Raw genomic sequence first — 72,089 nt, forward strand, 5'->3', positions numbered from 1 at the left:
TCGTTCCCTGGAAGACCTGTAGTAGTTACCGATGCACATCTGGGGGCATTCTACAATGTGTAGAATATCAGAGTGTTAATGAAACACAGAAATTGCATCAGGATTGAATACAACAGTCACCATGCGCACTTTCCTCCATGGGAGAAATGTCTCAAACAGTCTACGCTTTGATCGTTCCCTGGAAGTCAATGTAATAGTTTCCGATGCACATCTGGAGACATTCTGTAATCTGTGGACTATCAGAGTGTTGATGAAACACAGAATCTGCATCGGGATAGAATACAACAGTCACCATGAGCACTTTTCTCAATAGGGTTAACGTCTCAAAGAGTCTACGCTTTGATCGTTCCCTGGAAGACCTGTAGTAATTTCCGATGCACATCTGGATTCATTTTGTAATCTGTGGACTATCAGAGTGTTGATGAAACACAGATATTGCATTGGGATTGAATACAACAGTCACCATGCGCACTTTCCTCCATGGGAGTAATGTCTCAAACAGTCTATGCTTTGATCGTTCCCTGGAAGACCTGTAGTAGTTTCCGATGCACATCAGAGGCATTTTGTAATCTGTGGACTATCAGAGTGTTGATGAAACCCAGAAATTGCATCGGGATGGAATACAACAGTCACCATGTGCACTTTTCTCCATGGGAGTAATGTCTCAAACAGTTATGCTTTGATCGTTCCCTGGAAGGCCAGTAGTAGTTTCCGATGCACATCTGGGGGCATTCTATAATGTGTGGACTATCAGGGTGTTGATGAAACACAGGAATTGCATCAGGATTGAATACAACAGTGACCATGCGCACTTTCCTCCATGGGAGTAATGTCTCAAACAGTCTACGGTTAGATCGTTCCCTGCAAGACCAGTAGTAGTTTCCGATGCACATCTGGAGGCATTCTGTAATCTGTGGACCTTCAAAGTGTTGATGAAACACAAAATGTGCATCGGGATTGAATACAACAATCACCATGCGCAATTTCCTATATGGGAGTCATGTCTCAAACAGTGTACGCTTTGATCGTTCCCTGGAAGTCAATGTAATAGTTTCCGATGCACATCTGGAGGCATTCTGTAATCTGTGGACCTTTAGAGTGTTGATGAAACACAGAAACTGCATCGGGATTGAATACAACAGTCATCATGCGCACTTTCCTCCATGGGAGTAATGTCTCAAACTGTCTACGTTCTCATCGTTCCCTGGAAGACCAGTAGTAGTTTCCGATGCAAATCTGGAGGCATTCTGTAACCTGTCGACCTTCAAAGTGTTGATGAAACACAGAAACTGCATCGGGATTGAATACAACAGCCACCTTGCGCACTTTCCTCCATGTGAGTAATGTCTCAAACAGTCTACGCTTTGATCGTTCCCTGGAAGACCAGTAGTAGTTTCCGATGCACATCTGGAGGCATTCTGTAATCTGTGGACCTTCAAAGTGTTGATGAAACACAGAAATTGCATCGCGATTGAATACAACAGTCACCATGCGTACTTTCCTCCATGGGAGAAATGTCTCAAACAGTCTACGCTTTGATCGTTCCCTGGAAGACCTGTAGTAGTTACCGATGCACATCTGGGAGCATTTTGTAATATGTGGACTATCAGAGTGTTGATGAAACACAGAAATTGCCTCGGGATTGAATACAACAGTCACCATGTGCTCTTTTCTCCACGGGAGTAATGTCTCAAACAGTTTACGCTTTGATCGTTCCCTGGAAGTCCAGTAGTAGTTTCCGATGCACATCTGGGGGCGTTCTACAATGTGTGGAATATCAGAGTGTTGATGAAACACAGAAATTGCATCAGGATTGAATACAACAGTCACCATGCGCACTTTCCTCCATGGGAGTAATGTCTCAAACAGTCTACGCTTTGATCGTTCCCTGGAAGTCAATGTAATAGTTTCCGATGCACATCTGGAGGCATTCTGTAATCTGTGGAGTATCAGAGTGTTGATGAAACACAGAAACTGCATCGGGATTGAATACAACAGTCACCATGAGCACTTTGGTCCATAGGAGTAATGTCTCAAAGAGTCTACGCTTTGATCGTTCCCTGGAAGACCTGTAGTAATTTCCGATGCACATCTGGAGGCATTTTGTAATCTGTGGACTATAAGAGTGTTGATGAAACACAGATATTGCATCGGGATTGAATACAACAGTCACCATGCGCACTTTCCTCCATGGATGTAATGTCTCAAACAGTTTACGCTTTGATCGTTCCCTGGATGACCAGTAGTAGTTTCCGATGCACATCTGGAGGCATTTTGTAATCTGTGAACTATCAGAGTCTTGATGAAACACAGAAATTGCATCGGGATTGAATACAACAGTCACCATGCGCACTTTCCTCGATTGGTGTAATGTATCAAAGAGTTTACGCTTTGATCGTTCCCTGGAAGACCAGTAGTAGTTTCCGATGCACATCTGGAGGCATTCTGTAATCTGTGGACTATCAGAGTGTTGATGAAACACAGATATTGGATTGGGATTGAATACAACAGTCACCATGCCCACTTTCCTTCATGGTTGTAATGTCTCAAACAGTTTACGCTTTGATCGTTCCCTGGAAGACCAGTAGTAGTTTCCGATGCACATCTGGAGGCATTCTGTAATCTGTGTACCTTCAAAGTGTTGATTAAACACAGAAATATCATCGGGATTGAATACAACAGTCATCATTCGCATTTTCCTCCATGGTAGTAATGTTTGAAACTGTCTACGTTTTGATCGTTCCCTGGAACACCAGTAGTAGTTTCCGATGCACATCTGAATGCATTCTGTAATCTGTGGACCTTCAAAGTGTTGATGAAACACAGAAAGTGCATCGGGATTGTATACAACAGGCACCATGCAGGCTTTTCTCCATGGGAGTAATGTCTCAAACAGTTTACGTTTTGATCGTTCCCTTGAAGACTCGTAGTAGTTTCCGATGCACATCTGGAGGCATTCTGTAATCTGTGGACTATCAGAGTGTTGATGAAACACAGAAATTGCATCGGGATTGAATACAACAGTCACCATGCGCAATTTCCTCCATGGGAGTAATGTCTCAAACAGTCTACGCTTTGATCGTTCCCTTGAAGTCAATGTAATAGTTTCCGATGCACATCTGGAGGCATTCTGTAATGTGTGGACTATCAGAGTGTTGATGAAACACAGAAACTGCATCGGGATTGAATACAATAGTCACCATGAGCACTTTCCTCCATAGGAGTAGTGTCTCAAACAGTCTACGCTTTGATCGTTCCCTGGAAGACCAGTAGTAGTTTCCGATGCACATCTGGAGGCATTCTGAAATCTGTGGACCTTCAAAGTGATGATGAAACACAGAAATTGCATCGGGATTGAATACAACAGCCACCTTGCGCACTTTCCTGCATGTGAGTAATGTCTCAAACAGTCTACGCTTTGATCATTCCCTGGAAGACCTGTAGTAGTTTCCGATGCACATCAGGATGCATTTTGTAACCTGTGGACTATCAGAGTGTTAATGAAAACCAGAAATTGCATCGGGATTGAATACAACAGTCACCATGTGCACTTTTCTCCATGGGAGTAATGTCTCAAACAGTTTACGCTTTGATCGTTCCCTGGAAGACCAGTAGTAGATTCCGATGCACATCTGGGGGTATTCTATAATGTGTGGACTATCAGAGTGTAGATGAAACACAGAAATTGCATCAGGATTGAATACAACAGTGACCATGCGCACTTTCATCCATGGGAGTAATGTCTCAAACAGTCTACGGTTTGATCGTTCCCTGCAGACCAGTAGTAGTTTCCGATGCACATCTGGAGGCATTCTATAATCTGTGGACCTTCAAAGTGTTGATGAAACACAGAAATTGCCTCGGGATTGAATACAACAGTCATCATTCGCATTTTCCTCCATGGGAGTAATGTCTCAAACTGTCTACGTTTTGATCGTTCCCTGGAACACCAGTAGTAGTTTCGGATGCACATCTGGAGGCATTCTGTAATCTGTGGACCTTCAAAGTGTTGATGAAACACAGAAAGTGCAACGGGATTTTATACAACAGGCACCATGCAGGCTTTTCTCCATGGCAGTAATGTCTCAAACAGTTTACGCTTTGATCGTTCCCTTGAAGACCAGTAGTAGTTTCCGATGCACATCTGGAGGCATTCTGTAATCTGTGGACTATCAGAGTGTTGATGAAACACAGAAATTGCATCGGGATTGAATACAACAGTCACCATGCGCAATTTCCTCCCCGGGAGTAATGTCTCAAACAGTCTGCGCTTTGATCGTTCAATGGAAGTCAATGTAATAGTTTCCGATGCACATCTGGAGGCATTCTGTAATCTGTGGACTATCAGAGTGTTGATGAAACACAGAAACTGCATCGAGATTGAATACAACAGTCACCATGAGCACTTTCCTCCATAGGAGTAATGTCTCAAACAGTATACGCTTTGATCGTTCCCTGGAAGACCAGTAGTAGTTTTCGATGCACATCTGGAGGCATTCTGTAATCTGTGGATCTTCAAAGTGTTGATGAAACACATAAATTGCATCGGTATGGAATACAACAGTCATCATGCGCACTTACCTCCATGGGAGTAATGTCTCAAACAGTCTACGTTTTGATATTTCCCTGGAAGACCAGTAGTAGTTTCCGATGCACATCTGGAGGCATTCTGTAATCTGTGGATCTTCAAAGTGTTGATGAAACACAGAAATTGCATCGCGATTGAATACAACAGTCACCATGCGCACTTTCCTCCATGGGAGAAATGTCTCAAACAGTCTACGCTTTGATCGTTCCCTGCAAGACCTGTAGTAGTTACCGATGCACATCTGGGAGCATTTTGTAATATGTGGACTATCAGAGTGTTAATGAAACACAGAAATTGCATCGGGACTGAATACAACAGTCACCATGTGCTCTTTTCTCCATGGGAGTAATGTCTCAAACAGTTTACGCTTTGATTGTTCCCTGGAAGTCAAGTAGTAGTTTCCGATGCACATCTGGGGGCATTCTACAATGTGTAGAATATCAGAGTGTTGATGAAACACAGAAATTGCATCAGGATTGAATACAACAGTCACCATGCGCACTTTCCTCCATGGGAGTAATGTCTCAAACAGTCTACGCTTTGATCGTTCCCTGGAAGTCAATGTAATAGTTTCCGATGCTCATCTGGAGGCATTCTGTAATCTGTGGACTATCAGAGTGTTGATGAAACACAGAATCTGCATCGGGATAGTATACAACAGTCACCATGAGCACTTTCCTCCATAGGAGTATTGTCTCAAAGAGTCTACGCTTTGATCGTTCCCTGGAAGACCTGTAGTAATTTCCGATGCACATCTGGAGGCATTTTGTAATCTGTGGACTATCAGAGTGTTGAAGAAACACAGATATTGCATTCGGATTGAATACAACAGTCACCATGCGCACTTTCCTCCATGGGAATAATGTCTCAAACAGTCTATGCTTTGATCGTTCCCTGGAAGACCTGAAGTAGTTTCCGATGCACATCAAGGCATTTTGTAATCTGTGGACTATCAGAGTGTTGATGAAACCCAGAAATTGCATCGGAATGGAATACAACAGTCACCATGTGCACTTTTCTCCATGGGAGTAATGTCTCAAACAGTTATGCTTTGATCGTTCCCTGGAAGACCAGTAGTAGTTTCCGATGCACATCTGGAGGCATTCTGTAATCTGTGTACCTTCAAAGTGTTGATTAAACACAGAAATATCATCGGGATTGAATACAACAGTCATCATTCGCATTTTCCTCCATGGTAGTAATGTTTGAAACTGTCTACGTTTTGATCGTTCCCTGGAACACCAGTAGTAGTTTCCGATGCACATCTGAATGCATTCTGTAATCTGTGGACCTTCAAAGTGTTGATGAAACACAGAGAGTGCATCGGGATTGTATACAACAGGCACCATGCAGGCTTTTCTCCATGGGAATAATGTCTCAAACAGTTTACGTTTTGATCGTTCCCTTGAAGACTCGTAGTAGTTTCCGATGCACATCTGGAGGCATTCTGTAATCTGTGGACTATCAGAGTGTTGATGAAACACAGAAATTGCATCGGGATTGAATACAACAGTCACCATGCGCAATTTCCTCCATGGGAGTAATGTCTCAAACAGTCTACGCTTTGATCGTTCCCTAGAAGTCAATGTAATAGTTTCCGATGCACATCTGGAGGCATTCTGTAATGTGTGGACTATCAGAGTGTTGATGAAACACAGAAACTGCATCGGGATTGAATACAATAGTCACCATGAGCACTTTCCTCCATAGGAGTAGTGTCTCAAACAGTCTACGCTTTGATCGTTCCCTGGAAGACCAGTAGTAGTTTCCGATGCACATCTGGAGGCATTCTGAAATCTGTGGACCTTCAAAGTGATGATGAAACACAGAAATTGCATCGGGATTGAATACAACAGTCACCTTGCGCACTTTCCTGCATGTGAGTAATGTCTCAAACAGTCTACGCTTTGATCATTCCCTGGAAGACCTGTAGTAGTTTCCGATGCACATCAGGATGCATTTTGTAATCTGTGGACTATCAGAGTGTTAATGAAAACCAGAAATTGCATCGGGATTGAATACAACAGTCACCATGTGCACTTTTCTCCATGGGAGTAATGTCTCAAACAGTTTACGCTTTGATCGTTCCCTGGAAGACCAGTAGTAGATTCCGATGCACATCTGGGGGTATTCTATAATGTGTGGACTATCAGAGTGTAGATGAAACACAGAAATTGCATCAGGATTGAATACAACAGTGACCATGCGCACTTTCATCCATGGGAGTAATGTCTCAAACAGTCTACGGTTTGATCGTTCCCTGCAGACCAGTAGTAGTTTCCGATGCACATCTGGAGGCATTCTATAATCTGTGGACCTTCAAAGTGTTGATGAAACACAGAAATTGCCTCGGGATTGAATACAACAGTCATCATTCGCATTTTCCTCCATGGGAGTAATGTCTCAAACTGTCTACGTTTTGATCGTTCCCTGGAACACCAGTAGTAGTTTCGGATGCACATCTGGAGGCATTATGTAATCTGTGGACCTTCAAAGTGTTGATGAAACACAGAAAGTGCAACGGGATTTTATACAACAGGCACCATGCAGGCTTTTCTCCATGGGAGTAATGTCTCAAACAGTTTACGCTTTGATCGTTCCCTTGAAGACCAGTAGTAGTTTCCGATGCACATCTGGAGGCATTCTGTAATCTGTGGACTATCAGAGTGTTGATGAAACACAGAAATTGCATCGGGATTGAACACAACAGTCACCATGCGCAATTTCCTCCCCGGGAGTAATGTCTCAAACAGTCTACGCTTTGATCGTTCAATGGAAGTCAATGTAATAGTTTCCGATGCACATCTGGAGGCATTCTGTAATCTGTGGACTATCAGAGTGTTGATGAAACACAGAAACTGCATCGGGATTGAATACAACAGTCACCATGAGCACTTTCCTCCATAGGAGTAATGTCTCAAACAGTATACGCTTTGATCGTTCCCTGGAAGACCAGTAGTAGTTTTCGATGCACATCTGGAGACATTCTGTAATCTGTGGATCTTCAAAGTGTTGATGAAACACATAAATTGCATCGGTATGGAATACAACAGTCATCATGCGCACTTTCCTCCATGGGAGTAATGTCTCAAACAGTCTACGTTTTGATATTTCCCTGGAAGACCAGTAGTAGTTTCCGATGCACATCTGGAGGCATTCTGTAATCTGTGGATCTTCAAAGTGTTGATGAAACACAGAAATTGCATCGCGATTGAATACAACAGTCACCATGCGCACTTTCCTCCATGGGAGAAATGTCTCAAACAGTCTACGCTTTGATCGTTCCCTACAAGACCTGTAGTAGTTACCGATGCACATCTGGGAGCATTTTGTAATATGTGGACTATCAGAGTGTTAATGAAACACAGAAATTGCATCGGGACTGAATACAACAGTCACCATGTGCTCTTTTCTCCATGGGAGTAATGTCTCAAACAGTTTACGCTTTGATCGTTCCCTGGAAGTCAAGTAGTAGTTTCCGATGCACATCTGGGGGCATTCTACAATGTGTAGAATATCAGAGTGTTGATGAAACACAGAAATTGCATCAGGATTGAATACAACAGTCACCATGCGCACTTTCCTCCATGGGAGTAATGTCTCAAACAGTCTACGCTTTGATCGTTCCCTGGAAGTCAATGTAATAGTTTCCGATGCTCATCTGGAGGCATTCTGTAATCTGTGGACTATCAGAGTGTTGATGAAACACAGAATCTGCATCGGGATAGTATACAACAGTCACCATGAGCACTTTCCTCCATAGGAGTATTGTCTCAAAGGGTCTACGTTTTGATCGTTCCCTGGAAGACCTGTAGTAATTTCCGATGCACATCTGGAGGCATTTTGTAATCTGTGGACTATCAGAGTGTTGATGAAACACAGATATTGCATTCGGATTGAATACAACAGTCACCATGCGCACTTTCCTCCATGGGAGTAATGTCTCAAACAGTCTATGCTTTGATCGTTCCCTGGAAGACCTGAAGTAGTTTCCGATGCACATCAGAGGCATTTTGTAATCTGTGGACTATCAGAGTGTTGATGAAACCCAGAAATTGCATCGGAATGGAATACAACAGTCACCATGTGCACTTTTCTCCATGGGAGTAATGTCTCAAACAGTTATGCTTTGATCGTTCCCTGGAAGACCAGTAGTAGTTTCCGATGCACATCTGGGGGCATTCTATAATGTGTGGACTATCAGGGTGTTGATGAAACACAGAAATTGCATCAGGATTGAATACAACAGTGACCATGCGCACTTTCCTCCATGGGAGTAATGTCTCAAACAGTCTACGGTTAGATCGTTCCCTGCAAGACCAGTAGTAGTTTCCGATGCACATCTGGAGGCATTCTGTAATCTGTGGACCTTCAAAGTGTTGATGAAACACAGAAATTGCCTCGGGATTGAATACAACAGTCATCATTCGCATTTTCCTCCATGGGAGTAATGTCTCAAACTGTCTACGATTTGATCGTTCCCTGGAATACCAGTAGTAGTTTACGATGCACATCTGGAGGCATTCTGTAATCTGTGGACCTTCAAAGTGTTGATGAAACACAGAAATTGCATCGGGATTGTATACAACAGGCACCATGCAGGCTTTTCTCCATAGGAGTAATGTCTCAAACAGTTTACGCTTTGATCGTTCCCTTGAAGACCAGTAGTAGTATCCGATGCACATCTGGAGGCAATCTCTAGTCTGTGGACTATCAGAGTGTTGATGAAACACAGAAATTGCATCGGGATTAAATACAACAATCACCATGCGCAATTTCCTATATGGGAGTAATGTCTCAAACAGTGTACGCTTTGATCGTTCCCTGGAATTTAATGTAATAGTTTCCGATGCACATCTGGAGGCATTCTGTAATCTGTGGACCTTCAGAGTGTTGATGAAACACAGAAACTGCATCGGGATTGAATACAACAGTCACCATGAGCACTTTCCTCCATAGGAGTAATGTCTCAAACAGTCTTCGCTTTCATCGTTCCCTGGAAGACCAGTAGTAGTTTCCGATGCACATCTGGAGGCATTCTGTAATCTGTGGACCTTCAAAGTGTTGATGAAACACAGAAATTGCGTCGGGATTGAATACAACAGCCACCTTGCGCACTTTCCTGCATGTGAGTAATGTCTCGAACAGTCTACGCTTTGATCATTCCATGGAAGACCTGTAGTAGTTTCCGATGCACATCAGGAGGCATTTTGTAATCTGTGGACTATCAGAGTGTTAATGAAAACCAGAAATTGCATCGGGATTGAATACAACAGTCACCATGTGCAATTTCCTCCATGGGAGTAATGTCTCAAACAGTCTACGCTTTGATCGTTCCCTAGAAGTCAATGTAATAGTTTCCGATGCACATCTGGAGGCATTCTGTAATGTGTGGACTATCAGAGTGTTGATGAAACACAGAAACTGAATCGGGATTGAATACAATAGTCACCATGAGCACTTTCCTCCATAGGAGTAGTGTCTTAAACAGTCTACGCTTTGATCGTTCCCTGGAAGACCAGTAGTAGTTTCCGATGCACATCTGGAGGCATTCTGAAATCTGTGGACCTTCAAAGTGATGATGAAACACAGAAATTGCATCGGGATTGAATACAACAGCCACCTTGCGCACTTTCCTGCATGTGAGTAATGTCTCAAACAGTCTACGCTTTGATCATTCCCTGGAAGACCTGTAGTAGTTTCCGATGCACATCAGGATGCATTTTGTAATCTGTGGACTATCAGAGTGTTAATGAAAACCAGAAATTGCATCGGGATTGAATACAACAGTCACCATGTGCACTTTTCTCCATGGGAGTAATGTCTCAAACAGTTTACGCTTTGATCGTTCCCTGGAAGACCAGTAGTAGATTCCGATGCACATCTGGGGGTATTCTATAATGTGTGGACTATCAGAGTGTAGATGAAACACAGAAATTGCATCAGGATTGAATACAACAGTGACCATGCGCACTTTCATCCATGGGAGTAATGTCTCAAACAGTCTACGGTTTGATCGTTCCCTGCAGACCAGTAGTAGTTTCCGATGCACATCTGGAGGCATTCTATAATCTGTGGACCTTCAAAGTGTTGATGAAACACAGAAATTGCCTCGGGATTGAATACAACAGTCATCATTCGCATTTTCCTCCATGGGAGTAATGTCTCAAACTGTCTACGTTTTGATCGTTCCCTGGAACACCAGTAGTAGTTTCGGATGCACATCTGGAGGCATTCTGTAATCTGTGGACCTTCAAAGTGTTGATGAAACACAGAAAGTGCAACGGGATTTTATACAACAGGCACCATGCAGGCTTTTCTCCATGGGAGTAATGTCTCAAACAGTTTACGCTTTGATCGTTCCCTTGAAGACCAGTAGTAGTTTCCGATGCACATCTGGAGGCATTCTGTAATCTGTGGACTATCAGAGTGTTGATGAAACACAGAAATTGCATCGGGATTGAATACAACAGTCACCATGCGCAATTTCCTCCCCGGGAGTAATGTCTCAAACAGTCTACGCTTTGATCGTTCAATGGAAGTCAATGTAATAGTTTCCGATGCACATCTGGAGGCATTCTGTAATCTGTGGACTATCAGAGTGTTGATGAAACACAGAAACTGCATCGGGATTGAATACAACAGTCACCATGAGCACTTTCCTCCATAGGAGTAATGTCTCAAACAGTATACGCTTTGATCGTTCCCTGGAAGACCAGTAGTAGTTTTCGATGCACATCTGGAGGCATTCTGTAATCTGTGGATCTTCAAAGTGTTGATGAAACACATAAATTGCATCGGTATGGAATACAACAGTCATCATGCGCACTTTCCTCCATGGGAGTAATGTCTCAAACAGTCTACGTTTTGATATTTCCCTGGAAGACCAGTAGTAGTTTCCGATGCACATCTGGAGGCATTCTGTAATCTGTGGATCTTCAAAGTGTTGATGAAACACAGAAATTGCATAACGATTGAATACAACAGTCACCATGCGCACTTTCCTCCATGGGAGAAATGTCTCAAACAGTCTACGCTTTGATCGTTCCCTGCAAGACCTGTAGTAGTTACCGATGCACATCTGGGAGCATTTTGTAATATGTGGACTATCAGAGTGTTAATGAAACACAGAAATTGCATCGGGACTGAATACAACAGTCACCATGTGCTCTTTTCTCCATGGGAGTAATGTCTCAAACAGTTTACGCTTTGATCGTTCCCTGGAAGTCAAGTAGTAGTTTCCGATGCACATCTGGGGGCATTCTACAATGTGTAGAATATCAGAGTGTTGATGAAACACAGAAATTGCATCAGGATTGAATACAACAGTCACCATGCGCACTTTCCTCCATGGGAGTAATGTCTCAAACAGTCTACGCTTTGATCGTTCCCTGGAAGTCAATGTAATAGTTTCCGATGCTCATCTGGAGGCATTCTGTAATCTGTGGACTATCAGAGTGTTGATGAAACACAGAATCTGCATCGGGATAGTATACAACAGTCACCATGAGCACTTTCCTCCATAGGAGTATTGTCTCAAAGAGTCTACGCTTTGATCGTTCCCTGGAAGACCTGTAGTAATTTCCGATGCACATCTGGAGGCATTTTGTAATCTGTGGACTATCAGAGTGTTGATGAAACACAGATATTGCATTCGGATTGAATACAACAGTCACCATGCGCACTTTCCTCCATGGGAGTAATGTCTCAAACAGTCTATGCTTTGATCGTTCCCTGGAAGACCTGAAGTAGTTTCCGATGCACATCAGAGGCATTTTGTAATCTGTGGACTATCAGAGTGTTGATGAAACCCAGAAATTGCATCGGAATGGAATACAACGGTCACCATGTGCACTTTTCTCCATGGGAGTAATGTCTCAAACAGTTATGCTTTGATCGTTCCCTGGAAGACCAGTAGTAGTTTCCGATGCACATCTGGGGGCATTCTATAATGTGTGGACTATCAGGGTGTTGATGAAACACAGAAATTGCATCAGGATTGAATACAACAGTGACCATGCGCACTTTCCTCCATGGGAGTAATGTCTCAAACAGTCTACGGTTAGATCGTTCCCTGCAAGACCAGTAGTAGTTTCCGATGCACATCTGGAGGCATTCTGTAATCTGTGGACCTTCAAAGTGTTGATGAAACACAGAAATTGCCTCGGGATTGAATACAACAGTCATCATTCGCATTTTCCTCCATGGGAGTAATGTCTCAAACTGTCTACGATTTGATCGTTCCCTGGAATACCAGTAGTAGTTTACGATGCACATCTGGAGGCATTCTGTAATCTGTGGACCTTCAAAGTGTTGATGAAACACAGAAATTGCATCGGGATTGTATACAACAGGCACCATGCAGGCTTTTCTCCATAGGAGTAATGTCTCAAACAGTTTACGCTTTGATCGTTCCCTTGAAGACCAGTAGTAGTATCCGATGCACATCTGGAGGCAATCTGTAGTCTGTGGACTATCAGAGTGTTGATGAAACACAGAAATTGCATCGGGATTGAATACAACAATCACCATGCGCAATTTCCTATATGGGAGTAATGTCTCAAACAGTGTACGCTTTGATCGTTCCCTGGAAGTCAATGTAATAGTTTCCGATGCACATCTGGAGGCATTCTGTAATCTGTGGACCTTCAGAGTGTTGATGAAACACAGAAACTGCATCGGGATTGAATACAACAGTCACCATGAGCACTTTCCTCCATAGGAGTAATGTCTCAAACAGTCTACGCTTTCATCGTTCCCTGGAAGACCAGTAGTAGTTTCCGATGCACGTCTGGAGGCATTCTGTAATCTGTGGACCTTCAAAGTGTTGATGAAACACAGAAATTGCGTCGGGATTGAATACAACAGCCACCTTGCGCACTTTCCTGCATGTGAGTAATGTCTCGAACAGTCTACGCTTTGATCATTCCATGGAAGACCTGTAGTAGTTTCCGATGCACATCAGGAGGCATTTTGTAATCTGTGGACTATCAGAGTGTTAATGAAAACCAGAAATTGCATCGGGATTGAATACAACAGTCACCATGTGCACTTTTCTCCATGGGAGTAATGTCTCAAACAGTTTACGCTTTGATCGATCCCTGGAAGACCAGTAGTAGTTTCCGATGCACATCTGGGGGTATTCTATAATGTGTGGACTATCAGAGTGTAGATGAAACACAGAAATTGTATCGCGATTGAATACAACAGTCACCATGCGCACTTTCCACCATGGGAGAAATGTCTCAAACAGTCTACGCTTTGATCGTTCCCTGGAAGACCTGTAGTAGTTACCGATGCACATCTGGGAGCATTTTGTAATATGTGGACTATCAGAGTGTTGATGAAACACAGAAATTGAATCGGGATTGAATACAACAGTCAGCATGTGCTCTTTTCTCCATGGGAGTAATGTCTCAAACAGTTTACGCTTTGATCGTTCCCTGGAAGTCCAGTAGTAGTTTCCGATGCACATCTGGGGGCATTCTACAATGTGTGGAATATCAGAGTGTTGATGAAACACAGAAATTGCATCAGGATTGAATACAACAGTCACCATGCGCACTTTCCTCCATGGGAGTAATGTCTCAAACAGTCTACGCTTTGATCGTTTCCTGGAAGTCAATGTAATAGTTTCCGATGCACATCTGGAGGCATTCTGTAATCTGTGGAGTATCAGAGTGTTGATGAAACATAGAAACTGCATCGGGATTGAATACAACAGTCACCATGAGCACTTTGGTCCGTAGGAGTAATGTCTCAAAGAGTCTACGCTTTGATCGTTCCCTGGAAGACCTGTAGTAATTTCCGATGCACATCTGGAGGCATTTTGTAATCTGTGGACTATCAGAGTGTTGATGAAACACAGATATTGCATCGGGATTGAATACAACAGTCACCATGCGCACTTTCCTCCATGGATGTAATGTCTCAAACAGTTTACGCTTTGATCGTTAACTGGAAGACCAGTAGTAGTTTCCGATGCACATCTGGAGGCATTTTGTAATCTGTGAACTATCAGAGTCTTGATGAAACACAGAAATTGCATCGGGATTGAATACAACAGTCACCATGCGCACTTTCCTCGATTGGTGTAATGTATCAAACCGTTTACGCTTTGATCGTTCCCTGGAAGACCAGTAGTAGTTTCCGATGCACATCTGGAGGCATTCTGTAATCTGTGGACTATCAGAGTGTTGATGAATCACAGATATTGGATTGGGATTGAATACAACAGTCACCATGACCACTTTCCTCCATGGTTGTAATGTCTCAAACAGTTTACGCTTTGATCGTTCCCTGGAAGACCAGTAGTAGTTTCCGATGCACATCTGGAGGCATTCTGTAATCTGTGTACCTTCAAAGTGTTGATGAAACACAGAAATTGCATCGGCATTGAATACAACTGTCACCATGCGCACTTACCTCTATGGGTGTAATGTCTCAAAGAGTCTACGATTAGATCGTTCCCTGCAAGACCAGTAGTAGTTTCCGATGCACATCTGGAGGCATTCTGTAATATGTGGACAAACAGAGTGTTGATTAATTACAGAAATATCATCGGGATTGAATACAACAGTCATCATTCAAATTTTCTTCCATGGGAGTAATGTCTCAAGCTGTCTACGTTTTGATCGTTCCCTGGAACACCAGTAGTAGTCTCCGATGCACATCTGGATGCATTCTGTAATCTGTGGACCTTCAAAGTGTTGATGAAACACAGAAAGTGCATCGGGATTGTATACAACAGGCACCATGCAGGCTTTTCTCCATGGGAGTAATGTCTCAAACAGTTTACGTTTTGATCGTTCCCTTGAAGACTCGTAGTAGTTTCCGATGCACATCCGGAGGCATTCTGTAATCTGTGGACTATCAGAGTGTTGATGGAACACAGAAATTGCATCGGGATTGAATACAACAGTCACCATGCGCAATTTCCTCCATGGGAGTAATGTCTCAAACAGTCTACGCTTTGATCGTTCCCTAGAAGTCAATGTAATAGTTTCCGATGCACATCTGGAGGCATTCTGTAATGTGTGGACTATCAGAGTGTTGATGAAACACAGATATTGCATTCGGATTGAATACAACAGTCACCATGCGCACTTTCCTCCATGGGAGTAATGTCGCAAACAGTCTATGCTTTGATCGTTCCCTGGAAGACCTGTAGTAGTTTCCGATGCACATCAGAGGCATTTTGTAATCTGTGGACTATCAGAGTGTTGATGAAACCCAGAAATTGCATCGGAATGGAATACAACAGTCACCATGTGCACTTTTCTCCATGGGAGTAATGTCTCAAACAGTTATGCTTTGATCGTTCCCTGGAAGACCAGTAGTAGTATCCGATGCACATCTGGGGGCATTCTATAATGTGTGGACTATCTGGGTGTTGATGAAACACAGAAATTGCATCAGGATTGAATACAACAGTGACCATGCGCACTTTCCTCCATGGGAGTAATGTCTCAAACAGTCTACGGTTAGATCGTTCCCTGCAAGACCAGTAGTAGTATCCGATGCACATCTGGAGGCATTCTGTAATCTGTGGACCTTCAAAGTGTTGATGAAACACAGAAATTGCCTCGGGATTGAATACAACAGTCATCATTCGCATTTTCCTCCATGGGAGTAATGTCTCAAACTGTCTACGATTTGATCGTTCCCTGGAATACCAGTAGTAGTTTACGATGCACATCTGGAGGCATTCTGTAATCTGTGGACCTTCAAAGTGTTGATGAAACACAGAAATTGCATCGGGATTGTATACAACACTCACCATGCAGGCTTTTCTCCATAGGAGTAATGTCTCAAACAGTTTACGCTTTGATCGTTCCCTTGAAGACCAGTAGTAGTATCCGATGCACATCTGGAGGCAATCTGTAGTCTGTGGACTATCAGAGTGTTGATGAAACACAGAAATTGCATCGGGATTGAATACAACAATCACCATGCGCAATTTCCTATATGGGAGTAATGTCTCAAACAGTGTACGCTTTGATCGTTCCCTGGAAGTCAATGTAATAGTTTCCGATGCACATCTGGAGGCATTCTGTAATCTGTGGACCTTCAGAGTGTTGATGAAACACAGAAATTGCATCGGGATTGAATACAACAGTCACCATGTGCACTTTTCTCCATGGGAGTAATGTCTCAAACAGTTTACGCTTTGATCGATCCCTGGAAGACCAGTAGTAGTTTCCGATGCACATCTGGGGGTATTCTATAATGTGTGGACTATCAGAGTGTAGATGAAACACAGAAATTGTATCGCGATTGAATACAACAGTCACCATGCGCACTTTCCTCCATGGGAGAAATGTCTCAAACAGTCTACGCTTTGATCGTTCCCTGGAAGACCTGTAGTAGTTACCGATGCACATCTGGGAGCATTTTGTAATATGTGGACTATCAGAGTGTTGATGAAACACAGAAATTGCATCGGGATTGAATTCAACAGTCACCATGTGCTCTTTTCTCCATGGGAGTAATGTCTCAAACAGTTTACGCTTTGATCGTTCCCTGGAAGTCCAGTAGTAGTTTCCGATGCACATCTGGGGGCATTCTACAATGTGTGGAATATCAGAGTGTTGATGAAACACAGAAATTGCATCAGGATTGAATATAACAGTCACCATGCGCACTTTGCTCCATGGGAGTAATGTCTCAAACAGTCTACGCTTTGATCGTTTCCTGGAAGTCAATGTAATAGTTTCCGATGCACATCTGGAGGCATTCTGTAATCTGTGGAGTATCAGAGTGTTGATGAAACATAGAAACTGCATCGGGATTGAATACAACAGTCACCATGAGCACTTTGGTCCGTAGGAGTAATGTCTCAAAGAGTCTACGCTTTGATCGTTCCCTGGAAGACCTGTAGTAATTTCCGATGCACATCTGGAGGCATTTTGTAATCTGTGGACTATCAGAGTGTTGATGAAACACAGATATTGCATCGGGATTGAATACAACAGTCACCATGCGCACTTTCCTCCATGGATGTAATGTCTCAAACAGTTTACGCTTTGATCGTTCCCTGGAAGACCAGTAGTAGTTTCCGATGCACATCTGGAGGCATTTTGTAATCTGTGAACTATCAGAGTCTTGATGAAACACAGAAATTGCATCGGGATTGAATACAACAGTCACCATGCGCACTTTCCTCGATTGGTGTAATGTATCAAACCGTTTACGCTTTGATCGTTCCCTGGAAGACCAGTAGTAGTTTCCGATGCACATCTGGAGGCATTCTGTAATCTGTGGACTATCAGAGTGTTGATGAATCACAGATATTGGATTGGGATTGAATACAACAGTCACCATGACCACTTTCCTCCATGGTTGTAATGTCTCAAACAGTTTACGCTTTGATCGTTCCCTGGAAGACCAGTAGTAGTTTCCGATGCACATCTGGAGGCATTCTGTAATCTGTGTACCTTCAAAGTGTTGATGAAACACAGAAATTGCATCGGCATTGAATACAACTGTCACCATGCGCACTTACCTCTATGGGTGTAATGTCTCAAAGAGTCTACGGTTAGATCGTTCCCTGCAAGACCAGTAGTAGTTTCCGATGCACATCTGGAGGCATTCTGTAATCTGTGGACAAACAGAGTGTTGATTAAACACAGATATATCATCGGGATTGAATACAACAGTCATCATTCAAATTTTCCTCCATGGGAGTAATGTCTCAAGCTGTTTACGTTTTGATCGTTCCCTGGAACACCAGTAGTAGTTTCCGATGCACATCTGGATGCATTCTGTAATCTGTGGACCTTCAAAGTGTTGATGAAACACAGAAAGTGCATCGGGATTGTATACACCAGGCACCATGCAGGCTTTTCTCCATGGGAGTAATGTCTCAAACAGTTTACGTTTTGATCGTTCCCTTGAAGACTCGTAGTAGTTTCCGATGCACATCTGGAGGCATTCTGTAATCTGTGGACTATCAGAGTGTTGATGAAACACAGAAATTGCATCGGGATTGAATACAACAGACACCATGCGCACTTTCCTCCATGGGAGTAATGTCTCAGACAGTCTACGCTTTGATCGTTCCCTAGAAGTCAATGTAATAGTTTCCGATGAACATCTGGAGGCATTCTGTAATGTGTGGACTATCAGAGTGTTGATGAAACACAGAAACTGCATCGGGATTGAATACAATAGTCACCATGAGCACTTTCCTCCATAGGAGTAGTGTCTCAAACAGTCTACGCTTTGATCGTTCCCTGGAAGACCAGTATTGGTTTCCGATGCACATCTGGAGGCATTCTGTAATCTGTAGATCTTCAAAGTGTTGATGAAACACAGAAATTGCATCGGTATGGATACAACAGTCACCATGCGCACTTTCCTCCAAAGGAGTAATGTCTCAAACTGTCTACGTTTTGATCGTTCCCTGGAAGACCAGTAGTAGTTTCCGATGCAAATCTGGAGGCATTCTGTAACCTGTCGACCTTCAAAGTGTTGATGAAACACAGATATTGCATCGGGATTGAATACAACAGCCACCTTGCGCACTTTCCTCCATGTGAGTAATGCCTCAAACAGTATACGATTTGATCGTTCCCTGGAAGACCAGTAGTAGTTTCCGATGCTCATCTGGAGGCATTCTGTAATCTGTGGACTATCAGAGTGTTGATGAAACACAGAAATTGCATCGGGATTGAATACAACAGTCACCTTGAGCACTTTTCTCCATGGGAGTAATGTCTCAAACATTTTACGCTTTGATCGTTCCCTGGATGACCAGTAGTAGTTTCCGATGCACATCTGGGGGCATTCTATAATGTGTGGACTATCAGAGTGTTGATGAAACACAGAAATTGCATCAGGATTGAATACAACAGTCACCATGCGCACTTTCCTCCATGGGAGTAATGTCTCAAATAGTCTACGGTTAGATCGTTCCCTGCAAGACCAGTAGTAGTTTCCGATGCACATCCGGAGGCATTCTGTAATCTGTGGACCTTCAAAGTGTTGATGAAACACAGAAATCGCCTCGGGATTGAATACAACAGTCATCATTCGCATTTTCCTCCATGGGAGTAATGTCTCAAACTGTCTACGTTTTGATCGTTCCCTGGAAAACCAGTAGTAGTTTCCGATGCACATCTGGAGCCATTCTGTAATCTGTGGACCTTCAAAGTGTTGATGAAACACAGACAGTGCATCGGGATTGTATACAACAGGCACCATGCAGGCTTTTCTCCATGGGAGTAATGTCTCAAACAGTTTACGCTTTGATCCTTCCCTTTAAGACCAGATGTAGTTTCCGATGCACATCTGGAGGCATTCTGTAATCTGTGGACTATCAGAGTGTTGATGAAACACAGAAATTGCATCGGGATTGAATACAACAGTCACCATGCGCACTTTCCGCCATGGGAGTAATGTCTCAAACTGTCTTCGTTTTGATCGTTCCCTGGAAGACCAGTAATAGTTTCCGATGCACATCTGGAGGCAGTCTGTAACCTGTCGACCTTCAAAGTGTTGATGAAACACAGAAATTGCATCGTAATTGAATACAACAGCCACCTTGCACACTTTCCGCCATGTGAGTAATGTCTCAAACAGTCTACGCTTTGATCGTTCCCTGGAAGACCAGTAGTAGTTTCCGATGCACATCTGGAGGCATTCTGTAATCTGTGGACCTTCAAAGTTTTGATGAAACACAGAAATTGCATCGCGATTGAAAACAACAGTCACCATGCGCACTTTCCTCAATGGGAGTAATGTCTCAAACAGTCTACGCTTTGATCGTTCCCTGGAAGACCTGTAGTAGTTTCCAATGCACATCTAGAGGCTTTTTGTAAATGTGGACTATGAGAGTGTTGAAACACAGAAATTGCATAGGGAGTGAATACAACAGTCACCATGTGCAATTTTCTCCATGGGAGTAATGTCTCAAACTGTCTACGTTTTGATCGTTCCGTGGAAGAGCAGTAGTAGTTTCCGATGCACATCTGGAGGCATCCTGTAATCTGTGGACAATCTGAGTGTTGATGAAACACAGAAATTGCATCGGGATTGAATACAACAGTCACCATGCGCAATTTCCTCCATGGGAGTGATGTCTCAAACAGTCTACGCTTTGATTGTTCCCTGGAAGTCAATGTAATAGTTTCCGATGCACACCTATAGGCATTCTGTAATCTGTGGACCTTCAGAGTGTTGATGAAACACAGAATCTGCATCGGGACTGAATACAACAGTCACCACGAGTACTTTTCCCCATAGGAGTAATGTCTCAAACAGTCTACGTTTTGATCGTTCCCTGGAAGACCAGTAATAGTTTCCGATGCACATCTGGAGGCATTCTGTAACCTGTCGACCTTCAAAGTGTTGATGAAACACAGAAATTGCATCGTAATTGAATACAACAGCCACCTTGCGCACTTTCCTCCATGTGAGTACTGTCTCAAACAGTCTACGCTTTGATCGTTCCCTGGAAGACCAGTAGTAGTTTCCGATGCACATCTGGATTCATTCTGTAATCTGTGGACCTTCAAAGTGTTGATGAAACACAGAAATTGCCTCGGGATTGAATACAACAGTCATCATTCGCATTTTCCTCCATGGGAGTAATGTCTCAAACTGTCTACGTTTTGATCGTTCCCTGGAAGACCAGTAGTAGTTTCCGATGCACATCTGGAGGCATTCTGTAATCTGTGGACCTTCAAAGTGTTGATGAAACACAGAAATTGCCTCGGGATTGAATACAATAGTCACCATGCGCACTTTCCTCCATGGGAGTAATGTCTCAAACAGTCTACACTTTTATCGTTCCCTGGAAGACTTGTAGTAGTTTCCGATGCACATCTGGAGGCATCCTGTAATCTGTGGACTATCTGAGTGTTGATGAAACACAGAAATTGCATCAGGATTGAATACAACAGTCACCATGCGCAATTTCCTCCATGGGAGTAATGTCTCAAACAGTCTACGCTTTGATCGTTCCCTGGAAGTCAATGTAATAGTTTCCGATGCACATCTGGAGGCATTCTGTAATCTGTGGACCTTCAGAGTGATGATGAAACACAGAAACTGCATCGGGGTTGAATACAACAGTCACCATGAGCAATTTCCCCCATAGGAGTAATGTCTCAAACAGTCTACGCTTTCATCGTTCCCTGGAAGACCAGTAGTAGTTTCCGATGCACATCTGGAGGCATTCTGTAATCTGTGGATCTTCAAAGTGTTGATGAAACACAGAAATTGCATCGGTATGCAATACAACAGTCACCATGCGCACTTTCCTCCATGGGAGTAATGTCTCAAACAGTCTACGTTTTGATCGTTCCCTGGAACACCAGTAGTAGTTTCCGATGCACATCTGGAGGCATTCTGTAATCTGTGGACCTTCAAATTCTTGATGAAACACAGAAATTGCATCGGGATTCAATACAACAGCCACCTTGCGCACTCTCCTCCAGGTGAGTAATGTCTAAACAGTCTACGATTTGATCGTTCCCTGGAAGACCAGTAGTGGTTTCCGATGCACATCTGGAGGCATTCTGTAATCTGTGGACCTTCAAAGTGTTGATGAAACACAGAAATTGCCTCGGGATTGAATACAACAGTCATCATTCGCATTTTCCTCCATGGGAGTAATGTCTCAAACTGTCTACGTTTTGATCGTTCCCTGGAACACCAGCAGTAGTTTCCGATACACATCTGGAGGCATTCTGTAATCTGTGGACCTTCAAAGTGTTGTAGAAACACAGACAGTGCATCGGGATTGTATACAACAGGCACCATGCAGGCTTTTCTCCATGGGAGTAATGTCTCAAACAGTTTACGCTTTGATCGTTCCCTGGAAGACCTGTAGTAGTTTCCGATGCACATCTGGAGGCATCCTGTAATCTGTGGACTATCTGAGTGTTGATGAAACCCAGAAATAGCATCAGGATTGAATACAACAGTCACCATGCGCAATTTCCTCCATGGGAGTAATGTCTCAAACAGTCTACTCTTTGATCGTTCCCTGGAAGTCAATGTAATAGTTTCCGATGCACATCTGCAGGTATTCTGTAATCTGTGGACTATCAGAGTGTTGATGAACCCCAGAAATTGCATCGGGATTGAATACAACAGTCACCAGGTGCACTTTTCACCGTGGGAGTAATGTCTCAAACAGTTCACGCTTGGATCGTTCCCTGGAAGACCAGTAGTAGTTTCCGATGCACATCTGGGGGCATTCTATAATGTGGGGACTATCAGAGTGTTGATGAAACACAGAAATTGCATCAGGATTGAATACAACAGTGACCATGCGCACTTACCTCCATTGGAGTAATGTCTCTAACAGTCTACGGTTTGATCGTTCCGTGCAAGACCAGTAGTAGTTTCCGATGCACATCTGGAGGCATTCTGTAATCTGTGGACCTTCAAAGTGTTGATGAAACACAGAAATTGCCTCGGGATTGAATACAACAGTCATCATTCGCATTTTCCTCCATGGGAGTAATGTCTCAAACTGTCTACGTTTTGATCGTTCCCTGGAACACCAGCAGTAGTTTCCGATACAAATCTGGAGGCATTCTGTAATCTGTGGACCTTCAATGTGTTGTAGAAACACAGACAGTGCATCGGGATTGTATACAACAGGCACCATGCAGGCTTTTCTCCATGGGAGTAATGTCTCAAACAGTTTACGCTTTGATCGTTCCCTGGAAGACCTGTAGTAGTTTCCGATGCACATCTGGAGGCATCCTGTAATCTGTGGACTATCTGAGTGTTGATGAAACCCAGAAATTGCATCAGGATTGAATACAACAGTCACCATGCGCAATTTCCTCCATGGGAGTAATGTCTCAAACAGTCTACGCTTTGATCATTCCCTGGAAGACCTGTAGTAGTTTCCGATGCACATCAGGAGGCATTTTGTAATCTGTGGACTATCAGAGTGTTGATGAAACCCAGAAATTGCATCGGGATTGAATACAACAGTCACCAGGTGCACTTTTCTCCATGGGAGTAATGTCTCAAACAGTATACGCTTTGATCGATCCCTGGAAGACCAGTAGTAGTTTCCGATGCACATCTGGTGGCATTCTATAATGTGGGGACTATCAGAGTTTTGATGAAACACAGAAATTGCATCAGGATTGAATACAACAGTGACCATGCGCACTTACCTCCATGGGAGTAATGTCTCAAACAGTCTACGGTTTGATCGTTCCCTGCAAGACCAGTAGTAGTTTCCGATGCACATCTGGAGGCATTCTGTAATCTGTGGACCTTCAAAGTGTTGATGAAACACAGAAATTGCTTCGGGATTGAATACAATAGTCATCATTCGCATTTTCCTCCATGGGAGTAATGTCTCAAACAGTCTACGTTTGATCGTTCCCTGGAACACCAGTAGTAGTTTCCGATGCACATCAGAAGGCATTCTGTAATCTGTGGACTTTCAGAGTGTTGATAAAACACAGAAATTGCATCGGGATTGAATACAACAGTCACCATGCGCACATTCCTCCAAGGGAGTAATGTCTCAAACAGTCTAATCTTTGATGGTTCCCTGGAAGACCAGTAGTAGTTTCCGATGCACATCTGGAGGCATCCTGTAATCTGTGGACTATCTGAGTGTTGATGAAACACAGAAATAGCATCGGGATTGAATACAACAGTCACCATGCGCCATTTCCTCCATGGGAGTAATGTCTCAAACAGTCTACGCTTTGATCGTTCCCTGGAAGTCAATGTAATAGTTTCCGATGCACATCTGGAGGCATTCTGTAATCTGTGGACCTTCAGAGTGTTGATGAAACACAGAAACTGCATCGGGATTGAATACAACAGTCACCATGAGCACTTTCCCCCATAGGAGTAATGTCTCAAACAGTCTACGCTTTCGATAATGATCAAATATGATCGAAGCAGACTAAATCAATTAAAATTTGTGCCGCGGCCGGGACTCGAACCCGGTTCTTCTTGCTTACTAGGCAGATATGCTACCATTACACCACCGAGGCACTATGTCAGACATAGCTGCACGAACTACCTAGGTCGAGTTCCCTCCCCAACAGAAACTTTAATTCATTTTCCCTTAATACCGCCACTATTGCCAGGTCTCGCCGGTATTGGCGAGCTACCCAGCATTGGACATAGCGGGATGTCTGCTGTACCATATGGTGATCTTCTCAGATCTTATAATTAAATGTGTCCTTTGAGACTCCTGTCTCGTTATTATCTCACGATAATGATCAAATATGATCGAAGCAGACTAAATCAATTAAAATTTGTGCTGCGGCTGGGACTCGAACCTGGTTCTTCTTGCTTACTCGGCAGATATGCTACCATTACACCACCGACGCACTATGGCAGACATAGCTGCACGAACTACCTAGGTCGAGTTCCCTCCCCAACACAAACTTTAATTCATTTTCCCTTAATACCGTCACTATTGCCAGGTCTCGCCGGTATTGGCGAGCTACCCAGCATTGGACATAGCGGGACGTCTGCTGTACCATATGGTGATCTTCTCAGATCTTATAATTAAATGTATCCTTTGAGACTCCCGTCTCGTTATTATCTCACGATAATGATCAAATATGATCGAAGCAGACTAAATCAATTAAAATTTGTGCTGTGGCCGGGACTCGAACCCGGTTCTTCTTGCTTACTAGGCAGATATGCTACCATTACACCACCGAGGCACTATGGCAGACATAGCTGCACGAACTACCTAGGTCGAGTTCCCTCCCCAACACAAACTTTAATTCATTTTCCCTTAATACCGTCACTATTGCCAGGTCTCGCCGGTATTGGCGAGCTACCCAGCATTGGACATAGCGGGACGTCTGCTGTACCATATGGTGATCTTCTCAGATCTTATAATTAAATGTGTCCTTTGAGACTCCCGTCTCGTTATTATCTCACGATAATGATCAAATATGATCGAAGCAGACATAGTGCCTCGGTCGTGTAATGGTAGCATATCTGCCGAGTAAGCAAGAAAAACCGGGTTCGAGTCCCGGCTGCGGCACAAATTTTAATTGATTTAGTTTGCTTCGATCATATTTGATCATTATCGTGAGATAATAACGAGACGGGAGTCTCAAAGGACACATTTAATTATAAGATCTGAGAAGATCACCATATGGTACAGCAGACGTCCCGCTATGTCCAATGCTGGGTAGCTCGCCAATACCGGCGAGACCTGGCAATAGTGACGGTATTAAGGGAAAATGAATTAAAGTTTGTGTTGGGGAGGGAACTCGACCTAGGTAGTTCGTGCAGCTATGTCTGCCATAGTGCCTCGGTGGTGTAATGGTAGAATATCTGCCTAGTAAGCAAGAAGAACCGGGTTCGAGTCCCGGCCGCGGCACAAATTTTAATTGATTTAGTCTGCTTCGATCATATTTGATCATTATCGTGAGATAATAACGAGACGGGAGTCTCAAAGGACACATTTAATTATAAAGTCTACGCTTTGATCGTTCCCTGGAAGACCAGTAGTAGTTTGCGATGCACATCTGGAGGCATTCTGTAATCAGTGGATCTTCAAAGTGTTGATGAAACACAGAAATTGCATCGGGATGCAATACAACAGTACCATGCGCACTTTCCTCCATGGGAGTAATGTCTCAAACTGTCTACGTTTTGATCGTTCCCTGGTAGACCAGTAGTAGTTTCCGGTGCACATCTGGAGGCATTCTGTAATCTGTGTACCTTCAAAGTGTTGATGAAACACAGAAATTGCATCGGGATTGAATACAACAGTCACAATGCGCACTATCCTCCATGTGAGTAATGTCTCAAACAGTCTACGCTTTGATCGTTCCCTGGAAGACCAGTAGTAGGTTCCGATGCACATCTGGAGGCATTCTGTAATCTGTGGACTATATGAGTCTTGATGAAACACAGAAATTGCATCGGGATTGAATACAACAGTCAATATGCGCACTTTCCTCCATTGGTGTAATGTCTCAAACAGTTTACGCTTTGATCGTTCCCTGGAAGACCAGTAGTAGTTTCCGATGCACATCTGGAGGCATTCTGTAATCTGTGGACCTTCAAAGTTTTGATGAAACACAGAAATTGCATCGAGATTGAATACAATAGGCACCATGCGCACTTTCCTCCATGGGAGTAATGTCTCAAACAGTCTACGCTTTGATCTTTCCCTGGAAGACCAGTAGTAGTTTCCGATGCACATCAGAAGGCATTCTGTAATCTGCGGACTTTCACAGTGTTGATAAAACACAGAAATTGCATCGGGATTGAATACAACAGTCACCATGCGCACATTCCTCCATGGGAGTAATGTCTCAAACAGTCTACGCCTTGATCGTTCCCTGGAAGTCAATGTAATAGTTTCCGATGCACATCTGGAGGCATTCTGTAATCTGTGGACCTTCAGAGTGTTGATGAAACACAGAAACTGCATCGGGATTGAATACAACAGTCACCATGAGCACTTTCCCCCATAGGAGTAATGTCTCAAACAGTCTACGCTTTCGATAATGATCAAATATGATCGAAGCAGACTAAATCAATTAAAATTTGTGCTGTGGCCGGGACTCGAACCTGGTTCTTCTTGCTTACTAGGCAGATATGCTACCATTACACCACCGAGGCACTATGGCAGACATAGCTGCACGAACTACCTAGGTCGAGTTCCCTCCCCAACAGAAACTTTAATTCATTTTCCCTTAATACCGTCACTATTGCCAGGTCTCGCCGGTATTGGCGAGCTACCCAGCATTGGACATAGCGGGATGTCTGCTGTACCATATGGTGATCTTCTCAGATCTTATAATTAAATGTGTCCTTTGAGACTCCCGTCTCGTTATTATCTCACGATAATGATCAAATATGATCGAAGCAGACTAAATCAATTAAAATTTGTGCTGTGGCCGGGACTCGAACCCGGTTCTTCTTGCTTACTAGGCAGATATGCTACCATTACACCACCGAGGCACTATGGCAGACATAGCTGCACGAACTACCTAGGTCGAGTTCCCTCCCCAACACAAACTTTAATTCATTTTCCCTTAATACCGTCACTATTGCCAGGTCTCGCCGGTATTGGAGAGCTACCCAGCATTGGACATAGCGGGACGTCTGCTGTACCATATGGTGATCTTCTCAGATCTTATAATTAAATGTGTCCTTTGAGACTCCCGTCTCGTTATTATCTCACGATAATGATCAAATATGATCGAAGCAGACTAAATCAATTAAAAATTGTGCCGCGAACGGGACTCGAACCCGGTTCTTCTTGCTTACTAGGCAGATATGCTACCATTACACCACCGAGGCAATATGGCAGACATAGCTGCACGAATTACCTAGGTCGAGTTCCCTCCCCAACACAAACTTTAATTCATTTTCCCTTAATACCGTCACTATTGCCAGGTCTCGCCGGTATTGGCGAGCTACCCAGCATTGGACATAGCGGGACGTCTGCTGTACCATATGGTGATCTTCTCAGATCTTATAATTAAATGTGTCCTTTGAGACTCCCGTCTCGTTATTATCTCACGATAATGATCAAATATGATCGAAGCAGACATAGTGCCTCGGTGGTGTAATGGTAGCATATCTGCCGAGTAAGCAAGAAGAACCGGGTTCGAGTCCCGGCTGCGGCACAAATTTTAATTGATTTAGTCTGCTTCGATCATATTTGATCATTATCGTGAGATAATAACGAGACGGGAGTCTCAAAGGACACATTTAATTATAAGATCTGAGAAGATCACCATATGGTACAGCAGACGTCCCGCTATGTCCAATGCTGGGTAGCTCGCCAATACCGGCGAGACCTGGCAATAGTGACGGTATTAAGGGAAAATGAATTAAAGTTTGTGTTGGGGAGGGAACTCGACCTAGGTAGTTCGTGTAGCTATGTCTGCCATAGTGCCTCGGTGGTGTAATGGTAGCATATCTGCCTAGTAAGCAAGAAGAACCGGGTTCGAGTCCCGGCTGCGGCACAAATTTTAATTGATTTAGTCTGCTTCGATCATATTTGATTATTATCGTGAGATAATAACGAGACGGGAGTCTCAAAGGACACATTTAATTATAAGATCTGAGAAGATCACCATATGGTACAGCAGACGTCCCGCTATGTCCAATGCTGCATAGCTCGCCAATACCGGCGAGACCTGGCAATAGTGACGGTATTAGGGGAAAATGAATTAAAGTTTGTGTTGGGGAGGGAACTCGACCTAGGTAGTTCGTGCAGCTATGTCTGCCATAGTGCCTCGGTGGTGTAATGGTAGCGTATCTGCCTAGTAAGCAAGAAGAAGCGGGTTCGAGTCCCAGCTGCGGCACAAATTTTAATTGATTTAGTCTGCTTCGATCATATTTGATCATTATCGTGAGATAATAACGAGACGGGAGTCTCAAAGGACACATTTAATTATAAAGTCTACGCTTTGATCGTTCCCTGGAAGACCAGTAGTAGTGTGCGATGCACATCTGGAGGCATTCTGTAATCAGTGGATCTTCAAAGTGTTGATGAAACACAGAAATTGCATTGGGATGCAATACAACAGTCACCATGCGCACTTTCCTCCATGGGAGTAATGTCTCAACTGTCTACGTTTTGATCGTTCCCTGGAAGACCAGTAGTAGTTTCCGATGGACATCTGGAGGCTCTCTGTAATCTGTGGATCTTCAAAGTGTTGATGAAACACAGAAATTGCATCGGGATGCAATACAACAGTCACCATGCGCACTTTCCTCCATGGGAGTAATGTCTCAAACTGTCTACGTTTTGATCGTTCCCTGGAAGACCAGTAGTAGTTTCCGATGGACATCTGGAGGCATTCTGTAATCTGTGGACCTTCAAAGTGTTGATGAAACACAGAAATTGCATCGGGATTGAATACAACAGCCACCTTACGCACTTTCCTGCATGTGAGTAATGTCTCAAACAGTCTACGCTTTGATCATTCCTTGGAAGACCAGTAGTAGTTTCCGATGCACATCTGGAGGCATTCTGTAATCTGTGGACCTTCAAAGTGTTGATGAAACACAGAAATTGCATCGGGATGGAATACAACAGTCACCAGGCGCACTTTAATCCGTGGGAGTAATGTCTCAAACTGTCTACGTTTTGATCGTTCCCTGGAAGACCAGTAGTAGGTTCCGATGCACATCTGGAGGCATTCTGTAATCTGTGTACCTTCAAAGTGTTGATGAAACACAGAAATTGCATCGGGATTGAATACAACAGTCACAATGCGCACTATCCTCCATGTGAGTAATGTCTCAAACAGTCTACGCTTTGATCGTTCCCTGGAAGACCAGTAGTAGGTTCCGATGCACATCTGGAGGCATTCTGTAATCTGTGGACTATATGAGTCTTGATGAAACACAGATATTGCATCGGGATTGAATACAACAGTCACCATGCGCACTTTCCTCCATGGGTGTAATGTCTCAAACAGTTTACGCTTTGATCGTTCCCTGGAAGACCAGTAGTAGTTTCCGATGCACATCTGGAGGCATTCTGTAATCTGTGGACCTTCAAAGTGTTGATGAAACACAGAAATTGCATCGAGATTGAATACAATAGGCACCATGCGCACTTTCCTCCATGGGAGTAATGTCTCAAACAGTCTACGCTTTGATCATTCCCTGGAAGACCAGTAGTAGTTTCCGATGCACATCAGGAGGCATTTTGTCATCTGTGGACTATCAGAGTGTTGATGAAACCCAGAAATTGCATCGGAATTGAATACAACAGTCACCAGGTGCACTTTTCTCCATGGGAGTAATGTCTCAAAGAGTTTACGCTTTGATCGTTCCCAGGAAGACCAGTAGTAGTTTCCGACGCACATCTGCGGGCATTCTATAATGTGGGGACTATCAGAGTGTTGATGAAACACAGAAATTGCATCAGGATTGAATACAACAGTGACCATGCGCACTTACCTCCATGGGAGTAATGTCTCAAACAGTCTACGGTTTGATCGTTCCCTGCAAGACCAGTAGTAGTTTCCGATGCACATCTGGAGGCATTCTGTAATCTGTGGACCTTCAAAGTGTTGATGAAACACAGAAATTGCCTCGGGATTGAGTACAACAGTCATCATTCGCATTTTCCTCCATGGGAGTAATGTCTCAAACTGTCTACGATTTGATCGTTCCCTGGAACACCAGTAGTAGTTTCCGATGCACATCTGGAGGCATTCTGTAATCTGTGGACCTTCAAAGTGTTGATGAAACACAGACAGTGCATCGGGATTGTATACAACAGGCACCATGCAGGCTTTTCTCCATGGGAGTAATGTCTCAAACAGTCTAACCTTTGATGGTTCCCTGGAAGACCAGTAGTAGTTTCCGATGCACATCTGGAGGCATCCTGTAATCTGTGGACTATCTGAGTGTTGATGAAACACAGAAATAGCATCGGGATTGAATACAACAATCACCATGCGCCATTTCCTCCATGGGAGTAATGTCTCAAACAGTCTACGCCTTTATCGTTCCCTGGAAGTCAATGTAATAGTTTCCGATGCACATCTGGAGGCATTCTGTAATCTGTGGACCTTCAGAGTGTTGATGAAACACAGAAACTGCATCGGGATTGAATACAACAGTCACCATGAGCACTTTCCCCCATAGGAGTAATGTCTCAAACAGTCTACGCTTTCGATAATGATCAAATATGATCGAAGCAGACTAAATCAATTAAAATTTGTGCTGTGGCCGGGACTCGAACCCGGTTCTTCTTGCTTACTAGGCAGATATGCTACCATTACACCACCGAGGCACTATGGCAGACATAGCTGCACGAACTACCTAGGTCGAGTTCCCTCCCCAACACAAACTTTAATTCATTTTCCCTTAATACCGTCACTATTGCCAGGTCTCGCCGGTATTGGAGAGCTACCCAGCATTGGACATAGCGGGACGTCTGCTGTACCATATGGTGATCTTCTCAGATCTTATAATTAAATGTGTCCTTTGAGACTCCCGTCTCGTTATTATCTCACGATAATGATCAAATATGATCGAAGCAGACTAAATCAATTAAAAATTGTGCCGCGAACGGGACTCGAACCCGGTTCTTCTTGCTTACTAGGCAGATATGCTACCATTACACCACCGAGGCAATATGGCAGACATAGCTGCACGAATTACCTAGGTCGAGTTCCCTCCCCAACACAAACTTTAATTCATTTTCCCTTAATACCGTCACTATTGCCAGGTCTCGCCGGTATTGGCGAGCTACCCAGCATTGGACATAGCGGGACGTCTGCTGTACCATATGGTGATCTTCTCAGATCTTATAATTAAATGTGTCCTTTGAGACTCCCGTCTCGTTATTATCTCACGATAATGATCAAATATGATCGAAGCAGACATAGTGCCTCGGTGGTGTAATGGTAGCATATCTGCCGAGTAAGCAAGAAGAACCGCGTTCGAGTCCCGGCTGCGGCACAAATTTTAATTGATTTAGTCTGCTTCGATCATATTTGATCATTATCGTGAGATAATAACGAGACGGGAGTCTCAAAGGACACATTTAATTATAAGATCTGAGAAGATCACCATATGGTACAGCAGACGTCCCGCTATGTCCAATGCTGGGTAGCTCGCCAATACCGGCGAGACCTGGCAATAGTGACGGTATTAAGGGAAAATGAATTAAAGTTTGTGTTGGGGAGGGAACTCGACCTAGGTAGTTCGTGTAGCTATGTCTGCCATAGTGCCTCGGTGGTGTAATGGTAGCATATCTGCCTAGTAAGCAAGAAGAACCGGGTTCGAGTCCCGGCTGCGGCACAAATTTTAATTGATTTAGTCTGCTTCGATCATATTTGATTATTATCGTGAGATAATAACGAGACGGGAGTCTCAAAGGACACATTTAATTATAAGATCTGAGAAGATCACCATATGGTACAGCAGACGTCCCGCTATGTCCAATGCTGCATAGCTCGCCAATACCGGCGAGACCTGGCAATAGTGACGGTATTAGGGGAAAATGAATTAAAGTTTGTGTTGGGGAGGGAACTCGACCTAGGTAGTTCGTGCAGCTATGTCTGCCATAGTGCCTCGGTGGTGTAATGGTAGCATATCTGCCTAGTAAGCAAGAAGAACCGGGTTCGAGTCCCAGCTGCGGCACAAATTTTAATTGATTTAGTCTGCTTCGATCATATTTGATTATTATCGTGAGATAATAACGAGACGGGAGTCTCAAAGGACACATTTAATTATAAAGTCTACGCTTTGATCGTTCCCTGGAAGACCAGTAGTAGTGTGCGATGCACATCTGGAGGCATTCTGTAATCAGTGGATCTTCAAAGTGTTGATGAAACACAGAAATTGCATTGGGATGCAATACAACAGTCACCATGCGCACTTTCCTCCATGGGAGTAATGTCTCAACTGTCTACGTTTTGATCGTTCCCTGGAAGACCAGTAGTAGTTTCCGATGGACATCTGGAGGCTCTCTGTAATCTGTGGATCTTCAAAGTGTTGATGAAACACAGAAATTGCATCGGGATGCAATACAACAGTCACCATGCGCACTTTCCTCCATGGGAGTAATGTCTCAAACTGTCTACGTTTTGATCGTTCCCTGGAAGACCAGTAGTAGTTTCCGATGGACATCTGGAGGCATTCTGTAATCTGTGGACCTTCAAAGTGTTGATGAAACACAGAAATTGCATCGGGATTGAATACAACAGCCACCTTACGCACTTTCCTGCATGTGAGTAATGTCTCAAACAGTCTACGCTTTGATCATTCCTTGGAAGACCAGTAGTAGTTTCCGATGCACATCTGGAGGCATTCTGTAATCTGTGGACCTTCAAAGTGTTGATGAAACACAGAAATTGCATCGGGATGGAATACAACAGTCACCAGGCGCACTTTAATCCGTGGGAGTAATGTCTCAAACTGTCTACGTTTTGATCGTTCCCTGGAAGACCAGTAGTAGGTTCCGATGCACATCTGGAGGCATTCTGTAATCTGTGTACCTTCAAAGTGTTGATGAAACACAGAAATTGCATCGGGATTGAATACAACAGTCACAATGCGCACTATCCTCCATGTGAGTAATGTCTCAAACAGTCTACGCTTTGATCGTTCCCTGGAAGACCAGTAGTAGGTTCCGATGCACATCTGGAGGCATTCTGTAATCTGTGGACTATATGAGTCTTGATGAAACACAGATATTGCATCGGGATTGAATACAACAGTCACCATGCGCACTTTCCTCCATGGGTGTAATGTCTCAAACAGTTTACGCTTTGATCGTTCCCTGGAAGACCAGTAGTAGTTTCCGATGCACATCTGGAGGCATTCTGTAATCTGTGGACCTTCAAAGTGTTGATGAAACACAGAAATTGCATCGAGATTGAATACAATAGGCACCATGCGCACTTTCCTCCATGGGAGTAATGTCTCAAACAGTCTACGCTTTGATCATTCCCTGGAAGACCAGTAGTAGTTTCCGATGCACATCAGGAGGCATTTTGTCATCTGTGGACTATCAGAGTGTTGATGAAACCCAGAAATTGCATCGGAATTGAATACAACAGTCACCAGGTGCACTTTTCTCCATGGGAGTAATGTCTCAAAGAGTTTACGCTTTGATCGTTCCCAGGAAGACCAGTAGTAGTTTCCGACGCACATCTGCGGGCATTCTATAATGTGGGGACTATCAGAGTGTTGATGAAACACAGAAATTGCATCAGGATTGAATACAACAGTGACCATGCGCACTTACCTCCATGGGAGTAATGTCTCAAACAGTCTACGGTTTGATCGTTCCCTGCAAGACCAGTAGTAGTTTCCGATGCACATCTGGAGGCATTCTGTAATCTGTGGACCTTCAAAGTGTTGATGAAACACAGAAATTGCCTCGGGATTGAGTACAACAGTCATCATTCGCATTTTCCTCCATGGGAGTAATGTCTCAAACTGTCTACGATTTGATCGTTCCCTGGAACACCAGTAGTAGTTTCCGATGCACATCTGGAGGCATTCTGTAATCTGTGGACCTTCAAAGTGTTGATGAAACACAGACAGTGCATCGGGATTGTATACAACAGGCACCATGCAGGCTTTTCTCCATGGGAGTAATGTCTCAAACAGTTTACGCTTTGATCGTTCCCTTGAAGACCAGTAGTAGTTTCCGATGCACATCTGGAGGCATTCTGTAATCTGTGGACTATCAGAGTGTTGATGAAACACAGATATTGCATCGGGATTGAATACAACAGTCACCATGCGCACTTTCCGCCATGGGAGTAATGTCTCAAACTGTCTACGTTTTGATCGTTCCCTGGAAGACCAGTAATAGTTTCCGATGCACATCTGGAGGCATTCTGTAACCAGTCGACCTTCAAAGTGTTGATGAAACACAGAAATTGCATCGGGATTGAATACAACAGCCACCTTGCGCACTTTCCTCCATGTGAGTAATGTCTCAAACATTCTACGCTTTGATCGTTCCCTGGAAGACCAGTAGTAGTTTCCGATCCACATCTGGAGGCATTCTGTAATCTGTGGACCTTCAAAGTGTTGATGAAACACAGAAATTGCATCGCGATTGAAAACAACAGTCACCATGCGCACTTTCCTCCATAGGAGTAATGTCTCAAACAGTCTACGCTTTGATCGTTCCCTGGAAGACCTGTAGTAGTTTCCAATGCACATCTGGAGGCATTTTGTAATATGTGGACTATGAGAGTGTTATGAAACACAGAATTTGCTTCGGGATTGAATTCAACAGTCACCATGTGCAATTTTCTCCATGGGAGTAATGTCTCAAACAGTTTACGCTTTGATCGTTCCCTGGTAGTCCAGTAGTAGTTTCCGATGCACATCTGGGGGCATTCTACAATGTGTGGACTATCAGAGTGTTGATGAAACACAGAAATTGCATCAGGATTGAATACAACAGTCACCATGCGCACTTTCCTTTATGGGAGTAATGTCTCAAACAGTCTACGCTTTGATCGTTCCGTGCAAGACCAGTAGTAGTTTCCGATGCACATCTGGAGGCATTCTGTAATCTGTGGACCTTCAAAGTGTTGATGAAACACAGAAATTGCATCGCGTTTATATACAAAACTCACCATGCGCACTTTCCTCCATGGGAGTAATGTCTCAAACAGTCTACGCTTTGATCGTTCCCTTCAAGTCCAGTAGTAGTTTCCGATGCACATCTGGAGGCATTCTGTAATCTGTGGACCTTCAAAGTGTTGATGAAACACAGAAACTGCATCGGGATTGAATACAACAGCCACCTTGCGCACTCTCCTAGAGGTGATAATGTCTAAACAGTCTTCGCTTTGATCGTTCCCTGGAAGACCAGTAGTAGTTTCCGATGCACATCTGGAGGCATTCTGTAATCTGTGGACCTTCAAAGTGTGGATGAAACACAGAAATTGCATCGCGATTTAATACAACAGTCAACATTCGCACTTTCCTCCATGGGAGAAATGTCTCAAACAGTCTACGCTTTGATCGTTCCCTGGAAGACCAGTAGTAGATTCCGATGCACATCTGGAGGCATTCTGTAATCTGTGGACTATATGAGTCTTCATGAAACACAGAAATTGCATCGGGATTGAATACAACAGTCACCATGCGCACTTTCCTCCATTGGTGTAATGTCTCAAACAGTTTACGCTTTGATCGTTCCCTGGAAGACCAGTAGTAGTTTCCGATGCACATCTGGAGGCATTCTGGAATCTGTGGACTATCAGAGTCTTGATGAGACACAGAAATTGCATCGGGATTGAATACAACAGTCACCATGCGCACTTTCCTCCATTGGTGTAATGTCTCAAACAGTTTACGCTTTGATCGTTCCCTGGAAGACCAGTAGTAGTTTCCGATGGACATCTGGAGGCATTCTGTAATCTGTGGACCTTCAAAGTGTTGATGAAACACAGAAATTGCATCGGGATTGAATACAACAGCCACCTTACGCACTTTCCTGCATGTGAGTAATGTCTCAAACAGTCTACGCTTTGATTATTCCTTGGAAGACCAGTAGTAGTTTCCGATGCACATCTGGAGGCATTCTGTAATCTGTGGACCTTCAAAGTGTTGATGAAACACAGAAATTGCATCGGGATGGAATACAACAGTCACCAGGCGCACTTTAATCCGTGGGAGTAATGTCTCAAACTGTCTACGTTTTGATCGTTCCCTGGAAGACCAGTAGTAGGTTCCGATGCACATCTGGAGGCATTCTGTAATCTGTGTACCTTCAAAGTGTTGATGAAACACAGAAATTGCATCGGGATTGAATACAACAGTCACAATGCGCACTATCCTCCATGTGAGTAATGTCTCAAACAGTCTACGCTTTGATCGTTCCCTGGAAGACCAGTAGTAGGTTCCGATGCACATCTGGAGGCATTCTGTTATCTGTGGACTATATGAGTCTTGATGAAACACAGAAATTGCATCGGGATTGAATACAACAGTCACCATGCACACATTCCTCCATTGGTGTAATGTCTCAAACAGTTTACGCTTTGATCGTTCCCTGGAAGACCAGTAGTAGTTTCCGATGCACATCTGGAGGCATTCTGTAATCTGTGGACCTTCAAAGTGTTGATGAAACACAGAAATTGCATCGAGATTGAATACAATAGGCACCATGCGCACTTTCCTCCATGGGAGTAATGTCTCAAACAGTCTACGCTTTGAACATTCCCTGGAAGACCAGTAGTAGTTTCCGATGCACATCAGGAGGCATTTTGTCATCTGTGGACTATCAGAGTGTTGATGAAACCCAGAAATTGCATCGGGATTGAATACAACAGGCACCAGGTGCACTTTTCTCCATGGGAGTAATGTCTCAAAGAGTTTACGCTTTGATCGTTCCCAGGAAGACCAGTAGTAGTTTCCGACGCACATCTGCGGGCATTCTATAATGTGGGGACTATCAGAGTGTTGATGAAACACAGAAATTGCATCAGGATTGAATACAACAGTGACCATGCGCACTTACCTCCATGGGAGTAATGTCTCAAACAGTCTACGGTTTGATCGTTCCCTGCAAGACCAGTAGTAGTTTCCGATGCACATCTGGAGGCATTCTGTAATCTGTGGACCTTCAAAGTGTTGATGAAACACAGAAATTGCCTCGGGATTGAGTAAAACAGTCATCATTCGCATTTTCCTCCATGGGAGTAATGTCTCAAACTGTCTACGATTTGATCGTTCCCTGGAACACCAGTAGTAGTTTCCGATGCACATCTGGAGGCATTCTGTAATCTGTGGGCCTTCAAGGTGTTGATGAAACACAGACAGTGCATCGGGATTGTATACAACAGGCACCATGCAGGCTTTTCTCCATGGGAGTAATGTCTCAAACAGTTTACGCTTTGATCGTTCCCTTGAAGACCAGTAGTAGTTTCCGATGCACATCTGGAGGCATTCTGTAATCTGTGGACTATCAGAGTGTTGATGGAACACAGATATTGCATCGGGATTGAATACAACAGTCACCATGCGCACTTTCCGCCATGGGAGTAATGTCTCAAACTGTCTACGTTTTGATCGTTCCCTGGAAGACCAGTAATAGTTTCCGATGCACATCTGGAGGCATTCTGTAACCAGTCGACCTTCAAAGTGTTGATGAAACACAGAGATTGCATCGGGATTGAATACAACAGCCACCTTGCGCACTTTCCTCCATGTGAGTAATGTCTCAAACAGTCTACGATTTGATCGTTCCCTGGAAGACCAGTAGTAGTTTCCGATCCACATCTGGAGGCATTCTGTAATCTGTGGACCTTCAAAGTGTTGATGAAACACAGAAATTGCATCGCGATTGAAAACAACAGTCACCATGCGCACTTTCCTCCATGGGAGTAATGTCTCAAACAGTCTACGCTTTGATCGTTCCCTGGAAGACCTGTAGTAGTTTCCAATGCACATCTGGAGGCATTTTGTAATATGTGGACTATGAGAGTGTTATGAAACACAGAATTTGCATCGGGATTGAATTCAACAGTCACCATGTGCAATTTTCTCCATGGGAGTAATGTCTCAAACAGTTTACGCTTTGATCGTTCCCTGGTAGTCCAGTAGTAGTTTCCGATGCACATCGGGGGGCATTCTACAATGTGTGGACTATCAGAGTGTTGATGAAACACAGAAATTGCATCAGGATTGAATACAACAGTCACCATGCGCACTTTCCTTTATGGGAGTAATGTCTCAAACAGTCTACGCTTTGACCGTTCCGTGCAAGACCAGTAGTAGTTTCCGATGCACATCTGGAGGCATTCTGTAATCTGTGGACCTTCAAAGTGTTGATGAAACACAGAAATTGCATCGCGATTATATACAACACTCACCATGCGCACTTTCCTCCATGGGAGTAATGTCTCAAACAGTCTACGCTTTGATCGTTCCCTGCAAGTCCAGTAGTAGTTTCCGATGCACATCTGGAGGCATTCTGTAATCTGTGGACCTTCAAAGTGTTGATGAAACACAGAAACTGCATCGGGATTGAATACAACAGCCACCTTGCGCACTCTCCTCCAGGTGATAATGTCTAAACAGTCTTCGCTTTGATCGTTCCCTGGAAGACCAGTAGTAGTTTCCGATGCACATCTGGAGGCATTCTGTAATCTGTGGACCTTCAAAGTGTGGATGAAACACAGAAATTGCATCGCGATTTAATACAACAGTCACCATTCGCACTTTCCTCCATGGGAGAAATGTCTCAAACAGTCTACGCTTTGATCGTTCCCTGGAAGACCAGTAGTAGATTCCGATGCACATCTGGAGGCATTCTGTAATCTGTGGACTATATGAGTCTTCATGAAACACAGAAATTGCATCGGGATTGAATACAACAGTCACCTTGCGCACTTTCCTCCATTGGTGTAATGTCTCAAACAGTTTACGCTTTGATCGTTCCCTGGAAGACCAGTAGTAGTTTCCGATGCACATCTGGAGGCATTCTGGAATCTGTGGACTATCAGAGTCTTGATGAGACACAGAAATTGCATCGGGATTGAATACAACAGTCACCATGCGCACTTTCCTCCATGGGTGTAATGTCTCAAACAGTTTACGCTTTGATCGTTCCCTGGAAGACCAGTAGTAGTTTCCGATGCACATCTTCTGACAATCTGTAATGTGTGGACGATCAGAGTGTTGATGAAACACAGAAATTGCATCAGGATTGAATACAATAGTCACCATGCGCACTTTCCACCATGGGAGTAATGTCTCAAACAGTTTACGCTTTGATCGTTCCCTGGAAGACCAGTAGTAATTTCCGATGCACATCTGTGGGCATTCTGTAATCTGTGGACCTTCAAAGTGTTGATGAAACACAGAAATTGGATCGGGATTGAATTAAACAGTCACCATGCGCACTTTCCTCCATATGGGTAATATCACAAACAGTCTACGATTTGAACGTTCCCTGGAAGACCAGTAGTAGTTTCCGATGCACATCTGGAAGCATTTTGTAATCTGTGGATTATCAGAGTGTTGATGAAACACAGAAATTGCATCGGGATTGAATACAACAGTCACCATGCCTACTTTCTTCCATGGGAGTAATGTCGCAAACAGTCTACGATTTGATCGTTCCCTGGATGACCAGTAGTAGCTTCCGATGCACATCTGGAGGCATTCTGTAATCTGTGGACCTTCAAAGTGTTGATGAAACACAGACAGTGCATCGGGATTGTATACAACAGGCACCATGCAGGCTTTTCTCCATGGGAGTAATGTCTCAAACAGTTTACGCTTTGATCGTTCCCTTGAAGACCAGTAGTAGTTTCCGATGCACATCTGGAGGCATTCTGTAATCTGTGGACTATCAGAGTGTTGATGAAACACAGATATTGCATCGGGATTGAACACAACAGTCACCATGCGCACTTTCCGCCATGGGAGTAATGTCTCAAACTGTCTACGTTTTGATCGTTCCCTGGAAGACCAGTAATAGTTTCCGATGCACATCTGGAGGCATTCTGTAACCAGTCGACCTTCAAAGTGTTGATGAAACACAGAAATTGCATCGGGATTGAATACAACAGCCACCTTGCGCACTTTCCTCCATGTGAGTAATGTCTCAAACAGTCTACGCTTTGATCGTTCCCTGGAAGACCAGTAGTAGTTTCCGATCCACATCTGGAGGCATTCTGTAATCTGTGGACCTTCAAAGTGTTGATGAAACACAGAAATTGCATCGCGATTGAAAACAACAGTCACCATGCGCACTTTCCTCCATGGGAGTAATGTCTCAAACAGTCTACGCTTTGATCGTTCCCTGGAAGACCTGTAGTAGTTTCCAATGCACAACTGGAGGCATTTTGTAATACGTGGACTATGAGAGTGTTATGAAACACATAATTTGCATCGGGATTGAATTCAACAGTCACCATGTGCAATTTTCTCCATGGGAGTAATGTCTCAAACAGTTTACGCTTTGATCGTTCCCTGGTAGTCCAGTAGTAGTTTCCGATGCACATCTGGGGCCATTCTACAATGTGTGGACTATCAGAGTGTTGATGAAACACAGAAATTTCATCAGGATTGAATACAACAGTCACCATGCGCACTTTCCTTTATGGGAGTAATGTCTCAAACAGTCTACGCTTTGATCGTTCCGTGCAAGACCAGTAGTAGTTTCCGATGCACATCTGGAGGCATTCTGTAATCTGTGGACCTTCAAAGTGTTGATGAAACACAGAAATTGCATCGCGATTATATACAACACTCACCATGCGCACTTTCCTCCATGGTAGTAATGTCTCAAACAGTCTACGCTTTGATCGTTCCCTGCAAGTCCAGTAGTAGTTTCCGATGCACATCTGGAGGCATTCTGTAATCTGTGGACCTTCAAAGTGTTGATGAAACACAGAAACTGCATCGGGATTGAATACAACAGCCACCTTGCGCACTCTCCTCCAGGTGATAATGTCTAAACAGTCTTCGCTTTGATCGTTCCCTGGAAGACCAGTAGTAGTTTCCGATGCACATCTGGAGGCATTCTGTAATCTGTGGACCTTCAAAGTGTGGATGAAACACAGAAATTGCATCGCGATTTAATACAACAGTCACCATTCGCACTTTCCTCCATGGGAGAAATGTCTCAAACAGTCTACGCTTTGATCGTTCCCTGGAAGACCAGTAGTAGATTCCGATGCACATCTGGAGGCATTCTGTAATCTGTGGACTATATGAGTCTTCATGAAACACAGAAATTGCATCGGGATTGAATACAACAGTCACCTTGCGCACTTTCCTCCATTGGTGTAATGTCTCAAACAGTTTACGCTTTGATCGTTCCCTGGAAGACCAGTAGTAGTTTCCGATGCACATCTGGAGGCATTCTGGAATCTGTGGACTATCAGAGTCTTGATGAGACACAGAAATTGCATCGGGATTGAATACAACAGTCACCATGCGCACTTTCCTCCATGGGTGTAATGTCTCAAACAGTTTACGCTTTGATCGTTCCCTGGAAGACCAGTAGTAGTTTCCGATGCACATCTTCTGACAATCTGTAATGTGTGGACGATCAGAGTGTTGATGAAACACAGAAATTGCATCAGGATTGAATACAATAGTCACCATGCGCACTTTCCACCATGGGAGTAATGTCTCAAACAGTTTACGCTTTGATCGTTCCCTGGAAGACCAGTAGTAATTTCCGATGCACATCTGTGGGCATTCTGTAATCTGTGGACCTTCAAAGTGTTGATGAAACACAGAAATTGGATCGGGATTGAATTAAACAGTCACCATGCGCACTTTCCTCCATATGGGTAATATCACAAACAGTCTACGATTTGAACGTTCCCTGGAAGACCAGTAGTAGTTTCCGATGCACATCTGGAAGCATTTTGTAATCTGTGGATTATCAGAGTGTTGATGAAACACAGAAATTGCATCGGGATTGAATACAACAGTCACCATGCCTACTTTCTTCCATGGGAGTAATGTCGCAAACAGTCTACGATTTGATCGTTCCCTGGAAGACCAGTAGTAGCTTCCGATGCACATCTGGAGGCATTCTGTAATCTGTGGACCTTCAAAGTGTTGATGAAACACAGACAGTGCATCGGGATTGTATACAACAGGCACCATGCAGGCTTTTCTCCATGGGAGTAATGTCTCAAACAGTTTACGCTTTGATCGTTCCCTTGAAGACCAGTAGTAGTTTCCGATGCACATCTGGAGGCATTCTGTAATCTGTGGACTATCAGAGTGTTGATGAAACACAGATATTGCATCGGGATTGAACACAACAGTCACCATGCGCACTTTCCGCCATGGGAGTAATGTCTCAAACTGTCTACGTTTTGATCGTTCCCTGGAAGACCAGTAATAGTTTCCGATGCACATCTGGAGGCATTCTGTAACCAGTCGACCTTCAGAGTGTTGGTGAAACACAGAAATTGCATCGGGATTGAATACAACAGCCACCTTGCGCACTTTCCTCCATGTGAGTAATGTCTCAAACAGTCTACGCTTTGATCGTTCCCTGGAAGACCAGTAGTAGTTTCCGATCCACATCTGGAGGCATTCTGTAATCTGTGGACCTTCAAAGTGTTGATGAAACACAGAAATTGCATCGCGATTGAAAACAACAGTCACCATGCGCACTTTCCTCCATGGGAGTAATGTCTCAAACAGTCTACGCTTTGATCGTTCCCTGGAAGACCTGTAGTAGTTTCCAATGCACAACTGGAGGCATTTTGTAATACGTGGACTATGAGAGTGTTATGAAACACAGAATTTGCATCGGGATTGAATTCAACAGTCACCATGTGCAATTTTCTCCATGGGAGTAATGTCTCAAACAGTTTACGCTTTGATCGTTCCCTGGTAGTCCAGTAGTAGTTTCCGATGCACATCTGGGGCCATTCTACAATGTGTGGACTATCAGAGTGTTGATGAAACACAGAAATTTCATCAGGATTGAATACAACAGTCACCATGCGCACTTTCCTTTATGGGAGTAATGTCTCAAACAGTCTACGCTTTGATCGTTCCGTGCAAGACCAGTAGTAGTTTCCGATGCACATCTGGAGGCATTCTGTAATCTGTGGACCTTCAAAGTGTTGATGAAACACAGAAATTGCATCGCGATTATATACAACACTCACCATGCGCACTTTCCTCCATGGTAGTAATGTCTCAAACAGTCTACGCTTTGATCGTTCCCTGCAAGTCCAGTAGTAGTTTCCGATGCACATCTGGAGGCATTCTGTAATCTGTGGACCTTCAAAGTGTTGATGAAACACAGAAACTGCATCGGGATTGAATACAACAGCCACCTTGCGCACTCTCCTCCAGGTGATAATGTCTAAACAGTCTTCGCTTTGATCGTTCCCTGGAAGACCAGTAGTAGTTTCCGATGCACATCTGGAGGCATTCTGTAATCTGTGGACCTTCAAAGTGTGGATGAAACACAGAAATTGCATCGCGATTTAATACAACAGTCACCATTCGCACTTTCCTCCATGGGAGAAATGTCTCAAACAGTCTACGCTTTGATCGTTCCCTGGAAGACCAGTAGTAGATTCCGATGCACATCTGGAGGCATTCTGTAATCTGTGGACTATATGAGTCTTCATGAAACACAGAAATTGCATCGGGATTGAATACAACAGTCACCATGCGCACTTTCCTCCATTGGTGTAATTTCTCAAACAGTTTACGCTTTGATCGTTCCCTGGAAGACCAGTAGTAGTTTCCGATGCACATCTGGAGGCATTCTGGAATCTGTGGACTATCAGAGTCTTGATGAGACACAGAAATTGCATCGGGATTGAATACAACAGTCACCATGCGCACTTTCCTCCATGGGTGTAATGTCTCAAACAGTTTACGCTTTGATCGTTCCCTGGAAGACCAGTAGTAGTTTCCGATGCACATCTTCTGACAATCTGTAATGTGTGGACGATCAGAGTGTTGATGAAACACAGAAATTGCATCAGGATTGAATACAACAGTCACCATGCGCACTTTCCACCATGGGAGTAATGTCTCAAACAGTTTACGCTTTGATCGTTCCCTGGAAGACCAGTAGTAATTTCCGATGCACATCTGTGGGCATTCTGTAATCTGTGGACCTTCAAAGTGTTGATGAAACACAGAAATTGGATCGGGATTGAATACAACAGTCACCATGCGCACTTTCCTCCATATGGGTAATATCACAAACAGTCTACGATTTGAACGTTCCCTGGAAGACCAGTAGTAGTTTCCGATGCACATCTGGAAGCATTTTGTAATCTGTGGATTATCAGAGTGTTGATGAAACACAGAAATTGCATCGGGATTGAATACAACAGTCACCATGCCTACTTTCTTCCATGGGAGTAATGTCGCAAACAGTCTACGATTTGATCGTTCCCTGGAAGACCAGTAGTAGCTTCCGATGCACATGTGGAGGCCTTCTGTAATCTGTGGACTATCTGAGTGTTGATGAAACACAGAAATTGCATCGGGATTGAATACAACAGTCTCCATGCCCTATTTCCTCCATGGGAGTAATGTCGCAAACAGTCTACGCTTTGATCATTCCCTGGAAGACCAGTAGTATTTTCCGATGCACATCTGGAGGCATTTTGTAATCTTTGGACTATCAGAGTCTTGATGAGACACAGAAATTGCATCGGGATCGAATACAACAGTCTCCATGCGCACTTTCCTCCATGGGTGTAATGTCTCAAACAGTTTACCCTTTGATCGTTGCCTGGAAGACCAGTAGTAGTTTCCGATGCACATCTGGAGGCATTCTGTAATCTGTGGACTATCACAGTGTTGATGAAACACAGATATTGCGTTGGGATTGAATACAACAGTTACCATGCGCACTTTCCTCCATTGGTGTAATGTCTCAAACTGTCTACGTCTTGATCGTTCCCTGGAAGACCAGTAGTAGTTTCCGATGCACATCTGGAGGCATTCTGTAATCTGTGTACCTTCAAAGTGTTGATGAAACACAGAAATTGCATCGGGATTGAATACAACAGTCACCATGCGCACTATCCTCCATGTGAGTAATGTCTCAAACAGTCTACGCTTTGATCGTTCCCTGGAAGACCAGTAGTAGGTTCCGATGCACATCTGGAGGCATTCTGTAATCTGTGGACTATATGAGTCTTGATGAAACACAGAAATTGCATCGGGATTGAATACAACAGTCACTATGCGCACTTTCCTCCATTGGTGTAATGTCTCAAACAGTTTACGCTTTGATCGTTCCCTGGAAGACCAGTAGTATTTTCCGATGCACATATGGAGGCATTCTGTAATCTTTGGACTATCAGAGTCTTGATGAGACACAGAAATTGCATCGGGATTGAATACAACAGTCACCATGCGCACTTTCCTCCATGGGTGTAATGTCTCAAACAGTTTACGCTTTGATCGTTCCCTGGAAGACCAGTAGTAGTTTCCGATGCACATCTGGAGGCATTCTGTAATCTGTGGACTATCAGAGTGTTGATGAAACACAGATATTGCATCGGGATTGAATACAACAGTCACCATGCGCACTTTCCGCCATGGGAGTAATGTCTCAAACTGTCTACGTTTTGATCGTTCCCTGGAAGACCAGTAAAAGTTTCCGATGCACATCTGGAGGCATTCTGTAACCAGTCGACCTTCAAAGTGTTGATGAAACACAGAAATTGCATCGGGATTGAATACAATAGCCACCTTGCGCACTTTCCTCCATGTGAGTAATGTCTCAAACAGTCTACGCTTTGATCGTTCCCTGGAAGACCAGTAGTAGTTTCCGATCCACATCTGGAGGCATTCTGTAATCTGTGGACCTTCAAAGTGTTGATGAAACACAGAAATTGCATCGCGATTGAAAACAACAGTCACCATGCGCACTTTCCTCCATGGGAGTAATGTCTCAAACAGTCTACGCTTTGATCGTTCCCTGGAAGACCTGTAGTAGTTTCCAATGCACATCTGGAGGCATTTTGTAATATGTGGACTATGAGAGTGTTATGAAACACAGAATTTGCATCGGGATTGAATTCAACAGTCACCATGTGCAATTTTCTGCATGGGAGTAATGTCTCAAACAGTTTACGCTTTGATCGTTCCCTGGTAGTCCAGTAGTAGTTTCCGATGCACATCTGGGGGCATTCTACAATGTGTGGACTATCAGAGTGTTGATGAAACACAGAAATTGCATCAGGATTGAATACAACAGTCACCATGCGCACATTCCTCCATGGGAGTAATGTCTCAAACAGTCTACGCTTTGATCGTTCCGTGCAAGACCAGTAGTAGTTTCCGATGCACATCTGGAGGCATTCTGTAATCTGTGGACCTTCAAAGTGTTGATGAAACACAGAAATTGCATCGCGATTATATACAACACTCACCATGCGCACTTTCCTCCATGGGAGTAATGTCTCAAACAGTCTACGCTTTGATCGTTCCCTGCAAGTCCAGTAGTAGTTTCCGATGCACATCTGGAGGCATTCTGTAATCTGTGGACCTTCAAAGTGTTGATGAAACACAGAAACTGCATCGGGATTGAATACAACAGCCACCTTGCGCACTCTCCTCCAGGTGATAATGTCTAAACAGTCTTCGCTTTGATCGTTCCCTGGAAGACCAGTAGTAGTTTCCGATGCACATCTGGAGGCATTCTGTAATCTGTGGACCTTCAAAGTGTGGATGAAACACAGAAATTGCATCGCGATTTAATACAACAGTCACCATTCGCACTTTCCTCCATGGGAGAAATGTCTCAAACAGTCTACGCTTTGATCGTTCCCTGGAAGACCAGTAGTAGATTCCGATGCACATCTGGAGGCATTCTGTAATCTGTGGACTATATGAGTCTTCATCAAACACAGAAATTGCATCGGGATTGAATACAACAGTCACCATGCGCACTTTCCTCCATTGGTGTAATGTCTCAAACAGTTTACGCTTTGATCGTTCCCTGGAAGACCAGTAGTAGTTTCCGATGCACATCTGGAGGCATTCTGGAATCTGTGGACTATCAGAGTCTTGATGAGACACAGAAATTGCATCGGGATTGAATATAACAGTCACCATGCGCACTTTCCTCCATGGGTGTAATGTCTCAAACAGTTTACGCTTTGATCGTTCCCTGGAAGACCAGTAGTAGTTTCCGATGCACATCTTCTGACAATCTGTAATGTGTGGACGATCAGAGTGTTGATGAAACACAGAAATTGCATCAGGATTGAATACAACAGTCACCATGCGCACTTTCCACCATGCGAGTAATGTCTCAAACAGTTTACGCTTTGATCGTTCCCTGGAAGACCAGTAGTAATTTCCGATGCACATCTGTGGGCATTCTGTAATCTGTGGACCTTCAAAGTGTTGATGAAACACAGAAATTGCATCGGGATTGAATACAACAGTCACCATGCCTACTTTCTTCCATGGGAGTAATGTCGCAAACAGTCTACGATTTGATCGTTCCCTGGAAGACCAGTAGTAGCTTCCGATGCACATCTGGAGGCCTTCTGTAATCTGTGGACTATCTGAGTGTTGATGAAACACAGAAATTGCATCGGGATTGAATACAACAGTCTCCATGCCCTATTTCCTCCATGGGAGTAATGTCGCAAACAGTCTACGCTTTGATCATTCCCTGGAAGACCAGTAGTATTTTCCGATGCACATCTGGAGGCATTTTGTAATCTTTGGACTATCAGAGTCTTGATGAGACACAGAAATTGCATCGGGATCGAATACAACAGTCTCCATGCGCACTTTCCTCCATGGGTGTAATGTCTCAAACAGTTTACCCTTTGATCGTTGCCTGGACGACCAGTAGTAGTTTCCGATGCACATCTGGAGGCATTCTGTAATCTGTGGACTATCACAGTGTTGATGAAACACAGATATTGCGTTGGGATTGAATACAACAGTTACCATGCGCACTTTCCTCCATTGGTGTAATGTCTCAAACTGTCTACGTCTTGATCGTTCCCTGGAAGACCAGTAGTAGTTTCCGATGCACATCTGGAGGCATTCTGTAATCTGTGTACCTTCAAAGTGTTGATGAAACACAGAAATTGCATCGGGATTGAATACAACAGTCACCATGCGCACTATCCTCCATGTGAGTAATGTCTCAAACAGTCTACGTTTTGATCGTTCCCTGGAAGACCAGTAGTAGGTTCCGATGCACATCTGGAGGCATTCTGTAATCTGTGGACTATATGAGTCTTGATGAAACACAGAAATTGCATCGGGATTGAATACAACAGTCACCATGCGCACTTTCCTCCATTGGTGTAATGTCTCAAACAGTTTACGCTTTGATCGTTCCCTGGAAGACCAGTAGTATTTTCCGATGCACATATGGAGGCATTCTGTAATCTTTGGACTATCAGAGTCTTGATGAGACACAGAAATTGCATCGGGATTGAATACAACAGTCACCATGCGCACTTTCCTCCATGGGTGTAATGTCTCAAACAGTTTACGCTTTGATCGTTCCCTGGAAGACCAGTAGTAGTTTCCGATGCATATCTTCTGACATTCTGTAATGTGTGGACTATCAGAGTGTTGATGAAACACAGAAATTGCCTCAGGATTGAATACAACAGTCACCATGCGCACATTCCTCCATGGGAATAATGTCTCAATCAGTCAACGCTTTGATCGTTCCCTGGAGGCCCTGTAGTAGTTTCCGATGCACATCTGGATGCATTCTGTAATCTGTTGACTATCAGAGTGTTGATAAAACACAGAAATTGCATCGGGATTGAATACAACAGTCTCCATGCCCACTTTCCTCCATGGGAGTAATGTCGCAAACAGTCTACGCTTTGTTCATTCCTTGGAAGACCAGTAGTAGTTTCCGATGCACATCTGGAGGCATTCTGTAATCTGTGGACCTTCAAAGTGTTGATGAAACACAGAAATTGCATCGGGATGGAATACAACAGTCACCATGCGCACTTTCCTCCGTGGGAGTAATGTCTCAAACTGTCTACGTTTTGATCGTTCCCTGGAAGACCAGTAGTAGTTTCCGATGCACATCTGGAGGCATTCTGTAATCTGTGTACCTTCAAAGTGTTGATGAAACACAGAAATTGCATCGGGATTGAATACAACAGTCACCATGCGCACTATCCTCCATGTGAGTAATGTCTCAAACAGTCTACGCTTTGATCGTTCCCTGGAAGACCAGTAGTAGGTTCCGATGCACATCTGGAGGCATTCTGTAATCTGTGGACTATATGAGTCTTGATGAAACACACAAATTGCTTCGGGATTGAATACAACAGTCACCATGCGCACTTTCCTCCATTGGTGTAATGTCTCAAACAGTTTACGTTTTGATCGTTCCCTGGAAGACCAGTAGTAGTTTCCGATGCACATCTGGAGGCATTCTGTAATCTGTGGTCCTTCAGAGTGTTGATGAAACACAGAAACTGCATCGGGATTGAATACAACAGTCACCAAGAGCACTTTCCTCCATAGGAGTAATGTCTCAAGCAGTCTATGCTTTAATTGTTCCCTGGAAGACCAGTAGTAGTTTCCGATGCACATCTTTAGCATTCTGTAATCTGTGGACCTTCAAAGTGTTGATGAAACACAGAAATTGCATCGAGATTGAATACAACAGCCAACATGCTCACTTTCCTCCATGGGAGTAATGTTACAAACAGTCTACGTTTTGATCGTTCCCTGGAAGACCTGTAGTAGTTTCCGATGCACATCAGGAGGCATTTTGTTATCTGGGGACTATCCGAGTGTTAATGAAACCCAGAAATTGCATCGGGATTGAATACAACAGTCATCATGTGCACTTTTCTCCATGGGAGTAATGTCTCAAAGAGTTTACGCTTTGATCGTTCCCTGGACGACCAGTAGTAGTTTCCGATGCATATATGGGGGCATTCTATAATGTGCGGACTATCAGAGTGTTGATGAAACACAGAAATAGCATCAGGATTGAATACAACAGTGACAATGCGCACTTTGTCTCATGGGAGTAATGTCTCAAACAGTCTACGGTTTGATCGTTCCCTGCAAGACCAGTAGTAGTTTCCGATTCACATCTGGAGGCATTCTGTAATCTGTGGACCTTCAAAGTGTTGATGAAACACAGATATTGCCTCGGGATTGAATACAACAGTCATCATTCGCATTTTCCTCCATGGGAGTAATGTCTCAAACTGTCTACGTTTTGATCGTTCCCTGGAACACCAGTAGTAGTTTCCGATGCACATCTGGAGGCATTCTGTAGTCTGTGGACCTTCAAAGTGTCGATGAAACACTGAAATCGCCTCGGGATTGAATACAACACTCATCATTCGCATATTCCTCCATGGGGGTAATGTCTCAAACTGTCTACGTTTTGATCGTTCCCTGGAACACCAGTAGTAGTTTCCGATGCACATCTGGAGGCATTCTGTAATCTGTGGACTTTCAGAGTGTTGATAAAACACAGAAATTGCATCGGGATTGATACAACAGTCACCATGCGCACATTCCTCCATGGGAGTAATGTCTCAAACAGCCTACGCTTTGATGGTTTCCTGGAAGACCAGTAGTAGTTTCCAATGCACATCTGGAGGCATCCTGTAATCTGTGGACTATATGAGTCTTGATGAGACACAGAAATTGCATCGGGATTGAATACAACAGTCACCATGCGCACTTTTTTCCATTGGTGTAATGTCTCAAACAGTTTACGCTTTGATCGTTCCCTGGAAGACCAGTAGTAGTTTCCGATGCACATCTGGAGGCATTCTGTAATCTGTGGACTATCAGAGTCTTGATGAGACACAGAAATTGCATCGGGATTGAATACAACAGTCACCATGCGCACTTTCCTCCATGGGTGTAATGTCTCAAACAGTTTACGCTTTGATCGTTCCCTGGAAGACCAGTAGTAGTTTCCGATGCATATCTTCTGACATTCTGTAATGTGTGGACTATCAGAGTGTTGATGAAACACAGAAATTGCCTCAGGATAGAATACAACAGTCACCATGCGCACATTCCTCCATGGGAATAATGTCTCAATCAGTCAACGCTTTGATCGTTCCCTGGAGGACCTGTAGTAGTTTCCGATGCACATCTGGATGCATTCTGTAATCTGTTGACTATCAGAGTGTTGATAAAACACAGAAATTGCATCGGGATTGAATACAACAGTCTCCATGCCCACTTTCCTCCATGGGAGTAATGTCGCAAACAGTATACGCTTTGATCATTCCTTGGAAGACCAGTAGTAGTTTCCGATGCACATCTGGAGGCATTCTGTAATCTGTGGACCTTCAAAGTGTTGATGAAACACAGAAATTGCATCGGGATGGAATACAACAGTCACCATGCGCACTTTCCTCCGTGGGAGTAATGTCTCAAACTGTCTACGTTTTGATCGTTCCCTGGAAGACCAGTAGTAGTTTCCGATGCACATCTGGAGGCATTCTGTAATCTGTGTACCTTCAAAGTGTTGATGAAACACAGAAATTGCATCGGGATTGAATACAACAGTCACCATGCGCACTATCCTCCATGTGAGTAATGTCTCAAACAGTCTACGCTTTGATCGTTCCCTGGAAGACCAGTAGTAGGTTCCGTTGCACATCTGGAGGCATTCTGTAATCTGTGGACTATATGAGTCTTGATGAAACACACAAATTGCTTCGGGATTGAATACAACAGTCACCATGCGCACTTTCCTCCATTGGTGTAATGTCTCAAACAGTTTACGTTTTGATCGTTCCCTGGAAGACCAGTAGTAGTTTCCGATGCACATCTGGAGGCATTCTGTAATCTGTGGTCCTTCAGAGTGTTGATGAAACACAGAAACTGCATCGGGATTGAATACAACAGTCACCAAGAGCACTTTCCTCCATAGGAGTAATGTCTCAAGCAGTCTATGCTTTAATTGTTCCCTGGAAGACCAGTAGTAGTTTCCGATGCACATCTTTAGCATTCTGTAATCTGTGGACCTTCAAAGTGTTGATGAAACACAGAAATTGCATCGAGATTGAATACAACAGCCAACATGCTCACTTTCCTCCATGGGAGTAATGTTACAAACAGTCTACGTTTTGATCGTTCCCTGGAAGACCTGTAGTAGTTTCCGATGCACATCAGGAGGCATTTTGTTATCTGGGGACTATCCGAGTGTTAATGAAACCCAGAAATTGCATCGGGATTGAATACAACAGTCATCATGTGCACTTTTCTCCATGGGAGTAATGTCTCAAAGAGTTTACGCTTTGATCGTTCCCTGGACGACCAGTAGTAGTTTCCGATGCATATATGGGGGCATTCTATAATGTGCGGACTATCAGAGTGTTGATGAAACACAGAAATAGCATCAGGATTGAATACAACAGTGACAATGCGCACTTTGTCTCATGGGAGTAATGTCTCAAACAGTCTACGGTTTGATCGTTCCCTGCAAGACCAGTAGTAGTTTCCGATTCACATCTGGAGGCATTCTGTAATCTGTGGACCTTCAAAGTGTTGATGAAACACAGATATTGCCTCGGGATTGAATACAACAGTCATCATTCGCATTTTCCTCCATGGGAGTAATGTCTCAAACTGTCTACGTTTTGATCGTTCCCTGGAACACCAGTAGTAGTTTCCGATGCACATCTGGAGGCATTCTGTAGTCTGTGGACCTTCAAAGTGTCGATGAAACACTGAAATCGCCTCGGGATTGAATACAACACTCATCATTCGCATATTCCTCCATGGGGGTAATGTCTCAAACTGTCTACGTTTTGATCGTTCCCTGGAACACCAGTAGTAGTTTCCGATGCACATCTGGAGGCATTCTGTAATCTGTGGACTTTCAGAGTGTTGATAAAACACAGAAATTGCATCGGGATTGATACAACAGTCACCATGCGCACATTCCTCCATGGGAGTAATGTCTCAAACAGCCTACGCTTTGATGGTTTCCTGGAAGACCAGTAGTAGTTTCCAATGCACATCTGGAGGCATCCTGTAATCTGTGGACTATATGAGTCTTGATGAGACACAGAAATTGCATCGGGATTGAATACAACAGTCACCATGCGCACTTTTTTCCATTGGTGTAATGTCTCAAACAGTTTACGCTTTGATCGTTCCCTGGAAGACCAGTAGTAGTTTCCGATGCACATCTGGAGGCATTCTGTAATCTGTGGACTATCAGAGTCTTGATGAGACACAGAAATTGCATCGGGATTGAATACAACAGTCACCATGCGCACTTTCCTCCATGGGTGTAATGTCTCAAACAGTTTACGCTTTGATCGTTCCCTGGAAGACCAGTAGTAGTTTCCGATGCATATCTTCTGACATTCTGTAATGTGTGGACTATCAGAGTGTTGATGAAACACAGAAATTGCCTCAGGATTGAATACAACAGTCACCATGCGCACATTCCTCCATGGGAATAATGTCTCAATCAGTCAACGCTTTGATCGTTCCCTGGAGGACCTGTAGTAGTTTCCGATGCACATCTGGATGCATTCTGTAATCTGTTGACTATCAGAGTGTTGATAAAACACAGAAATTGCATCGGGATTGAATACAACAGTCTCCATGCCCACTTTCCTCCATGGGAGTAATGTCGCAAACAGTATACGCTTTGATCATTCCTTGGAAGACCAGTAGTAGTTTCCGATGCACATCTGGAGGCATTCTGTAATCTGTGGACCTTCAAAGTGTTGATGAAACACAGAAATTGCATCGGGATGGAATACAACAGTCACCATGCGCACTTTCCTCCGTGGGAGTAATGTCTCAAACTGTCTACGTTTTGATCGTTCCCTGGAAGACCAGTAGTAGTTTCCGATGCACATCTGGAGGCATTCTGTAATCTGTGTACCTTCAAAGTGTTGATGAAACACAGAAATTGCATCGGGATTGAATACAACAGTCACCATGCGCACTATCCTCCATGTGAGTAATGTCTCAAAGAGTCTACGCTTTGATCGTTCCCTGGAAGACCAGTAGTAGGTTCCGTTGCACATCTGGAGGCATTCTGTAATCTGTGGACTATATGAGTCTTGATGAAACACACAAATTGCTTCGGGATTGAATACAACAGTCACCATGCGCACTTTCCTCCATTGGTGTAATGTCTCAAACAGTTTACGTTTTGATCGTTCCCTGGAAGACCAGTAGTAGTTTCCGATGCACATCTGGAGGCATTCTGTAATCTGTGGTCCTTCAGAGTGTTGATGAAACACAGAAACTGCATCGGGATTGAATACAACAGTCACCAAGAGCACTTTCCTCCATAGGAGTAATGTCTCAAGCAGTCTATGCTTTAATTGTTCCCTGGAAGACCAGTAGTAGTTTCCGATGCACATCTTTAGCATTCTGTAATCTGTGGACCTTCAAAGTGTTGATGAAACACAGAAATTGCATCGAGATTGAATACAACAGCCAACATGCTCACTTTCCTCCATGGGAGTAATGTTACAAACAGTCTACGTTTTGATCGTTCCCTGGAAGACCTGTAGTAGTTTCCGATGCACATCAGGAGGCATTTTGTTATCTGGGGACTATCCGAGTGTTAATGAAACCCAGAAATTGCATCGGGATTGAATACAACAGTCATCATGTGCACTTTTCTCCATGGGAGTAATGTCTCAAAGAGTTTACGCTTTGATCGTTCCCTGGACGACCAGTAGTAGTTTCCGATGCATATATGGGGGCATTCTATAATGTGCGGACTATCAGAGTGTTGATGAAACACAGAAATAGCATCAGGATTGAATACAACAGTGACAATGCGCACTTTGTCTCATGGGAGTAATGTCTCAAACAGTCTACGGTTTGATCGTTCCCTGCAAGACCAGTAGTAGTTTCCGATTCACATCTGGAGGCATTCTGTAATCTGTGGACCTTCAAAGTGTTGATGAAACACAGATATTGCCTCGGGATTGAATACAACAGTCATCATTCGCATTTTCCTCCATGGGAGTAATGTCTCAAACTGTCTACGTTTTGATCGTTCCCTGGAACACCAGTAGTAGTTTCCGATGCACATCTGGAGGCATTCTGTAGTCTGTGGACCTTCAAAGTGTCGATGAAACACTGAAATCGCCTCGGGATTGAATACAACACTCATCATTCGCATATTCCTCCATGGGGGTAATGTCTCAAACTGTCTACGTTTTGATCGTTCCCTGGAACACCAGTAGTAGTTTCCGATGCACATCTGGAGGCATTCTGTAATCTGTGGACTTTCAGAGTGTTGATAAAACACAGAAATTGCATCGGGATTGATACAACAGTCACCATGCGCACATTCCTCCATGGGAGTAATGTCTCAAACAGCCTACGCTTTGATGGTTTCCTGGAAGACCAGTAGTAGTTTCCAATGCACATCTGGAGGCATCCTGTAATCTGTGGACTATATGAGTCTTGATGAGACACAGAAATTGCATCGGGATTGAATACAACAGTCACCATGCGCACTTTTTTCCATTGGTGTAATGTCTCAAACAGTTTACGCTTTGATCGTTCCCTGGAAGACCGGTAGTAGTTTCCGATGCACATCTGGAGGCATTCTGTAATCTGTGGACTATCAGAGTCTTGATGAGACACAGAAATTGCATCGGGATTGAATACAACAGTCACCATGCGCACTTTCCTCCATGGGTGTAATGTCTCAAACAGTTTACGCTTTGATCGTTCCCTGGAAGACCAGTAGTAGTTTCCGATGCATATCTTCTGACATTCTGTAATGTGTGGACTATCAGAGTGTTGATGAAACACAGAAATTGCCTCAGGATTGAATACAACAGTCACCATGCGCACATTCCTCCATGGGAATAATGTCTCAATCAGTCAACGCTTTGATCGTTCCCTGGAGGACCTGTAGTAGTTTCCGATGCACATCTGGATGCATTCTGTAATCTGTTGACTATCAGAGTGTTGATAAAACACAGAAATTGCATCGGGATTGAATACAACAGTCTCCATGCCCACTTTCCTCCATGGGAGTAATGTCGCAAACAGTATACGCTTTGATCATTCCTTGGAAGACCAGTAGTAGTTTCCGATGCACATCTGGAGGCATTCTGTAATCTGTGGACCTTCAAAGTGTTGATGAAACACAGAAATTGCATCGGGATGGAATACAACAGTCACCATGCGCACTTTCCTCCGTGGGAGTAATGTCTCAAACTGTCTACGTTTTGATCGTTCCCTGGAAGACCAGTAGTAGTTTCCGATGCACATCTGGAGGCATTCTGTAATCTGTGTACCTTCAAAGTGTTGATGAAACACAGAAATTGCATCGGGATTGAATACAACAGTCACCATGCGCACTATCCTCCATGTGAGTAATGTCTCAAACAGTCTACGCTTTGATCGTTCCCTGGAAGACCAGTAGTAGGTTCCGTTGCACATCTGGAGGCATTCTGTAATCTGTGGACTATATGAGTCTTGATGAAACACACAAATTGCTTCGGGATTGAATACAACAGTCACCATGCGCACTTTCCTCCATTGGTGTAATGTCTCAAACAGTTTACGTTTTGATCGTTCCCTGGAAGACCAGTAGTAGTTTCCGATGCACATCTGGAGGCATTCTGTAATCTGTGGTCCTTCAGAGTGTTGATGAAACACAGAAACTGCATCGGGATTGAATACAACAGTCACCAAGAGCACTTTCCTCCATAGGAGTAATGTCTCAAGCAGTCTATGCTTTAATTGTTCCCTGGAAGACCAGTAGTAGTTTCCGATGCACATCTTTAGCATTCTGTAATCTGTGGACCTTCAAAGTGTTGATGAAACACAGAAATTGCATCGAGATTGAATACAACAGCCAACATGCTCACTTTCCTCCATGGGAGTAATGTTACAAACAGTCTACGTTTTGATCGTTCCCTGGAAGACCTGTAGTAGTTTCCGATGCACATCAGGAGGCATTTTGTTATCTGGGGACTATCCGAGTGTTAATGAAACCCAGAAATTGCATCGGGATTGAATACAACAGTCATCATGTGCACTTTTCTCCATGGGAGTAATGTCTCAAAGAGTTTACGCTTTGATCGTTCCCTGGACGACCAGTAGTAGTTTCCGATGCATATATGGGGGCATTCTATAATGTGCGGACTATCAGAGTGTTGATGAAACACAGAAATAGCATCAGGATTGAATACAACAGTGACAATGCGCACTTTGTCTCATGGGAGTAATGTCTCAAACAGTCTACGGTTTGATCGTTCCCTGCAAGACCAGTAGTAGTTTCCGATTCACATCTGGAGGCATTCTGTAATCTGTGGACCTTCAAAGTGTTGATGAAACACAGATATTGCCTCGGGATTGAATACAACAGTCATCATTCGCATTTTCCTCCATGGGAGTAATGTCTCAAACTGTCTACGTTTTGATCGTTCCCTGGAACACCAGTAGTAGTTTCCGATGCACATCTGGAGGCATTCTGTAGTCTGTGGACCTTCAAAGTGTCGATGAAACACTGAAATCGCCTCGGGATTGAATACAACACTCATCATTCGCATATTCCTCCATGGGGGTAATGTCTCAAACTGTCTACGTTTTGATCGTTCCCTGGAACACCAGTAGTAGTTTCCGATGCACATCTGGAGGCATTCTGTAATCTGTGGACTTTCAGAGTGTTGATAAAACACAGAAATTGCATCGGGATTGATACAACAGTCACCATGCGCACATTCCTCCATGGGAGTAATGTCTCAAACAGCCTACGCTTTGATGGTTTCCTGGAAGACCAGTAGTAGTTTCCAATGCACATCTGGAGGCATCCTGTAATCTGTGGACTATATGAGTCTTGATGAGACACAGAAATTGCATCGGGATTGAATACAACAGTCACCATGCGCACTTTTTTCCATTGGTGTAATGTCTCAAACAGTTTACGCTTTGATCGTTCCCTGGAAGACCAGTAGTAGTTTCCGATGCACATCTGGAGGCATTCTGTAATCTGTGGACTATCAGAGTCTTGATGAGACACAGAAATTGCATCGGGATTGAATACAACAGTCACCATGCGCACTTTCCTCCATGGGTGTAATGTCTCAAACAGTTTACGCTTTGATCGTTCCCTGGAAGACCAGTAGTAGTTTCCGATGCATATCTTCTGACATTCTGTAATGTGTGGACTATCAGAGTGTTGATGAAACACAGAAATTGCCTCAGGATTGAATACAACAGTCACCATGCGCACATTCCTCCATGGGAATAATGTCTCAATCAGTCAACGCTTTGATCGTTCCCTGGAGGACCTGTAGTAGTTTCCGATGCACATCTGGATGCATTCTGTAATCTGTTGACTATCAGAGTGTTGATAAAACACAGAAATTGCATCGGGATTGAATACAACAGTCTCCATGCCCACTTTCCTCCATGGGAGTAATGTCGCAAACAGTATACGCTTTGATCATTCCTTGGAAGACCAGTAGTAGTTTCCGATGCACATCTGGAGGCATTCTGTAATCTGTGGACCTTCAAAGTGTTGATGAAACACAGAAATTGCATCGGGATGGAATACAACAGTCACCATGCGCACTTTCCTCCGTGGGAGTAATGTCTCAAACTGTCTACGTTTTGATCGTTCCCTGGAAGACCAGTAGTAGTTTCCGATGCACATCTGGAGGCATTCTGTAATCTGTGTACCTTCAAAGTGTTGATGAAACACAGAAATTGCATCGGGATTGAATACAACAGTCACCATGCGCACTATCCTCCATGTGAGTAATGTCTCAAACAGTCTACGCTTTGATCGTTCCCTGGAAGACCAGTAGTAGGTTCCGTTGCACATCTGGAGGCATTCTGTAATCTGTGGACTATATGAGTCTTGATGAAACACACAAATTGCTTCGGGATTGAATACAACAGTCACAATGCGCACTTTCCTCCATTGGTGTAATGTCTCAAACAGTTTACGCTTTGATCGTTCCCTGGAAGACCAGTAGTAGTTTCCGATGCACATCTGGAGGCATTCTGTAATCTGTGGTCCTTCAGAGTGTTGATGAAACACAGAAACTGCATCGGGATTGAATACAACAGTCACCAAGAGCACTTTCCTCCATAGGAGTAATGTCTCAAGCAGTCTATGCTTTAATTGTTCCCTGGAAGACCAGTAGTAGTTTCCGATGCACATCTTTAGCATTCTGTAATCTGTGGACCTTCAAAGTGTTGATGAAACACAGAAATTGCATCGAGATTGAATACAACAGCCACCATGCGCACTTTCCTCCATGGGAGTAATGTTTCAAACAGTCTACGTTTTGATCGTTCCCTGGAAGACCTGTAGTAGTTTCCGATGCACATCAGGAGGCATTTTGTTATCTGGGGACTATCCGAGTGTTAATGAAACACAGAAATTGCATCGGGATTGAATACAACAGTCATCATGTGCACTTTTCTCCATGGGAGTAATGTCTCAAAGAGTTTACGCTTTGATCGTTCCCTGGACGACCAGTAGTAGTTTCCGATGCATATATGGGGGCATTCTATAATGTGCGGACTATCAGAGTGTTGATGAAACACAGAAATAGCATCAGGATTGAATACAACAGTGACAATGCGCACTTTGTCTCATGGGAGTAATGTCTCAAACAGTCTACGGTTTGATCGTTCCCTGCAAGACCAGTAGTAGTTTCCGATTCACATCTGGAGGCATTCTGTAATCTGTGGACCTTCAAAGTGTTGATGAAACACAGATATTGCCTCGGGATTGAATACAACAGTCATCATTCGCATTTTCCTCCATGGGAGTAATGTCTCAAACTGTCTACGTTTTGATCGTTCCCTGGAACACCAGTAGTAGTTTCCGATGCACATCTGGAGGCATTCTGTAATCTGTGGACCTTCAAAGTGTCGATGAAACACTGAAATCGCCTCGGGATTGAATACAACACTCATCATTCGCATATTCCTCCATGGGGGTAATGTCTCAAACTGTCTACGTTTTGATCGTTCCCTGGAACACCAGTAGTAGTTTCCGATGCACATCTGGAGGCATTCTGTAATCTGTGGACTTTCAGAGTGTTGATAAAACACAGAAATTGCATCGGGATTGAATACAACAGTCACCATGCGCACATTCCTCCATGGGAGTAATGTCTCAAACAGCCTACGCTTTGATGGTTTCCTGGAAGACCAGTAGTAGTTTCCAATGCACATCTGGAGGCATCCTGTAATCTGTGGACTATCTGAGTGTTGATGAAACACAGAAATTGCATCGGGATTGAATACAACAGTCACCATGCGCACTTTTTTCCATTGGTGTAATGTCTCAAACAGTTTACGCTTTGATCGTTCCCTGGAAGACCAGTAGTAGTTTCCGATGCACATCTGGAGGCATTCTGTAATCTGTGGACAATCAGAGTCTTGATGAGACACAGAAATTGCATCGGGATTGAATACAACAGTCACCATGCGCACTTTCCTCCATGGGTGTAATGTCTCAAACAGTTTACGCTTTGATCGTTCCCTGGAAGACCAGTAGTTGCTTCCGATGCACATCTGGAGGCATTCTGTAATCTGTTGACTGTCAGAGTGTTGATGAAACACAGAAAATGAATCGGGATTGAATACAACAGTCACCATGCGCTCTTTCCTCCATATGAGTAATGTCACAAACAGTCTACGTTTTGATCGTTCCCTGGAAGACCAGTAGTAGTTTCCGATGCACATCTGGAGGCATTCTGTAATCTGTGGACTATCAGAGTGTTGATGAAACACAGAAATTGCATCGGGATTGAATACAACAGTCACCATGCGCACTTTCCTCCATGGGAGTTATGTCTCAAACAGTTTACGCTTTGATCGTTCCCTGGAAGACCAGTAGTAGATTTCGATGCACATCTTCTGACAATCTGTAATGTGTGGACGATCAGAGTGTTGATGAAACACAGAAATTGCATCAGGATTGAATACAACAGTCACCATGCGCACTTTCCATCATGGGAGTAATGTCTCAAACAGTTTACGCTTTGATCGTTCCCTGGAAGACCAGTAGTAGTTTCCGATGCACATCTGTGGGCATTCTGTAATCTGTGGACCTTCAAAGTGTTGATGAAACACAGAAATTGGATCGGGATTGAATACAACAGTCACCATGCGCACTTTCCTCCATATGGGTAATATCACAAACAGTCTACGATATGAACGTTCCCTGAAAGACCAGTAGTAGTTTCCGATGCACATCTGGAAGCATTCTGTAATCTGTGGACTATCAGAGTGTTGATGAAACACAGAAATTGCATCGGGATTGAATACAACAGTCACCATGCCCACTTTCTTCCATGGGAGTAATGTCGCAAACAGTCTACGATTTGATCGTTCCCTGGAAGACCAGTAGTAGCTTCCGATGCACATCTGGAGGCCTTCTGTAATCTGTGAACCTTCAAAGTGTTGATGAAACACAGAAATTGCATCGAGATTGAATACAACAGTCACCATGTGCACTTTTCTCCATGGGAGTAATGTCTCAAACAGTTTACGCTTTGATCGTTCCCTGGAAGACCAGTAGTAGTTTCCGATGCAATTATGGGGGCATTCTATAATGTGTGGACTATCAGAGTGTTGATGAAACACAGAAATTGCATCAGGATTGAATACAACAGTGACCATGCGCACTTTCCTCCATGGGAGTAATGTCTCAAACAGTCTACGGTTTGAGCGTTCGCTGCAAGACCAGTAGTAGTTTCCGATGCACATCTGGAGGCATTCTGTAATCTGTGGACCTTTCAAAGTGTTGATGAAACACAGAAATTGCATCGGGATTAAATACAACAGTCACCATGCGCAATTTCCTCCAAGGGAGTAATGTCTCAAACAGTCTACGCTTTGATCGTTCCCTGGAAGTCAATGTAATAGTTTCCGATGCACATCTGGAGGCATTCTGTAATCTGTGGTCCTTCAGAGTGTTGATGAAACACAGAAACTGCATCGGGATTGAATACAACAGTCACCAAGAGCACTTTCCTCCATAGGAGTAATGTCTCAAGCAGTCTATGCTTTGATCGTTCCCTGGAAGACCAGTAGTAGTTTCCGATGCACATCTGGAGCATTCTGTAATCTGTGGGCCTTCAAAGTGTTGATGAAACACAGAAATTGCATCGAGATTGAATACAACAGCCACCATGCGCACTTTCCTCCATGGGAGTAATGTTTCAAACAGTCTACGTTTTGATCGTTCCCTGGAAGACCTGTAGTAGTTTCCGATGCACATCTGGAGGCATCCTGTAATCTGTGGACAATCTGAGTGTTGATGAAACACAGAAATTGCATCGGCATTGAATGCAACAGTCACCATGCGCACTTTCCTCCATTGGAGTAATGTCTCAAACAGTCTACGCTTTGATGGTTCACTGGAAGACCAGTAGTAGTTTCCGATTCTCATCTGGAGGCATTCTGTAATCTGTGGACTATCAGAGTGTTGATGAAACACAGAAATTGCATCGGGATTGAATACAACAGTCACCATGCGCAATTTCCTCCATGGGAGTAAAGTCTCAAACAGTCTCCGCTTTGATCGTTCCCTGGAAGTCAATGTAATAGTTTCCGATGCACATCTGGAGGCATTCTGTAATCTGTGAACCTTCAAAGTGTTGATGAAACACAGAAATTGCATCGAGATTGAATACAACAGTCACCATGTGCACTTTTCTCCATGGGAGTAATGTCTCAAACAGTTTACGCTTTGATCGTTCCCTGGAAGACCAGTAGTAGTTTCCGATGCATATATGGGGGCATTCTATAATGTGTGGACTATCAGAGTGTTGATGAAACACAGAAATTGCATCAGGATTGAATACAACAGTGACCATGCGCACTTTCCTCCATGGGAGTAATGTCTCAAACAGTCTACGGTTAGAGCGTTCGCTGCAAGACCAGTAGTAGTTTCCGATGCACATCTGGAGGCATTCTGTAATCTGTGGACCTTTCAAAGTGTTGATGAAACACAGAAATTGCATCGGGATTAAATACAACAGTCACCATGCGCAATTTCCTCCAAGGGAGTAATGTCTCAAACAGTCTACGCTTTGATCGTTCCCTGGAAGTCAATGTAATAGTTTCCGATGCACATCTGGAGGCATTCTGTAATCTGTGGTCCTTCAGAGTGTTGATGAAACACAGAAACTGCATCGGGATTGAATACAACAGTCACCATGAGCACTTTCCTCCATAGGAGTAATGTCTCAAGCAGTCTATGCTTTGATCGTTCCCTGGAAGACCAGTAGTAGTTTCCGATGCACATCTGGAGCATTCTGTAATCTGTGGACCTTCAAAGTGTTGATGAAACACAGAAATTGCATCGAGATTGAATACAACAGCCACCATGCGCACTTTCCTCCATGGGAGTAATGTTTCAAACAGTCTACGTTTTGATCGTTCCCTGGAAGACCTGTAGTAGTTTCCGATGCACATCAGGAGGCATTTTGTTATCTGGGGACTATCCGAGTGTTAATGAAACCCAGAAATTGCATCGGGATTGAATACAACAGTCTTCATGTGCACTTTTCTCCATGGGAGTAATGTCTCAAAGAGTTTACGCTTTGATCGTTCCCTGGACGACCAGTAGTAGTTTCCGATGAACATCTGGGTGCATTCTATAATGTGCGGACTATCAGAGTGTTAATGAAACACAGAAATAGCATCAGGATTGAATACAACAGTGACAATGCGCACTTTGTCTCATGGGAGTAATGTCTCAAACAGTCTACGGTTTGATCGTTACCTGCAAGACCAGTAGTAGTTTCCGATTCACATCTGGTGGCATTCTGTAATCTGTGGACTTTCAGAGTGTTGATAAAACACAGAAATTGCATCGGGATTGAATACAACAGTCACCATGCGCACATTCCTCCATGGGAGTAATGTCTCAAACAGCCTACGCTTTGATGGTTCCCTGGAAGACCAGTAGTAGTTTCCGATGCACATCTGGAGGCATCCTGTAATCTGTGGACTATCTGAGTGTTGATGAAACACAGAAATTGCATCGGGATTGAATACAACAGTCACCATGCGCACTTTCCTCCATTGGTGTAATGTCTCAAACAGTTTACGCTTTGATTGTTCACTGGAAGACCAGTAGTAGTTTCCGATGCACATCTGGATGCATTCTGTAATCTGTGGACTATCAGAGTCTTGATGAGACACAGAAATTGCATCGGGATTGAATACAACAGTCACCATGCTCACTTTCCTCCATGGGTGTAATGTCTCAAACAGTTTACGCTTTGATCGTTCCCTGGAAGACCAGTAGTTGCTTCCGATGCACATCTGGAGGCATTCTGTAATCTGTTGACTGTCAGAGTGTTGATGAAACACAGAAAATGCATCGGGATTGAATACAACAGTCACCATGCGCTCTTTCCTCCATATGAGTAATGTCACAAACAGTCTACGTTTTGATCGTTCCCTGGAAGACCAGTAGTAGTTTCCGATGCACATCTGGAGGCATTCTGTAATCTGTGGACTATCAGAGTGTTGATGAAACACAGAAATTGCATCGGGATTGAATACAACAGTCACCATGCGCACTTTCCTCCATGGGAGTTATGTCTCAAACAGTTTACGCTTTGATCGTTCCCTGGAAGACCAGTAGTAGATTCCGATGCACATCTTCTGACAATCTGTAATGTGTGGACGATCAGAGTGTTGATGAAACACAGAAATTGCATCAGGATTGAATACAACAGTCACCATGCGCACTTTCCACCATGGGAGTAATGTCTCAAACAGTTTACGCTTTGATCTTTCCCTGGAAGACCAGTAGTAGTTTCCGATGCACATCTGTGGGCATTCTGTAATCTGTGGACCTTCAAAGTGTTGATGAAACACAGAAATTGGATCGGGATTGAATACAACAGTCACCATGCGCACTTTCCTCCATATGGGTAATATCACAAACAGTCTACGATTTGAACGTTCCCTGAAAGACCAGTAGTAGTTTCCGATGCACATCTGGAAGCATTCTGTAATCTGTGGACTATCAGAGTGTTGATGAAACACAGAAATTGCATCGGGATTGAATACAACAGTCACCATGCCCACTTTCTTCCATGGGAGTAATGTCGCAAACAGTCTACGATTTGATCGTTCCCTGGAAGACCAGTAGTAGCTTTTGATGCACATCTGGAGGCCTTCTGTAATCTGTGGACTATCTGAGTGTTGATGAAACACAGATATTGCATCGGGATTGAATACAACAGTCTCCATGCCCATTTCCTCCATGGGAGTAATGTCGCAAACAGTCTACGCTTTGATCATTCCCTGGAAGACCAGTAGTATTTTCCGATGCACATCTTTAGGCATTTTGTAATCTTTGGACTATCAGAGTCTTGATGAGACAGAAATTGCATCGGGATTGAATACAACAGTCACCATGCGCACTTTCCTCCATGGGTGTAATGTCTCAAACAGTTTACCTTTGATCGTTGCCTGGAAGACCAGTAGTAGTTTCCGATGCACATCTGGAGGCATTCTGTAATCTGTGGACTATCACAGTGTTGATGAAACACAGATATTGCATTGGGATTGAATACAACAGTCACCATGCGCACTTTCCTCCATTGGTGTAATGTCTCAAACTGTCTACGTTTTGATCGTTCCCTGGAAGACCAGTAGTAGTTTCCGATGCACATCTGGAGGCATTCTGGTATCTGTGTACCTTCAAAGTGTTGATGAAACACAGAAATTGCATCGGGATTGAATACAACAGTCACCATGCGCACTATCCTCCATGTGAGTAATGTCTCAAACAGTCTACGCTTTGATCGTTCCCTGGAAGACCAGTAGTAGGTTCCGATGCACATCTGGAGGCATTCTGTAATCTGTGGACTATATGAGTCTTGATGAAACACAGAAATTGCATCGGGATTGAATACAACAGTCACCATGCGCACTTTCCTCCATTGGTGTAATGTCTCAAACAGTTTACGCTTTGATCGTTCCCTGGAAGACCAGTAGTATTTTCCGATGCACATATGGAGGCATTCTGTAATCTTCGGGACTATCAGAGTCTTGATGAGACACAGAAATTGCATCGGGATTGAATACAACAGTCACCATGCGCACTTTCCTCCATGGGTGTAATGTCTCAAACAGTTTACGCTTTGATCGTTCCCTGGAAGACCAGTAGTAGTTTCCGATGCACATCTTCTGACATTCTGTAATGTGTGGACTATCAGAGTGTTGATGAAACACAGAAATTGCCTCAGGATTGAATACAACAGTCACCATGCGCACATTCCTCCATGGGAGTAATGTCTCAATCAGTCTACGCTTTGATCGTTCCCTGGAGGACCTGTAGTAGTTTCCGATGCACATCTGGAGGCATTCTGTAATCTGTTGACTATCAGAGTGTTGATAAAACACAGAAATTGCATCGGGATTGAATACAACAGTCTCCATGCCCACTTTCCTCCATGGGAGTAATGTCGCAAACAGTCTACGCTTTGATCATTCCTTGGAAGACCAGTAGTAGTTTCCGATGCACATCTGGAGGCATTCTGTAATCTGTGGACCTTCAAAGTGTTGATGAAACACAGAAATTGCATCGGGATGGAATATAACAGTCACCATGCGCACTTTCCTCCGTGGGAGTAATGTCTCAAACTGTCTACGTTTTGATCGTTCCCTGGAAGACCAGTAGTAGTTTCCGATGCACATCTGGAGGCATTCTGTAATCTGTGTACCTTCAAAGTGTTGATGAAACACAGAAATTGCATCGGGATTGAATACAACAGTCACCATGCGCACTATCCTCCTTGTGAGTAATGTCTCAAACAGTCTACGCTTTGATCGTTCCCTTGAAGACCAGTAGTAGGTTCCGATGCACATCTGGAGGCATTCTGTAATCTGTGGACTATATGAGTCTTGATGAAACACAGAAATTGCATCGGGATTGAATACAACAGTCACCATGCGCACTTTCCTCCATTGGTGTAATGTCTCAAACAGTTTACGCTTTGATCGTTCCCTGGAAGACCAGTAGTAGTTTCCGATGCACATCTGGAGGCATTCTGTAATCTGTGGACTATCACAGTGTTGATGAAACACAGATATTGCATTGGGATTGAATACAACAGTCACCATGCGCACTTTCCTCCATTGGTGTAATGACTCAAACAGTTTACGCTTTGATCGTTCCCTGGAAGACCAGTAGTATTTTCTGATGCACATCTGGAGGCATTCTGTAATCTTTGGACTATCAGAGTCTTGATGAGACACAGAAATTGCATCGGGATTGAATACAACAGTCACCATGCGCACTTTCCTCCATGGGAGTAATGTCTCAAACAGTCTACGGTTTGAGTGTTCCCTGCAAGACCAGTAGTAGTTTCCGATGCACATCTGGAGCATTCTGTAGTCTGTGGACCTTTCAAAAAGTTGATGAAACACAGAAATTGCATCGGGATTAAATACAACAGTCACCATGCGCAATTTCCTCCAAGGGAGTAATGTCTCAAACAGTCTACGGTTTGATCGTTCCCTGGAAGACCAGTAGTAGTTTCCGATGCACATCTGGAGGCATTCTGTAATCTGTGGACTTTCAGAGTGTTGATAAAACACAGAAATTGCATCGGGATTGAATACAACAGTCACCATGCGCACATTCCTCCATGGGAGTAATGTCTCAAACAGTCTACGGTTTGATCGTTCCCAGGATGACCAGTAGTAGTTTCCGATGCACATCTGGAGACAATCTGTAATCTGTGAACTATCAGAGTGTTGATGAAACACAGAAATTGCATCGGGATTGAATACAACAGTCACCATCCGCACTTTCCTCCATGGGAGTAACGTCTGAAACAGTCTACGTTTTGATCGTTCCCTGGAAGACCAGTAGTAGTTTCCGATGCACATCTGGAGGCATTCTGTAATCTGTTTACTATCAGAGTGATGTTGAACCACAGAAATTGCATCGGGATTGAATACAACAGTCACCATGAGGACTTTCCTCCATGGGAGTAATGTCTCAAACAGTATACGCTTTGATCGTTCCCTGGAAGACCAGTAGTAGTTTCCGATGCACATCTGGAGGCATTCTGTAATCTGTGGATCTTCAAAGTGTTGATGAAACACAGAAATTGGATCGGTATGCAATACAACAGTTACCATGAGCACTTTCCTCCATGGGAGTAAGCAGTCTACGCTTTGATCGTTCCCTGGAAGACCAGTAGTAGTTTCCGATGCACATCTGGAGGCATTCTGTAATCTGTGGACCTTCAAAGTGTTGATGAAACACAGAAATTGCATCGAGATTGAATACAACAGCCACCATGCGCACTTTCCTCCATGGGAGTAAAGTCTCAAACAGTCTACGTTTTGATCGTTCCCTGGAAGACCTGTAGTAGTTTCCGATGCACATCAGGAGGCATTTTGTTATCTGGGGACTATCGGAGTGTTAATGAAACCCAGAAATTGCATCGGGATTGAATACAACAGTCATCATGTGCACTTTTCTCCATGGGAGTAATGTCTCAAAGTGTTTACGCTTTGATCGTTCCCTGCAAGACCAGTAGTAGTTTCCGATGCACATCTGGAGGCATTCTATAATGTGTGGACTATCAGAGTGTTGATGAAATTCAGAAATAGCATCAGGATTGAATACAACAGTGACCATGCGCACTTTGTCCCATGGGAGTAATGTCTCAAACAGTCTACGGTTTGATCGTTCCCTGCAAGACCAGTAGTAGTTTCCGATTCACATCTGGAGGCAATCTGTAATCTGTGGACCTTCAAAGTGTTGATGAAACACAGAAATTGCCTCGGGATTGAATACAACAGTCATCATTCGCATTTTCCCCCATGGGAGTAATGTCTCAAACTGTCTACGTTTTGATCGTTCCCTGGAACACCAGTAGTAGTTTCCGATGCACATCTGGATGCATTCTGTAATCTGTGGACCTTCAAAGTGTTGATGAAACACAGAAAGTGCATCGGGATTGTATACAACAGGCACCATGCAGGCTTTTCTTCATGGGAGTAATGTCTCAAACAGTTTACGCATTGATCTTCCCTTGAATACCAGTAGTAGTTTCCGATGTACATATGGGGCATTCTGTAATCTGTCTACCTTCAAAGTGTTCATGAAACACAGAAATTGCATCGAGATTGAATACAACAGTCACCATGCGCACTTTCCTCCATGGGAGTAATGTCTCAAACAGTCTACGCTTTCATCGTTCCCTGAAAGACCTGTAGTAGTTTCCGATGCACATCAGGAGGAATTTTGTAAAGTGTGGACTATCAGAGTGTTGATGAAACACAGAAATTGCATCGGGATTGAATACAACAGTCACCATGTGCACTTTTCTCCATGGGAGTAATGTCTCAAACAGTTTACGCTTTGATTGTTACCTTGAAGACCAGTAGCAGTTTCCGATGCACATCTGGAGCATTCTGTAATCTGTGGACTATATGAGTCTTGATGAAACACAGAAATTGCATCGGGATTGAATACAACAGTCACCATGCGCACTTTCCTCCATTGGTGTAATGTCTCAAACAGTTTACGCTTTGATCGTTCCCTGGAAGACCAGTAGTATTTTCCGATGCACATATGGAGGCATTCTGTAATCTTCGGACTATCAGAGTCTTGATGAGACACAGAAATTGCATCGGGATTGAATACAACAGTCACCATGCGCACTTTCCTCCATGGGTGTAATGTCTCAAACAGTTTACGCTTTGATCGTTCCCTGGAAGACCAGTAGTAGTTTCCGATGCACATCTTCTGACATTCTGTAATGTGTGGACTATCAGAGTGTTGATGAAACACAGAAATTGCCTCAGGATTGAATACAACAGTCACCATGCGCACATTCCTCCATGGGAGTAATGTCTCAATCAGTCTACGCTTTGATCGTTCCCTGGAGGACCTGTAGTAGTTTCCGATGCACATCTGGAGGCATTCTGTAATCTGTTGACTATCAGAGTGTTGATAAAACAGAGAAATTGCATCGGGATTGAATACAACAGTCTCCATGCCCACTTTCCTCCATGGGAGTAATGTCGCAAACAGTCTACGCTTTGATCATTCCTTGGAAGACCAGTAGTAGTTTCCGATGCACATCTGGAGGCATTCTGTAATCTGTGGACCTTCAAAGTGTTGATGAAACACAGAAATTGCATCGGGATGGAATATAACAGTCACCATGCGCACTTTCCTCCGTGGGAGTAATGTCTCAAACTGTCTACGTTTTGATCGTTCCCTGGAAGACCAGTAGTAGTTTCCGATGCACATCTGGAGGCATTCTGTAATCTGTGTACCTTCAAAGTGTTGATGAAACACAGAAATTGCATCGGGATTGAATACAACAGTCACCATGCGCACTATCCTCCTTGTGAGTAATGTCTCAAACAGTCTACGCTTTGATCGTTCCCTTGAAGACCAGTAGTAGGTTCCGATGCACATCTGGAGGCATTCTGTAATCTGTGGACTATATGAGTCTTGATGAAACACAGAAATTGCATCGGGATTGAATACAACAGTCACCATGCGCACTTTCCTCCATTGGTGTAATGTCTCAAACAGTTTACGCTTTGATCGTTCCCTGGAAGACCAGTAGTAGTTTCCGATGCACATCTGGAGGCATTCTGTAATCTGTGGACTATCACAGTGTTGATGAAACACAGATATTGCATTGGGATTGAATACAACAGTCACCATGCGCACTTTCCTCCATTGGTGTAATGACTCAAACAGTTTACGCTTTGATCGTTCCCTGGAAGACCAGTAGTATTTTCTGATGCACATCTGGAGGCATTCTGTAATCTTTGGACTATCAGAGTCTTGATGAGACACAGAAATTGCATCGGGATTGAATACAACAGTCACCATGCGCACTTTCCTCCATGGGAGTAATGTCTCAAACAGTCTACGGTTTGAGTGTTCCCTGCAAGACCAGTAGTAGTTTCCGATGCACATCTGGAGCATTCTGTAGTCTGTGGACCTTTCAAAAAGTTGATGAAACACAGAAATTGCATCGGGATTAAATACAACAGTCACCATGCGCAATTTCCTCCAAGGGAGTAATGTCTCAAACAGTCTACGGTTTGATCGTTCCCTGGAAGACCAGTAGTAGTTTCCGATGCACATCTGGAGGCATTCTGTAATCTGTGGACTTTCAGAGTGTTGATAAAACACAGAAATTGCATCGGGATTGAATACAACAGTCACCATGCGCACATTCCTCCATGGGAGTAATGTCTCAAACAGTCTACGGTTTGATCGTTCCCAGGATGACCAGTAGTAGTTTCCGATGCACATCTGGAGACAATCTGTAATCTGTGAACTATCAGAGTGTTGATGAAACACAGAAATTGCATCGGGATTGAATACAACAGTCACCATCCGCACTTTCCTCCATGGGAGTAACGTCTGAAACAGTCTACGTTTTGATCGTTCCCTGGAAGACCAGTAGTAGTTTCCGATGCACATCTGGAGGCATTCTGTAATCTGTTTACTATCAGAGTGATGTTGAACCACAGAAATTGCATCGGGATTGAATACAACAGTCACCATGAGGACTTTCCTCCATGGGAGTAATGTCTCAAACAGTTTACGCTTTGATTG

General features: G+C 43.7%; 3 non-coding genes across 3 annotated transcripts; 2 read left to right on the forward strand and 1 right to left on the reverse strand.

Annotated features, from left to right (window-relative positions):
* Nucleotides 1–24,501: 24,501 nt before the first annotated feature.
* On the reverse strand, nt 24,502–24,573 carry Trnat-agu (transfer RNA threonine (anticodon AGU)). Its single transcript has one exon. It is a non-coding gene; the product is annotated as a tRNA-Thr (tRNA).
* Nucleotides 24,574–28,464: 3,891 nt separating this feature from the next.
* Trnat-agu (transfer RNA threonine (anticodon AGU)) lies at nt 28,465–28,536 on the forward strand. The gene has a single exon. It is a non-coding gene; the product is annotated as a tRNA-Thr (tRNA).
* A 3,733-nt stretch (nt 28,537–32,269) lies between these two features.
* Trnat-agu (transfer RNA threonine (anticodon AGU)) lies at nt 32,270–32,341 on the forward strand. The gene has a single exon. It is a non-coding gene; the product is annotated as a tRNA-Thr (tRNA).
* Nucleotides 32,342–72,089: the final 39,748 nt, after the last annotated feature.

This window comes from Schistocerca gregaria, chromosome 10, assembly GCF_023897955.1.
Source record: "Schistocerca gregaria isolate iqSchGreg1 chromosome 10, iqSchGreg1.2, whole genome shotgun sequence".
NCBI lineage: Eukaryota > Metazoa > Arthropoda > Insecta > Orthoptera > Acrididae > Schistocerca > Schistocerca gregaria.